The sequence below is a fragment of the Cryptomeria japonica genome, chromosome 5, assembly GCF_030272615.1.
Source record: "Cryptomeria japonica chromosome 5, Sugi_1.0, whole genome shotgun sequence".
Lineage (NCBI taxonomy): Eukaryota > Viridiplantae > Streptophyta > Pinopsida > Cupressales > Cupressaceae > Cryptomeria > Cryptomeria japonica.
In genome coordinates, this window is record NC_081409.1 from 782,692,851 (window position 1) to 782,764,939 (window position 72,089).

Here is a 72,089-nt window from a genome sequence, read left to right on the forward strand (position 1 = left end):
GCACACAATTTTGACATTTCTTTTTGCAGTTGAAAGCATTCATTTTCTTTCTTTCTTTTATTTTTTATCAGAGGCATCCTTTGTCCTTGATGTCAAAGGGGGAGAAAGGCAATTGGAGAAATGTTTTGGAGTAAGGAGATATATGAGTTAGGGGGAGTTGTATGCAGATATGTTTTTTAGATGTTTTGTTATCAATAACAAAGGGGGAGATTGTTAGAGTTGTGTGAATATTGTCATTGTTGTCATTGATGTCAACCCAGTTATCTAGTTTGGTCTGGATGGCATATGCAGATGACATGTGCAAATGATGTATACAGTTTTGGTATTGCTAGAAGATAGTTATATATGAGATATGATGTAGCAAGGCATAGATGATCTACTAGAGACACTTCTAGAAGATCCTCATCTCGAGAATTCTGAGTTATGCTTATTCTAGTACCAGTTGTGTGTCATGGCATCAATTGCATTAGTTATATCTTTTATATTTTATGATCTTGTATCTATGGTATGTGGGGCATGTGTATTTGGAGTTTGGAGTTGTTGTGCTTGGAGTTTTGTGTTTATGGATTCACATCTATGGGTCTAGTTGACCCCTATTCTATTCAGATATTTAAAGTATATGCATCGATGAATAAATTGTGTAAAGGAAGCATGTAGAGATCTTGTGAAGGCCGACTTGATTATCATGTTTGTGTTTAAGGCTTTATTGGATAACGTGTTGTTCTGAGCAGCATATCACTTGTGCTTGGTTAACATATTATCCCAATGTGTAAGCTTTCTAGTATATATAGGTGTGTGGATATATATGTGGAGTGAGTGATAGGTAACAGATAAGTGTGTAGTGTGTGGAGTGTGAGTTGTGGATAGCGAAGCAGTTGGAGTAGAGTCAAAGTGCGAATAGCATTGCAGTAATCCCTTTACCGGATCTGTTGCAGGTGTTTGGTACGGTAAAACAGTGTTGCATTATTCCTTCATCGAATCTGTTGCAGTGGATAGTGGTATAGAGATCCTTTACCAGATCTGTTGTAAGGTTTTGTGAGTTGTGATCTGAGCTTAATCTGGAACTGATTTCATGCATTTGGAGATGCAACTTTCCTTGGTTCACTTTTATCTTATGCAGTTAGCATTTCGGTAGTGAGTCATTTTTGTAATTCGGTAGTGAGCCACTCTTTTTGTAAACACCATATAACAAGTTATATTATCTTGATAGTTAACACTCTCCGTGGTTTTTCCCATTTGGGTTTTCCACGTATAAAATTCGATGTTCCTTTTGTGGTTGTGTTTTTCTGCATTTGCTATTTCATGTTGATGTGCTTAATTGATAAATCTGATATATCAATAAAAAGTTAATAAGTTGTGAGAAAGTTTTTAGAATCTATGGGAATACTAACACATAAAGTGACTTCAAAAAAGTCTAACCCATGTGATGCACACACCCTAGATCCCTTAGGTCAACCACAAATAATTTTATTTTTTTACATTATAACATCATACAAGTTGAACAACGCTCTTTCTCAACAAGATCAATATAATATAAAATTTAATAAATATATTTTCAATAGAGAACGCCTAAAATATTGTAGAATGTCAAAGGACCAATATCAACCTACCTTTTATAGTCTAATATATACTATAAAGCCATACACTAATCTTGATAATCGATGATGGCCTCCGTTATTTCATTTTGACAAAATCTAGTGGAAGAGAGTGAAACCCAAGAGATGAAGAAATGGATCAGAATTAAGGAGGCAGGCACAAAGATGATAAAGGAAATACAAATACAAGCTAAAAACCAAATGGTACATGCTGGCATGGTGCTAAAAATCGAGCCAATTAATTCGATGTCATTTTACCTTTTATGAGCTAAATTAATATATCTAGGAAAAATGCACATAGAAAGATCAAATCTGCTAAACAGAAAGTAGTTATATTGAGATATAACACATTGTGTTTCAAATCCAAATGACCATAGGGTGAGTGGAAATCAATATTCTAGCCATCTACTTCAATGGCTGCCTCCCTGAACACTGAGAACAAATGGTAGACACCTTGCATTGCAACCTTATCTAAGAGTCGATATTAGGCAATTGAAAAGTAAGGTTGAGATTGAAGAGATTAACACCAAACCACATTTAAGACAAAAATAGCTTGATTTTTATCGTTGCAAGACCTGTCTTTATTGTATAGCATCAACTAATAACCAATACACAATTGTTTATTAATTCAACGTGATTAAAGACAAAGCTTGGTCCATTTCAGAACGTGATCTCAATATTGGCGTTGGGTCCATCTTGGATTAGGAGTCAATTCTATAATTTGACGATCTTGGAGATGGAGACAATAACATAGTCTATCTTGGGCAGGGAATCAATACTAGAACTCAGTCGTCTGGAACAAGGAGTATAAACCAAGGCTGGGCCACATTTCAAAGACCAGGTGATACAGAAACTAGGCTTCATCTTGGGTAATAAGCATAACAAAATTGAGCTCACTTACCTAAGACCCATCTCAATCAACCTAACCACATTCATGAGTTGTATATTTATATTATAGCATTTAGTGCAATCAAGCAAGGAACAATAGGTTAAACCAGGTCAAATAATCAACAAAATTGCACATTCTGATCAAACAACTAAGGATAGGTCAAATAATCAACAAACTAGGACTTTCTGATCAAACAACTAAATTACAATAAATGCAGTGGTTTTCTTGGTCAACAATATAGCCATCCTGGCCAGTTGAAGACAATGTCTACGTGAAAGTCAGATAAGTCAACAAAAGGATATCCAATGATGGTACAATATCTGACAATAACAGCAGCGTATGGTATTTGAACTGCCAGTCCTCTTTTTCTGACTTGAAATTGATACTAAGTCAAACAAGGAAATGGACCTAGTAAGTATAAATTGAGAGCAAATGTTATGACTAAATGTTTTTTTTTTATGGATAACAAGGGTAATGCGGCTCTGGTTAGCACAATCAGCATTTAAGGAGAGAGGCTGTCAGCCAGAGAAAAGGAAAAATAGATTGTTTATATTTGAAAACTAAAATATTTATTATAAATACAATGATGATGTAATGTCCCTACTTGGAGTATACCTTATTTTGCCCAAAGTAACAATTCCACAACATAATTTGTTTTACAAATAATATTTCATAGTAAAGCATTTAATCCATTAATGAACTATTAAGAGTAAATAAACAATTAAAATCCATGAAATGATAAATATTAACTACATTCGCATCTAATCCCTAATTTCTTCTCCAGCAGCCAGTTATAGTAGAGATTAGAGAGGAGAGCATGTTAGGGTGCCTGGAAAAACTATTCATCACAAGTAAGTCCAAGGGCGTGCTCATACCCCCTTGCCCCAAGTGGCAGGAACTCCCGTCCATCCAACATGGGGTTGGCGCAGTTACCTTGTGAGAACCTATACCACCTTTCCCTAACTTGTTTCCTTGCCAACCCTACTCATGATTGCTATTTGGAAAGTATAGATTAAATCAAACGTTATATTAATATAAATAAATCCAACAATTCCCTTATTTACTACTTAATATATATGCATCCATATTATATGTATGTATATGTATATATACATGTGTATGTATGTATTTATGTATGTGTGTGTGTGTATGTGTATGTGTGTAATTGCTGTCTAAGACAGAACTCTGCTAGTAATTGCTGTCTGTTTATATACTCAATATGATCTGATTGATTCTTTGTTAAATACAAAGTTTCACCTTTTGATAAATACAGATGTTGATATTACTTCGATGCCTCTTTGGAGTGGTCGATATGCTGCTTATATATCCCTTTATTCGGATGGAAGGTTATGTCACTCTTGATCATATGTCCTTTGCCTTTAACTAATAATGGCTATTGTGATTGCACCTCATCGTTGGCTATTAATGACACGTATTAATGTAAACACAATTCTTAATCATCTCCTTAATTCCAGTTGCTGCCATAATAACTTGATATGGATCGCTGTCTATGCATTGATGTAGATTAAGAAAGCATCACTGCCTTCTCATCTTTTCTTATGAAGGTAAATTACTGGCTTAATATTATTAATTCCTACAGAAAATCGTTAAGTCTTATAAATAAGATAATTTTCTGATTGACACCTTTCATGGGGGGGGCATGACAGATGACATCATAGTTAAGAGATGATGTCAGAATTAAGTCTAATTGTGAAGAACTATGAGAAGCTGTGAGCAATTATGAAAAATGATATACCAGTTCATAGTTTGTTTCATATCTCCAAATTCAGGCTTTCTTCTAATAGCTTATATTTGAGATAAACAAGTTGGTAATAAAATCATCATTTATAGATGTTCCAGTCTATGGTCAAAATATCAATGGAGACCATTAAGCTGTTATAGTTAAGGTGATTATCAACATCTCTGTTCTTGGTCATTGTTTCCTAAAATTCTAGAAGCAGCTCTCTCAGTCTCGCCTTATGCTTACATGGTGACTGTAGAAATGACACAATCAACCGTGTACTTTTTTTGTTAGGTTCAATCGATTTTAAAGCTAAAAGTCCTTCCAATTCACTACAAACCTTCAAAAAAGAGCTACCTGGATTTGAGTACATGCTTTGATTCCTCTGATCTAAATCCCCTTCCAATTTTTTGGTATGATCGAAGGCTAATTTTATTGTCATAACCAAAAGATTCTAGATTGTTTGCATGGGAAAAAAAGTCAGATCTTTTTGTGCGTATACTCGTAACTTAGGAAAGACTAAGGATTTTGTAGGATTTTAAGGCCCAAAAACATTTTGTATAGAGGGTTTTATGCCTTCAATATTTGTGCCATATCCATTGTCTCCTTGTCCCATTTGGAATGGCTTGCAATTACTATGTATGTCCTGCGATGAATTTTGCTAGTATGTTTTCCTATGCTTTTAGCTGATGATTATCTTTTCTCCTCAACTTTTTGGATGTAAAATAAACAAATTTGGTTCAGCTGATTATAGCATTTCCAATTTGTAGAAAGATTGAACAATCTACTTTCTGGTCCCTAGGCTTTACCTACTCCAAAATAGCATTGATAAATAGTCCATTACGTTGTGTTGAATTCCTGGTGCAAATAATTTAATTTGAATAAAAACCAAGATTTAAATGGACAGAAAAACTTAAATTTCCAATGATCAGATTCTCCAAGTATCTAGTGTTTCATGTATTATTCAACATAAGAATGCATACACCAAGAAACAAACATAATAATGAACTTTGGCATATCCTTAATGCATCAACATGCAAAATTATCAATTAAATACTTGCTTAAGTTGAAATAGACAAATACAAAGAATTGTTTCGACAGAGCTTCTTTCCTATAAATAATATCTCCAAGGGAATGAGGATGTACTCTAAATTTTCACTTTCCTTTTTAATGCTAAATTTACAAATGATCCCGAATACATTAGGCTTGTGGGCATGCTTATATTGGTGTATTATACATTAACCATCATAACTAATGTAGATGAATTGTGTTAAGTCCACATGCCTTTAAATGGTACTCACAAAAGCCCCTGTAACTTCAATTGGTGTTTGTCTATGACAAACGTTGGGAGCTTTATGGATGCTTCTGAACTCAAGAGGCCAGTAACTCGCAAGTAGTTTTACATGTGGCTTGCTTCCCAACTGAGAGATATATATCGGAACTTACAAAGTGAAACCCTATCGAGTGCAAAATAACTCACTTTTGGAGCATGGGTTTAAAATTTACAAGGCTTGAACCTTTGTAAAATTCTATCCAAGGCCCTTGCATTGGAATAATGTAAAGTGCAAGAAAAGTTCAGGAACCATAATATTGGGGCTAAATATATTAAGGGCATAAAGAACTGTCCCCAATATCACATTGTAATTACCTGAACCCACTCTCACTATCATTATCAATGTCATAGAACTCTATGTTCTTGTACTTCTGTGATATTATTTCTGCCTGGACCTTCCTAGCTGTATCTGTAGCACAGCCAACAAGAATGAGAACTGATGTGCCAGCAAACCCTCGAAACGCAGTCAAATGTGTCAGTTGCTCAACAACGGCTGGACCTGCTGCCATTACTGCAAGAAAAGCAGATCCTAGGACAGATATGCGGGAAAGTACCTGTATGAAATTTTACAATCAGAATTAGTGTTCCTTATATATGACCATGAAAATTATAAAAATATATTTCACCCAGAAATTTGATGTTGTTAGAGTTTTAACTATATATATAACTAGAAATATTGCTCTTCCCAATATGAAACTACACAGTTACTGTTATCTTAAACAACTATATTGATAAACTTACAATTATTATCCAAACAATAAGGTAAGCATGGCCTTGTATATCCAATCTTAAGCACATCTAGTAAATCATGTAGATCTATCTTAAAGCTCAACATTCTATAACACAAAATGCATTATACCTAGCAAACTACTAAAATAACCATTTATAAGATTCAGCTACCAGTATCAATATTGCTGCTTGAATTTTCAAGCAGCATTTGATGTTTAGATTGAACCAGTGGAACTTTCTTTTCACCCAAGTATATACAAAGGTCTTGTCCAAGGAATTCAAGCAGCATTTGATGTTTAGATTGAACCAGTGGAACTTTCTTTTCACCCAAGTATATACAAAGGTCTTGTCAAAGGAATCAAAAATGGCATTATAATTTAGGAAAACAGATGGCCTTATTTGACTTTTGCATATAGTGACTTGTAACCTCCTTTCGCCCAACCCAACACACCACTTATCTTTTCTTGCTGATAACTGGTTTAAGTCTCAATCAACTACTTATAGTTGCAGGAGTTAATTTTAGCACTCCTAATGAGCTTTTGTACAATATTTGCTAGAATTACTTTCGTTCTAATATTTTTCTGGAGTTCTTTTCTGTAAAAACTTTTCTGTTACTTACAGTTTTTATGAACACTGCTGTCATTTTCCCTGGACGAACTGAAGCAATAGAAGCACCCTGGCGCTTCAACTGTTCACTAACATCATCAGGATCTAACTGAAGGAAAGTGTAATAGTAGTTAAAGAATGCAATAAGCAGCACATTTGTTGGGAGATACAAAGGACCTGCAAGAAAATAAACAAAATGAGAGACATATATATAAAGAAGAAAATATATACTCAGGTGGTCATCTTCCTGTTCTTAATGCTACCCCTCCCAGGTTTACCAAGATCTTAGTGAAACCAAAATGCTTTAGTCATCCTCCAATTCAATTTCAAGATACAATCTGGACTTTCTCTACGTTTGTCAAAAAATGATGCTCAATTTTTTGTGTCATATTTTTATTAGTGTTGTTTGTGATTGCGCAGTCCCTAAAACAATCCAAGCCACTTTTATTGCAATACCATTTTAAAGTGTAAACATCAGTCTACAATATTACAGTACTTATAAACCCATAATATCCTATGTCAAGAGGGTCTAGATCGGATAGAATATTGCTAGTTTCTATACGCACTAAGATACAAATGCATATGAACATACAATTATTAATGTTTGCAATTTTGCTGATCCTGAAAGCACATTTAGTAACTAGTTAAAAACAAGGGTGAGAAAGGTCGGCAAAATAAATGAAGCTGAATCATATAAGATATTTAGTGATTACAAGGGCCACATTTGAAAGAAAGAAAAAATATATCTGCTAAACAATTGAGTTCAACTTCCAGGAAAGTATGATAAAAACATAATTTTCAGATAACTGAGCATGTTAAATGGAAATTTGAAATTTCTGTAATCCTTATTAATATATTACAACCAGCTGAATACAAATGTAAAGCGCATGCATTCAACGCTATATAGACTAAATATTTTTTAAGCAGTAATGTATCCCAGGTTCTGGTATATTTGACTACAGGATATTTTGATGGATTGTGTAAGGTTACCTTTTTAAGATTTTTCATATGTTCTGAAAGATGCAATATCAAAATACAATATGAGCACCAGATCTGAGCAGAAATGAGCGACGAGCATCAATATTAACTGCCATCATAAATTTGTTTACACTAGTTTGACTAGAAATTAGCAACATGCAGATCTGAGTCACGAATTATTATGGAAGCTCTCAAAAATTGATTATCACCAAATATTCATGCTGGAAACTAACAAATCAGATTATTAAGGATTGGAAACATCAAACCATTAAGTGCAAATAAACCCAGTCACCCTCAAGGGTTGTACAGCCAACTCATAATACAATGATCAGATCTGAAATCAATTAGAAATTCATGACATGACTAATAAAACAAAGCTGGAAAACTGGTACGACCAGCATACAAGGTGGTACGGTGACCTACACGAGGTAGTATGGCCTGAATATGGGCTGGAACAGCTTGTAAACAATAAAAACCCTTGCATATAATCTGATCTGAATTTCCTACGGCAAATAGCTCTCTAATGATGCCGAAAAAAACCTCACAAGAAGTAAAGCCTTTACAAGATGACAATGATTAGTCAAAAATGCCATTGCTAAGTTATAAAAGCTGTACAGCTGGAGAATGAACTGAAACAGCAGCAAACCAACCTCAAGCACCAATAATTAAAACCAAATCTGCCTCCAAAATGATATTAATTTATTAAATGAGCCCAAATATGTTGATTTGTTAATAATTCAATATATCAGCTATATATAAACCTCCAAAGGATGAAACCTTCAACAAATCAATATAGCAACACTATAGCAATTCATATCCAACACTTTTTTATGCACAATAACTCCAAAATCATGAAAACCAATGTAGAAACCTTCAAATATGATGAGACAACAAAAAAATGATATTTTTTTGCAAATCCAAATCGATTCAAATCTGAAACCCACTTCAAATCAGCTCACATGCATTTCCTGAATGTAATTCACCATGTCGGCCTAATGCTGCTGTTTCTGGATTTGATTGTGTAAGATTTTTGAACATTAACGTTTTGGATCACACTTCATGATCCATCATCAGGATGTTAGAGAGCTTGAGAAGATGAAAAATAGGTTAGTTGCAGACCCAAACTAAAAAGAGAAATGGAAGGGGGAGAGAAAAATAGAAGCTACAAGATTGAAAATATAAATAAGTCTATAAATTATCTAAGAAAAAATAATAAATTTACAATATAAAAATAAAAGAAAAGAAAAAATAAAATAAAATATATGAAAAAGGAAAAATATAAAAAAATAACTACAAATGAATTATAAGATTATAATATAAATGAACTAATAATATACAACAAGATTTAAAGGGATGCGAAAAGATAAACCTATACAATATCAAAATGAATATGAAAATCTAAATCTACAATTGAAAAACAAACCTATAAAAAATCTAACTATCTAACAAAAATCAAAACAAATATAGAAATATCAAATACCTATAACTGATAAAAAAAATATATAGACAAAAGTTCAATAAAGATCAAACCAAATGAAAACAAATAACTAATGAAACTTGTAAGCAACAAAAATAACCAAATTAAATGGTAAATAGATAAAAAGGATAATATACTGAAATACCCATTCATGGGTTCCCTAGGGTTAATCCTTTGTGCAAAGATCTAGGTATTAAGGAGGCGATTTGGTCAAAACCTGAGCGGGGCTGGGTTAGGATTAATTTCGATGGGGCTTCGAGGGATAATCCGAGCATCTCAAGAGCGGGATGTGTGGCCTATGATGATGAAGGGAAGGTTCTCTTCAAAGGTGCAAAAAGATTACAAGATGGTACTAACAATGACACAAAGGTGCAAGCGGCTTTATTAGCTACTAATTTGGCAGTGAATATGAAGGCTTTGAAAGTCCACTTGGAGGGGGATTCCCAAGTAGTGGTTAATGCTCTTATGAAAGGTGACACCCCAAGTTGGAAATTGAATAAGTTCATCACCCTAATTTGTGCAAAATTAAAATCTTTTCAAGATTTTTGTATTTCCCATGTTAGGAAAAGTGGAAATGTCGTTGCTGACGAATTGTCTAACGTGGCTTGTGAGCTGTCCAAGGGAGAGGTGAGGTGGGGGGACGGTAATGATTGCAACATCCAATGGAGTTAAGACGGCCTGCTAAGTACAGTACTATTGCATACTTGATATGTGCAATATGCGGTTTTCACCTATTTTAATGTGTTGAGGCTAGATCGAGCATTACGGGCAATTAATGTCGAAAGTTTCTGCAATGGCGGCGGTTGTTGTGCGAGCCTCATTAATAGCTAAAAATGGAATTTACGCTCATTCAATGTGGCAATTGAGCAAATTTGGTGGTGGGGATTACGAATTTTTTGCAGAGTTCGATGGTTTTGTGTGGCTTTCAATATGGAAGCATCTTCTAAGTTGATGCCTCCATTTTGGGGTCCTGTTCCTATTAAAATGCTTGAAAACATGTTTTTGGCGAGAGATCCCCTGTTTTTGAAAGTTGTTCAACTGGTTCTCAGCGAGGAGGTGGTTGTCATTGGCCACAGATACCGTTCGAGGGTGGACATTTACTCTCTAATTATGGCATGGGGACTAGACTTGGGCTATTCGTGCAAAGAGGTCAGAAAGGTGATGACGATGATAGTCTCGAGAGACTACCTTCTAAACATGGAGTCTCTACTGGATTGGGCAGTCCTGGGTTGGGGTTTTAACATTTCTGAAGGTATACTAGAGGAAAATGCAGAGCTTCGGGGTAGACACATGAAAATTCCCTTCCTACGATGTCGTGAGGAGGTTAAAGCCAGGTTTCGTGATGACGCGAGGAGAGGGTGGGAAGGATTGAAAATTTATGTTCAAATCATGGAGTTGGAGGAAGTTATCAGGCAGGCGAGGGAGGAAGCAAGGATGGTGGATGAGATGCAGAGGAAGCGGCCGATTACCAAACGTCTTTCAGCGGAATTAGCAAGGCAAAATGAGCCGGATATTGGTGCGGTTGGCGGAATAAACAGGGTGGGGGACGCTTCGAGTGCACTGACTGTAGCAGAGGCGAAGAAAGAAAGATGAAGGCATGGCGGACAAGGGTACCTCTTGGTACCAATTTCTTTTTTGTTATTTTTGAAATCGTAGCTTTCAGTTAATTTCGTTTTGAACAGTTTATGCCAATTTAAGTTTGGCTTGATGTATATGGACAATCTCTCTAGTAGCTGTGGGGTAGGGTTTATGTGAGATTCTGGTTTGAGAACAACAAGTTTTTAGTAGGGTGGTTTTGTGGACTGTGGGTGGTTTTTTGGGTGGTTGATGGTTTTTTCATGTTGATGTACTGTTTTAGCTATATTTAATAGAATTATAAATATTACCGATCAAAAAAATAATATACTGAAATATAGAACAAATCAACACCTATTATATATTTATCTAAATATAGATATATTTATCAAAATGTAGATAAATATATAGAAAAAATGAATAATAAGAAAACCTAAAATTTAAGGTATAAGTAGATAAATTTATTGCATGGAGATATTATACGGATAAGTTTTTGGCAAGTGGTATTTCATGCATTGATAAGATGGTGCCAGATGTTGAGATAAGAGACAAAGTTCTTGATGAATTGGAGGTGAGATTTACTAAATCTAATTTACTATCTTATTTATGAATTCGGCAATGTCGACTCTCTACAAACATCCATTTTACATAAATAATAATAAACTTTCTTTACTTCATCTAACTATTCAAGGTCTATAAGGGTGCAGAGGGGAGGCTCTTTTCTTTAGTTCACACAATCAAAAGAGATAAAAAACAACCAGGTAAAAGAATAATCTTCTAATTTTTCACTCAATACTACAAGTAGAATTAAAAACTTGATTCTGAAATTTTTCACTTCATTCTTTTTTGTTTTAATTATTTTTGTAGATTTATAATGGGAGACTTATCGTGCTGACACACCAAATCTCCAGAGGCCATCTGTATTTTGTCCCAGCCTTGGGGTGCTTCTAGGTGTGAATGCAATTGGAACCTATTCGAAAGCATTCACACAAAGAAAGGAAATAGGCTGACCCAGGAGCTCTTCAATGATTCTGTCTTCATTCGCTGCAACCTTCGCCTTCAAACTAGAAAGGTGGAGGGCATTTCACATGATTCCATCACCTTGGATGAGATTCATCTTTATAGTGAATGGATTGTTGATGAACGAATTGATATCCTCTTTACTGATGAAGATCGTGCAAAAGTGGAGAGAGGAGCAGCAAAATTCAGGTTGGTGATGAAGAACAATGATCTACTTGATCTTATTTTATGCTATACATGCTATGGGCTTTGGCCATTATTTTATAAAATTAGTTAACATGCCTTTTCAAGAAGCTTTAGCTTTTCTAGAATAAAATTCAAATGTGCTTAGTTGATTAATATAGGATATTATTTTCTCTTCAGAAAACATTAAAAATTTCTGAACATATTCCTTTAGCTACTACAAAATTATTCTTAGAAAAAATTGCCATCTAGCGACCACCCTTTTTTTGGCTGTTCTGTCCCTCCTTCAGCATTATTGATTCTAAAAAATGTAAACAATATAAACATTTCAAGAAGGATTAAAAACAAATTCTTTCTTACCACAAAACATAAAGACAGAAATAATAAAACATCCTGCCCAGGTAACACACTGATCACACAACAGTTTATATGATTTTGTAATTATCGTCACAAAACTGCAATGTCCCAAGGCTGATAACTTGACATAAATATTAATTCTCCTTACAGTGCCAAAGTATGTAAGTATAGCTCATAAGTTATGTCATCAATGTTATGTGCTTTAAGCCTTTAACCTGAAAAGCAGTGTACTCTACATAATAGTTTTGAAATTGTTTTGCAATATCTTAATGGGTAGAGAAATCAAAGAAAATTGTTATGGCTTGATTTTGACAGAAAACTACACCTCCTGGGGCCAGAGAAACAGCGGCATTCTTCAAAACATTAAGACCAGTGAAGCGTGCTAAAGTTCCTGGAAGGGCCAATGATGAAGTTGAAAAGATTATCGGCATAACTCCTGCACTATTCACCTGTTGCAAAAAAAGAAATATTTAAATATAAATTCTCCATAAGTCTCTTTAAAGATTCTTCTATAAATTTTTAAGGCCTGGGTCTTTGGTGTAACCAGAAAAAATTGAAATGTCACATCTCTACCATTAGAGTCTAAAAATCACAACTAGAAACTAAAAGAACTTATTATTTTCAACTTCCATCTCTCTTTGCTGCACAGAATAGGACAGTTTGAGTTCTCTCTATAACACACATGTAAATATTATTATTTTTCTCTGTCATTAGCATAGAGACAAATGGAAGAAGGGGCTATAGTAACAAATGTTGTTATTCAAAAGGAATCAATAATCTGTTCATTAAGTGATACTAGGAAAACTTTGTTGTACCCATACAAAAAATAATAGTATAGTTATTTTTTGAGTCAAACATAAATCATTTTCTGTTGAGCAAATCATTGTGGAATCCTTGTCTCCCACGTTCTTGAATGTCGTACTTTAGAACTTTAATCAGTGGCAGTGTGTAGCCAAAAAAAGATGCTTTTCAGCACATCAAACAAGGTGAAGATCGGAGTTTGGATGCAAGAGATATATCAAAAATTCTCTAACGGATGGAAAATATTTGCATTTTCTGTCGAGCAAGTCATTGTGGAATCCTTGTCTCCCATGTTCTTGAACGTCATACTTTTGAGCTTTAATCAGTGGCATTGTGTAGCCCAATAAAAGATGCTTTTCAGCACATCAAACAAGGTGGAGATTGCAGTTTGGATGCAAGATACAAATCAAAAGTGGCAAACGCATGGAAACTATCAGCCCGGTGTTGAGGCACATGCTCTTCCATTAGGCCACCAAAAAATGAATTTTCAAAGGCACAAAGTGGCAAACGCCCTAAACAAGAGCACCTATCCAAAGAGGTGTCAAAAAAAATTTGAACACACAAAATGGCGAGAACACTTAAAAAGAGCATGCTTGTCCATTGAATTGTCAAAAGTTTCAAAGTCAAAAATGACAAACACAGCAAAAGTGTATGCTAGAACAATAAGGTGTCAAAAAGTTCAAATTTATGAAATGGGTGGATGGAGCCAAAGCACAAGCCCCTTCATAGATTTGTCAAAAAGAATTTAAAAACATAACAATGACAATTAGCCAAAAGTTAGAAATTGATGTAATGGGTGATGGAACCAAAGCATGGGCCCCTTCATAGACTTGTCAAAAAAAAGTTAAAAAACATGACAATGACAATTAGCTGAAAGGCAAGCCTCTCCATACCAAGTAGAACAACACCAAAAAAGTTGTGTCATCAATTTGGGCAAAATGGCCTACCGATTCAAGTCCAATCTGAGCCAAACGCAAGCCCAAATTCAATCCACACTAGGGGTCATCCAAGGTCTCACCCCAACAATATGTGTCTACCAAGACAAACTCAAGCAAACCCACAACGATTCCATTGTTTTTCACGCCTACCTGGCAAATTTTAACTTTTTTTTATTTTTCTTCTAATGTGACCTTTGACTTTGACCACATGCCCAAAAACATTCATCAACCCTAAAACGTGAATTCCAAGACATTTTGAAGACAAAAACGAAGTCATTTCCCTTATTGTGAATGCAAAATAAAAATATTATTCAGCCTTGTTGAACTTTCATAATTGCTTGCCATTCCACAAATAGAGTTGAAGACTAATCAATGAATGTTCCAAGTGGTGAGGGCTATCTTTGACTTTGCAATGGATGGTATGTAAGGTATTAAAGCTCATACATTTGGGTGAAAAGCCATATGTGCCACATCCCTCAACTAGGCATCAAAGCTTGCCTAAGAAAAAATGGCATACCCATTCAAAAAGCACAAATCCTAGCACATAATAATGAGCACGAAAAAGTAGATCAAGCAACAAGCTGCAAATCAAATCATCCTTTTGTTCAAGAAATGATCTCGAGGAATGAATCCCCCCTCCATCACCTTCTAATCTTTAACCTATAGCGAGCCACCAATTTTGGCCACACCTAAAGAACAAGTGTGCAGGCTTTGAGAAAGTGCATAGCACCTTATTGGAAAAAGAGGTCAAGTTCGTAGAGTCATAAGGGCTTTGTAAGCCAAAACAGGGGTATCCATCATTTTCGATGGATAGAAGGATACAAGAGATTTTCCATTGATCAATGTTATTGCAGTGTCCCATAAAGGGGCAATGTTTTTTAAAGCAATGGATTGTGAAGGGGAGGTGAAAGATGATGCATTTATTGCTAACATTCTCACTATAACCATTGATGCAGTGGAGCCTCAAAATGTTGTTCAAGCTATAATAGACAATGCCAAAAATTGTAGAGCAACCAGTTTATCAGTTGAGAAGCACTATCCACACATTTTGCACACCTTGTGTTGTCCACTCCCTCAACCTTAGGCTACAAAAAATTGGCAATGAAATCAATTAGATCAAACAAGTGTAATTTGAGGCCAAATAGACCAAATGTTCACCAATCACCATATGTCACAAGGAATATTCAAAACATTCTCGAAATTAGAGTTGTTGAAAGTAAGTGGAGCAATAAGACTTATTTTAATATATGTTTCACTTTAGTAAAAAAATTATTTTATTTTAATTTTTTATTTTGATTTTCAAATAGATTGTTGAGACCCATTTTGCCTCCAACACAATTGTCTTGAGATAACTTGTGAAGGTTCAAGAGGCACTTTCTAACATAGCAATTAGCCCAAATTGGTCAATGTGGAGGCAATCTCGCACTACAAGAGCAACAAATATTAAGCAGACAAACCTATATGACATTTGGTAGGAGGTGGGATCATGTTGAGTATCTCCTCAATTCCGCCAAGGCCATATTGAGTATGAATCCATTATACTAACATGGATAGGCATTGTTTGGAAGAGATATATGATAACATCAGCTCAACGATTTAGAAGATGAAAACCATTATAATTGAAAAGAGCAAGATTCTAAGGAATTTCTTCAAACATCTACAGAAAACAATTGAAGAGAGATGAAACAAAAGGACCACCCTGCTACATCATCTTGTCTTTACTTTGAGTCCCAAATATTACAGTGTTGAGCTCCTATGTGTGTCCACAAGGATTCCTCCACATAGAGATGTTGAAGCTAGCCAAAGGCACAAGTTGTTCATAGACTCTTCATTCATCCTAACACGTGTGATGTAGTTAGGATTGAGTTCATGGATTTTGTATCCTCCAAATTTAGTATTGATGCTCTTTGTGACAAGTATAAGGTCAACGCTCACAATTGGTGGTACTTCCATGGCCAATCATTCACACACCAACAACCTCTTTGATCAAAATATTGGAGCAAATTTATTTGGAACATCCTTCATAATTTTGGAGCAAACTTGAAAAGGTGAACTTGTATTAAAAAAATGTTTTTCTTATGTTCAAATTTTCATTTTCTACATTTTTTTCCATCTTAAATTAAAATAAGAATAAACCTTAGCCTTTTTTTTTTAAATACAAACTCTAATTGTTTTTAGTTTTTTCTAATTTTTTAATTTAATTTTACTAGACACTGTAAATGTTAAATTTTTTTCATTAATATCTTATTACAGCATAGTACACATTTATTGATTGTTCTAAATTTTCAATAACAATGTCAACCCCAATTACAAGAAATCCTTGTTGGAAACATGCCATCTCTAGGGCAAAAAAATGGGAAATAACATGTGTCCATTGCAAAACAAAAGTGTTTATGGGAGATATTAACCAATTGAAATATCACCTTGCACATATGCCATGACATGATGCTAAACCATGCCCAACAACACCTAAAATAATACGTAAAGGGCTAAGTCAATTAAAAACTTCTGAACAAGAGGAATTAAAAAGAGGCAAAAAGAAGAAATGGTAAGACAACGGTGGAAATACTTCTTCCATTCCTCTATTTTTTGGATCGATGACTAAAGGTAGTGTCGGTGGTAGTGTTAGTATTAGATCAAGCCTAAAGTTCATGGATCTTCACCTAATTTAGATTCATATTTTGGTCCATGCACTATTCTAGGTGCCCAACCATCACTTGAGAGCATGGTTTGCCAAAGATAAGCATGATGTCATTAAGTGTAATTAATTGAAGGCTTTTGGTTCTATTGCACCATTCTATTTCACACAACCAAGTAACTATCATTAATTTTTGTTTTACAATATATAGTTTGGTTTTCTTGTCTCTTGAATTTTTTCATTAAGTGTATGTAGATTTTAAAATTAAACCCCCAATTTAGAATTACTTATTTTGTTTCTTTTATTCATTTTAAGTCTCCTTATGAGCCAAACATGATAGATGTCATTACTATTTGTGAGGTATAGTTTAATGCCCCTAATGATACAAAGATAAAGTGCTCCATTTTGAGTCAAAAGGTGGTTTACTGATTATAATTTCCAATTTCTTATATGGGAATCACTGATTGTGTTTTCTTCTCAAGTGGCACAATGTTCTTAAAGTCAATTGATACTTCAAGAAATGCAAAAAATGTTGAATTTTTGTGAGGCTTTGGAGGGATTCTTGGCTAAGATGGGTGAGGAAAATGCAGTGCAAATAGTTACAGATAATGCAGCAAATTATGCTGCTATAGGTTTCTCATGGATGGCCACCCATCCTTGTTTTGGAATCCTTGAGCTACTCATTGCCTTGACCTTGTATTGGAAAGATCTTAGCGAAATTTCATGAATCAAAACATGCGAAGCATAGATGGAACACTCCCAGAATACTCAGCGAGTTTCAAAAACTCGCCGAGTTTTTATGACTTTAACTCGCAGCAAAAACTCGCCGAGTTTTTGCAAAAAACTCGCCAAGGGAGAGCACAAGGGGCGCTGCCCCTTGACCCCAAACCCCTGTCGAAAAATATAGGGGGAAACTGCACTGATGGAAGTAGGGAAAATTTAACCTCTGAGTCTGATTAGGCTCCATAGAACAACATAATTAGCATTGAAGAAATCTTGGTATTATACATTTTAGAGTTGAAAGTTTGAAACTATGAGTATGAATGATGAAATTTCAAATATTGCGCGTTTGTAGATCTCCACCAAGATCTAGACCTATCTCTCTACCCCTCTTTTTCTCACCCTCAGACCCCGGCGAGGGGTGCTACTTTCAACCGAATTTTAATTTGCACATGCTTGGTGGCAAAGTTGGGGTGGAAATACCCCAAATCTCAAAAAATTTGCCCTCAGAATCTTATGTCAACCTTGTAGTTCATCCAGTTGTGAGCAAAATTAGAGCTTGTTTGAAGCCATCGACACGAAGAAGAGGAGCAAGCTAGCTCAAAAACACCTCAATGACCTTGTCTTTGTGCAATATAATCTTCGATTGCGCATAAGGAAGGTAGAGGAAGTAGCAGGTGGTCCACTTGACTTGGATGATATAGATCCTTACAGTGATTGGACATCACAGGAACAACCTCCATTGTTTTCTGAGGATGACAACACTGATTTGGAGAGGCAAGCTATGGAGGAGGAGGGGGGTGGATTTGGTTTCACGCTAGATGACATTGAGGAGGAAGAGGATGAGGATGAGGAGTCATTGCCAGTGCCACAAGCAAGTGGAGACATGGCTTCATCCAAGATGGAGGATGAGCCAGCCATACCGAGCGAGGAGGCACAATCACGCCCACTGCAGACTTCTAGGACTAGACCCTCTAGTTTTACCTCTCCTCTAGTTTTACCTAGAGCTGGGAAGTGGAAGTTGTAATTGTAATTTGTAATGATGTATTTACTTTTGGTTTTACAAAAACTACTTACTATTTTGCTTCCAACCATCAGCATTCCTCATAAGGATGCGATTTTGTAGACACTTTGCATTTAAATATATCTAGAATCAGCTTGTTTCTTTTGTGTTATCATTTATTGACTCATTGGATGCATCTTCTCATTAAATTTTGCAAAAAAAATGCATTTTTTTTAATTAAAATTAAGTGTGTTTTTACATTGCCAAGTTTTTCGCCAAGTTTTTGCCGAATTTTTTTCTCAGGGGCTTGGCGAGTCGAGCCGAGTCGCGAGTAGTCCAACTATGATGCGAAGTATGCTAAAAATATTTATATATACATATGTAATCATACTTGGGTCCTCGAACTAATGAGGAAATCCACAAACAAAAAAGAGCTAGCTCATCTTGGAATAACCTGCAACCAATTTTATCATATTGCAATCCTTGCATTAGTCAAAGGCCACTTTGAAACAAATTTTTGTTAGTGAAGAGTGATCTACATCATAATATGCAAAGACCAATGCAAGGGTTGACGTGGTTGATTAAATCCATGATGAGCATAGTTTTTGACAACTAGTCAAGGAGATTGTATAGATAAATTTCCATTTTGTTTGTGTTTCTATTTCATTTTCTTATTTTTGTTCACATTGATTCCAACTCAAAGAGACTTTACTTGTTCTCCTACGAGTTCCTAATGGGAAGAAGCCCACAACAGGCTACATATATAGGATAGAGCGAGGAAGGCCATTAGATCCATTTATTCTAGAGTTGAGAATAAGTCTTATTCACAAGCGCCATTTCCTCAATGTAGCACTTCAATTCCACATAGACTTCAAGGCTAATGAGGAGGTCCTGAGTGGGCTCTACATAGTATTAGAGTGGATAGCACCTAATTCTTTGGTTGGAATGTAAATAATCACTGAGATGGAGATCTTTAGGCTTGCACAAGGAGACGTCTTTGCACGAAAGATATGCCAGTCAACTTGAGCAACATTGCAACCAAATAAAAATATATTAAAGGCATAATTTAAATTTAAAAATCTATTAACTTTTTTCATTTTTTATGTTAATGTTAAAACTCAAATTTAGACAATGAGATTGATTTTTTTTCTTCACATTTCAAATGAATGGTGGGAAAGCTTTGGTTCTAAGGTACCAAATGTGATGGATTGTAATTCGTGTCATAAGCCAACCATGTAGTGCTTCAAGATGTGAGTGCAATCGGAGTGTGTTTGAGGCTTTGAGCACATACACTCCAAAAAGCGTAGAAGGTATCAATGAAAAGGTTGAATGATCTTGTGTATGTTTATTAGCCTCCATCACAAACAAATATTGGACATTAATTTATCCCCATCACTCTAGAGGAGGTTGATCCATAGTCAAGTTATATCATCGAGGTTGAGGATCATGTCTGTGGCGATGAGAACCTTTCATCATGCGAATCGAGAGGCAAAGGTGATAGCCATGGCAAAGCGCAAGGATAGGGCACAAGAAGATCACTTGGATGTTGATGTCTCTAAGATGGGCAAATATGATGGCTACATCATTATCCAAGTAAAAATCTATTAAAGGCATAATTTAAATTCAACAACTAAAACGTTCTCATTTTTTAAGTTAATATTAAAACTCAAAGTTCGACAATGAGATTGATTTTTTTCTTCTCATTTCAAATCCATAGTGGGAAAGCTTTGGTTCCAAGGTATACAATTAAGTGGATTGTAATTCGTGTCTTAAGCCAACCATGCAGTGCTTCAAGATGCGAGTGCAATTGGAGTATGTTTGAGCACATACACTCCAAAAAGCGTAATAGGTTGTCGATGTAAAGGTTGAATGATCTTGTGTATTTCATTACAACCTTCACCTCTATCAAAAACAAATCTTGGGCATTGACTTATCTCCCATCACTCTAGAGGAGGTTGATCCTCAAATTGTATCACCGAGGTTGAGGAAATTGCCTTTAGCAATGAGGACCTCGCATGGGCTCATCAAGTGGATCGAGAGGCAAAGGCAAAAGCCATGGCAAAGCACAAGGATAGGGCACAAGAAGATCCATTGGATGTTGGTGTCACCAAGAAACAAGCAGATACCATGGCTACATTATTATTCAAGACCTACCTTTGATAGGACTTGACTTGTGATGCTTGAACGAGTGACATAGGCTCCTCTAAGCCATAGACATACTTTTAGTTTTGATATTTGTTTTGATGCCATGGATTTTTATAATCCACCAGATGTGTAGACCTTTGATAATATTTATAATTAAAATTGTACACATTTGATAGTGTTTATAATTTATATATCTAACTAAAAATTAAAATTTGCTTCTATGATTGATTTATAATTGTGTATGTGATCAAAATAGCTTCTATTTGATTAGTTTATTAAGTCTTAAAAGTTTATTTATTAATGGGTGCGTGAAACAAGTTAAAAATACTTAAAAATCTCTATACATTTCATGGTTTTTTCAATCTGCCAAGTCTGAGTGAAGTTCCAAGTCAAAAATCAATTTTCCAAACCCAATTGAGTCCAAATTTAAGAACTATGATTTAGAGAGGATGGATGTTGTAAATCAAATCAATCATAGGGTTTATTGTATTTTGGAGGGTTTCAAAGTTTTCAACATTGGTGGTAGAGTTCCCAAGCATCTATCTTTATTCCAACAGCTGCAACACCATTTGGGAGCCACCAATAAGTCCTAGCACCAAACTTACAACATTCATTTGCTCAGGTCTGCGTTCATTACAACCTGATTTCTCATTATTCAGATTGCCATACAGATCACCCTTGCTGAAATTCATCATTGGGCCACCATACAGCCACTGGGAGTTGAATTGCCTCATTTGTGAGTGGAATTACATAATTTTGTCTTAGTATTTGAGCTGATCATCAATTGTTTCAGTTCCTAGTTATTGTTGGTGGTTGTAAACAGCCCCTTGCTTGTGCTATACCTTTGTAGTTTACTATACCTTGTCAACCATTGAGGGTTTCTACTGTTGCAATACCATATATGCAGAGTTACCCGGGGACGCGTCCCCGACCTGAAAACCCCCGTCCCCGTCTCGGGGACGTTTCGGGGACTTGGGGACGGCCAGGGGACGTTTCCCCCCGTCCCCAAATTGCCCTATATTTTTAGGGGGCGTCCCCGAAACGGGGGGACGCCTGCCCTAGCCTTGGGGGATGTCCGTACGTCCCGGGGACGGCTGGGGACGGCTGGGACGTCCCCAATCCGTCCCGGGGACGGCTAGACGTCCCCCTTATCTAAGGCCATTAAAAAATATTAAAAAACTAAAAAAAGTTGTATTTTCAAATTTTTTTAAAATTTTTCTAATATAGGCCCCTTATTAATTCAAATTGTTAGTAAAAATAAAAAAATTAAAAGATAACATTAATTTAATTCATAATTTTGACAATGAAACTATATGGCAGCAGTGTAGCCTTTGGGCATTTAGATTAGAAAATCGCCCAAAAATCGCCAAACTCGGCGAGTTAATAGAAAAATAACACCCAACACCTTTATGAAAGAATAAGTTTTTTTGGCCTCGCGGGGCGCTGCCCCTCGACCCCGCCCTGTATCGCAACAGGGAGCGCACAAGGGGCGCTGCCCCTTGACCCCACCTTGGGGGCGCTGCCCCCAAACCCCCGTTGAAAAATATGGGGGGAAACTGCGTCGATAGAAGTAGGGAAAATTTAACCTCTTTGTTTTGACATTTTGTATGTTATTTCTTTAATATCTATTATGATATGCATATTGACAATGTGAATGAATTGAAATTCTGATTTATGAATGCATAATTGCATATTGTCTATTGAGTATTAACAATGCTGTATGTTCAGAATTTACATTCTAAAATGTCTTCAACTTTTCATAGTATCATACACATGCCATTTCCATGTTTTATTGTTTTCATATGAATATAATGTATGTATGCATGCTTTATCCATGTTTTCATATGAACATTTAGAATTTTGAAATTTTCCTATATATTTTAAATATTTCCTATATTTTAATAGCCGTCCCCTTTGCCGTCCCCCGCCGTCCCCAAATTTGGCAAAAAAATTTGCCGTCCCGGAAACGCGTCCCGCCGTCCCCTGCCGTCCCCATCCGGGAAACTCGGGGTAACATTGCATATATGACAAATTGTGAGGTTGCATACAAAGGTCTCACATTTGTATCAGCTAATAATACTTCAGATCTGCTATGTACTTGTTTTATTCACACTTAAGAGTCTCTAAAAGTGTACATGAGCTTTGTGGGATATTGTATTTTCTGTTTGGGAATTGCACATTTCATTGACAAGGGTTTGCAAAGATCATATTTTGCTGATCATCAAATTTCAGTCACATTTTGGCATCTACGATTAGGCATCGATAATTGTGTATCATTTTAGTTTGTACATTGTTTGAGATTTGTAATGTCCCCTCTTAGCTCGTTCCTGTTTTTGATGGTTTCACCTATTATTTTGGCCCTCGTAGGCTAAAGTAGATGGTTAGAGGGCCCTGGTGCCCAGTTGGCAAAGCGTTCTCTTCTCCAAAACTCAGTTTGATTCAGAATTGGCCTTCGTTTGACTTGGTTTCACACACTTACTATTTAATAATTTATAGTAAGTCACTGGATGATTGAGAGGGACCCTTACTATTTTTAGTAAGGCAATTGGATGCACAGTGGAAACAATGGTTAACTCCCAGGTTCAGACGGAATTGAGAAATAATGATTATTTGTGGAGTTATGTTATTTAATTATTAATAAAGTGATTACTATATTAATAATTAATTATAAAGTGCAATTATTAAGTTTTAAATTCACTTTATGTCTAATGGGGCCATGACCCTCAAAAAGATCACTTAAAGTACATTAAATATTATTATTATTTGTGCGCCCATTTATTAAAGCATTTATCAAAGTGAAGGCAAATATTAAATATCATTAAATGATTTAAATGAGACTTCTAGGGGGTCAACATAATTGGAGAAATATATAAAGGCCATCGAAAGTAAATGAAGGCATCATTCAATCATTTTATACTTGTACGTTTGGAGAGCTCTTCTCTTGGAGAAGGAACCTTAGGGTTTCTGCATTTTCAGTATTGAAGAGCGTAGCTTCTTCATTGTATCAGCATTCTGAGGTTGTGAGATATCAGCTGAAGATTGCTTAACTATTGGCTTCATCTAGAGGTCAAGTTCGAGCATAATGGTGAAAGATTAACCAATTTGTTTAAGCAGCTAGAAGGGTTTTGAAAAGAAGATTGAAAGAGTTGTCATTGGAAGGCCATGTTATTGCTGCTAAACAATCTTCAACATAGCCACATGGAAGTTTACAATCTGCTGTCAAGATTTCCAGGTTCATTCTCATACTAGTTTGCATACAGTTAACTCAGTTAAATCGATGTTGAGGCAGCCTTGTAATTGTTTCATCAAATAGTCTTGCATTGTAATCAATCTTGCCTTGGTATGCTGAGACTTGGTAATCCACTTGTAATCAGGTTTACTGAGTTTAGTATGCAAGACAACTGTTTGTCTTAATGCATTATTGCTGCAACATCATATGGGTATTAGTTTCAGTCATAATAAGTTTGCATGCCAACTATTTGTGATAATGCCTGTATATTTCCAGTCAATATAATCAGTCTGAAGTCTGCAATAAAGGAGTTTGGAGTTGCATTGAATTGTTTGCAAAAATACCTTCTTGCTGTAGGTGTTTTTTCACTTTGGTAGGTTGCTTGCCAAGTGTTTGCATTAATGCCCTTTGGCTGTAGTGGCACATCAGCTATGGAATTGCATTATATATATCTTGCATTACATCCTCATTTCATTTCAGTCATTTGCAAATGTTCTTTGAGCGTATTGAATGCATATTATCATCATCTTAGTTGAAAATACCGAAAGAATCATCAATCAGCAAGTTCAGACCTTGTGTGCAAAGTGTTTCACAATATTCCTTGGAGTTTAAGTCAGCAAAACAGGGTCAGATTCCTAAGGGATACTACAAGATTTCATTTATTTTCCTAAGGTTGTCTGATTGGGGACACTACATAGTTAGAGAGTGAAAGACTGAATTCAACAATAATAAATATATACAACAGCCACAAATGGTAAGCAACTGATATACCCTGGAGTAACCCACTTTAGGTGAAGACTCCAACGAAAGGTGAAATCAATCTCACTTAAGACATAACAATACATCTGAACCGCTAGGGCTTGAATTCAGAGCAAGTTCCAGCAATAGAAACAACTTTTATGACCTTTGAAATCCTTATAATCCAGCCCCTACTTTATTTTCTCACAGCAATCAAACAGGAGCTTAGAACTTACAATTTTGCTACCCCAAATCAACTCTACACTCTCTTTAATGCATCTACTTCAGTTGTTTTAGAGCTAAAAGAGCTATGCATAGCCATATGAAGCCTCTGGTAGTCAAAACCATCAGTCATTTGAAGATGAAACTGAAAACTGGAACATCACAGAACATTTTTCTAAGTCTGTGCAAAACCGCCACTTTCAACAAAGAGGCACTTTCAAAACCACTCAAGCACTTCCAAACCTGCCCCAACACTTCCAAAACCGCCACTAGCACTTGCAAAGATTGCCACTATTGACAGATTTTGTTTTCCAATATTTCAAAAGCCATAACTTTTGCCTACAAACTCAAAATGATGTGCTAGTTTCTTGAACTTGTATTATTTTTCAAGAGGAATCCAAATATGGAAAAATACTCATAGTTTGATGCCATTGAAGACCAATTTTTGGAGCTGAAACAAAGAGTATTCATTCTTTGCCATGGAGTATAGAACAAAAGTGGATCCATTTACGGACCACACCTCCTAATATGGAGCCTTTTGGTCCCCAAAAGTTGGATGACAGTAGATGAATCCCTTTATTGATGGCGTAACTGCCACCTTACTTTGCACCACAAAACAAACATCAACAAAAATCTAGAAAAACTTTAACCTCCAATTGTTTGAATGATGAGATGTTAAATTGCCTAAACATGGAAGAACTTGAGCATCATTAATTTTCTCAGAAGGAATGATCTTTGTGTTTCCACTTAACATCTTCTCATGAAGATTATAGACCTCAATAGTGTTGTAACGTTTTCAGACATCGCCCCATTGCAAATGGGGACCCCCTCTTTTTGCTGAATAAACCAAGTCTTTTGTGGTCAATGTCATCTCCCGACCCTAAGGAATGAGTTGTAAGGTCTTGTCGGTCTAGATTTTGATCTTTGAAAATAATGAAATGACTAAGTAGGGAATGGATTCTTAAGGAATATACAGCCTAGACAGGATACAGTCTTAATATTGTCATCAAGTCAAGAATTAGGGTTTTGATGTATTGAGAAATGCATTGTGCTTATTGCTTTATCCTTCGAACTTTGCATTTTGCTAACTATGAACTTGATTGATACTTGTACTTCACAACGTTTCCTTGTCTTTATCAAGTACATTGCAGGGAGCACGACTTTGAATGCTAAGAGGAGGACATCATTGAGTGGATGATATCATCATCCAAGGAAGAGATTGCAGTGATAGAACAAAGAATGCATGTGCAAAGGAATGGAATGATGGATATTTGGCTAAGTGTCAGGATAACCCTGAGAATTGATATGAAGAAATGAAAGAGAAACAACCAAATTTTGGCTAAGTCTGCAAGTGTTTTGAGAAAATCTAGCTAAGTCTGGAAGCTTGTATTGTCTATTTTAGGGTTTTTACCCTTCAGACTTAGAAATGAGGTCAGTAACTTAGGGTTTTGAGAAATCCAAACTAAGCAATGAAGAATCTTCAAGCTACCAGTAAAATTTGAGCCAATTTTGAGGTCTTACTATTTTTAGTAAGTTTCGTTGCATCCCGAAGTGGCCTAATTTTGCGTTTAAACAAACTTATTATTTTTAGTAGTGTCTATTTTTAGTAAGTGTCACCCTGTCCCAGTTTGCCCTAATTTGATGTTTGGAAAAACTTACTAATTTTAGTAAGTCTATTTTTGGCAGGTCTATCTTTGGCAAGTGGTAGGACGCTAGTGGCAGAGCAATCCTGAAAATCCAAGTTCCAAATCCGGAAAGTCGGAAAATCAGAAAAAATTGCTAAGTCTGGAATCCATTCCTAAAGTGGAAAAAGGCATGGAAATTTATTCTAAGGCAAGAAAGTGTTTCTTCAATGAGAAATCCTCCTCAATCCAAAAATGGCTTTCAAGTCCAGATGACGAGCTCAAAATGCAAAGCAAGGAGGAAAGTTCATGACTTAACAAAATCCTCCATCATGGGCGAAATGCGCTCCAAGTTAAATGTGGGTGCTAGAATGGTGTCAGGGAGGAATTCCTCAAATCCTCCAAATTTCTCCTCCCTACTTGGCCCCAAGGTCATGGTTGGGCACCAAAACCATTACAAGGAGGAAAATTCTCCTTCATCAAAGATTCCTTCATCCTAGTCAAAATGCGCTCTAAACAGTAGTTGGGCGCCAAAATTAGGTTAAGGAGGAATTTTCCTCCACATCAAAAATTTTGTCTCCAGCTAGAAAATGTGCTCCAAGAGGAAGTAGGGTGCCAACATGAGGTCAAGGAGAAATTTATCTCTCCCACCAAAATTCCTCCTCCACAGGCAAAATGTGCCCAGGCAAGAGGAGAGCGCTAGAATGGGGTCCAGAAGGATTTTTCCTCTAGACCAAAATTCTTCCTGCAAGGCCAAAATGCACCCAAGTATGCACAAGGCCTTGGAAAACGTGAAATATGACTAAGGCATGAAGAATTTCCTTCCTCAGGGGCGAAATGCAATCAAGGTCAAGGTAGGGTGTGGAAATAAGTCCATGGAGGAATTTTCTATTTCATCATATTCCTTCACCTCATACACCCAAGGTTGGAGAGAAAGCGTGGAAAATATATCAAGGAAATTTTTCATCCTCATCATAAATTGCTTCCTCAAGGTGGAATTGTGCCCACGTTAAAGAAATCCAGAAGATTGGAAAATTGGCTAAGTGTTGAGAATTTCTCCCATCTAGACTCCAAACTGGACAGAATTCTTGAAAGATGGAAAAAGTGGTTGAACGTTAGAAAATTCCTCCTTCAAGACAAAGCACGCACGAGCATTCATAGAACTGGAAATGGCGGAACTTCACAAGGAAAGGAGTTTTACCTTCTCCAAGATTGATATGCGCTCAAGGATTCCTCAGAAATAGAAACTCAAAAATTTGGCTAAGGCATTGAAAATTCCTTCAGCCTGTCTCATATACGCCCAAGGTGGAGAAATGACATGAGGCATGGAAATTAATGCTTAAGGTGGCATTTGGCAAGTCAAAGGACAAAATGGGGACATCAAAGATTCATCTCTAGGGCATCAGTCCAAGATCCCCATCAAGAAAGAGCAAGGAGGAAGAATTCCAGTTCCAAATGTTCAAGGAAGGCATTCCAAGTTCCCGAGATCCAATTAAAGTATGAAAGACTTCAAGAATGACAAAATCATCGACAAGGAAAGATATTCCAAGAAGGTGAATTCCCAAGCAAGTACATGGAAGGAAGAAAATGATCAAGGAAAGATAATTTCAAAAAATAAATCAAAGTTAGAACCTTGATCACAAAATGATGCAAAATGGAATATTCCTCGTGATGAGTCACTGAGTCCACATGGCATCCAACATGCTGAGGTGGCACCTCGTCATCTTCTCCTACCAATCACGTGTTTCCAAACCGTCGTGACCAAATTCAATGCATTTGCCCCCTAGGAGAGGGATAGTAGGTGTGCTATTTTGGGCGAGAATCTATTAAATGCTTGATGGAGTGGCAATTCATTTAATGCATAGTGGTCGCCTTACTTGGAGTGATGGGCCATTAAATACATGATCGGCGTGATGCCTTATTGATAGGCCCACTACTTGGCGCCACAAAGGGTTCATTTTGGTCAAAACCCTAATTAGGGTTTGCATGGTGTAATCTTGGCCCTTGATTTCAAATCAATCTTGGTCATTCATTTGTGGGAGGATCTCTATAAAAGGCCTTGCCTTCTCATTTGTAATTTATTAGACAAATGGCTCATTAGTTCAAGTAGCTAGCTCTTGCTCCTTAGAGTAGAAGTAGAGTAGGAGAAGGAGAAGACATTGTTGCAAGACTTGGAGAAATAAAATTTGATTTCATTGAAGATATGGTGGATTCATGTTTATTTCAATTTGTCACATGGTGTTCTTCCAATTTCTCAATTGTTAGATAAAGTGCTTTGATTTCAATGGAGAATGTAATGGCATTTGATGTATTTCCATGGCTCATAATTTTTGCATCTTATTGATTATAAGTTGCAGTGTAAAGTTAGCCCGAGCCTTTTATATGGATGCTTAACTTCAATCATTGAATGTGCATTGTTCGTTATGATGGTGTTCATTATGATATGAAAAATATTTGCCTAACCCTTGGAAGATTGCACCACTTCTTGTGGAGTTGTAGTTGATCTTGGCGAAGCATAACTTGGTTTATTAGAATTCGTCCATTAGAGCACTATCCATTGATATCATCATCCTTAGGAGTAGATTTATATCATTCTAACCCTTTCCCCTTTAATTTCAGTTCATTCCAATTTAGTTCGTTCGAAGCAGAAGCATCACAGAATTGCTATATCCGATGATGAAGTTCCAGCCACAACAAAGAAGTGAAAGAATGATACATATGTAAGTCCCTTTGTGTTACCAGCATATCACAACGAAACATTGAGCTTATCCACACGTCAAGACCTGACAGAGAAGAACCTTGGAGTCACCTGTATGATCTTTCGCAATCTTAGCATACATGGGATTTTGCTCAAGAGAGGATAAGATACCTTAGTATTTTATTCTATGTTGGTGTGGTCATAAAACACCCGTCAACAAATAGGCTGCTCTATCTTTATTAGAAATAAACATAGTGCTTCATCCACCTTTGATGAGGTGGTACTTGTTTGCCCCTCTATAAAACTCTGCTTTATGGTCATACATATATAGGCTTCCAAGAACACCACCCCAACTATCCAAAAGAGAAAAAGCTACCACTACTTCGTCAACAAATTCAGAACCAAACGAAAACTTCACTTTACATTGCTTACTAACTAGCATGTTTACACCTTTCATCCAACCCAAACCATATGTCTGAGGGGATTGATACATTTTTAGGGCAATTTTTTCAGCCAAATCTTGGGCAATAAATTTAGTTTAAGGAATATGAGTCAAATGGTGCATTAACTTGAGACCCTTAACATGAATGTTGATGTCAAAAAATGAGTCTTCTACCAACAAACCAACTTTCTTAATAGTGCAAGTAATTCTAGAACCCAACTCTGAAAAGCAAGTACTCTTCATCCCAAAGCAGAGATGAGAATTTTTCTTACCCTTCTTACCTTTCTTGTGAAGGTTCATCCCAAGATGCAACTTCCAACAAAAAGATTTTCCATGCCTAATTTCCCACGATGATTACAAAATTTAGAATGTTGCTTTTGCTTGCCTTGTCATGGTTTTTACTCCACTTGTCTTTGAGGATGATGACAAACTATGAGCACGTGCATTGCTCTTGCTACCTCCATATGTTTATCCCCTTCATGACATTCGGAGCTAAATCATTTCCTAAATAAATTCTTAAATTTACCCCAAGATTAAATAGGAGCATGCTTTTCCAATAACCATAGAAATCAAAAGACTTTAAAACCAATGTAAAGCATTACTTGCTCTTCTTAACCTAGCATGGGAAATCTCTTCTCCCAATTTAAGAGAATACAAATTAAAATATACCGCCATTTGTCTAAGTCGTCGCTCTAGCCCATCCCCGTCTCCTTTAAATTGCGGGATCACATATCTTTGCCTTGACTTCCTCTTAAGGCTTGTTTGGAGGACTAATTTTGTCATTAAATTTTTCTTCTTATTTCAAATGGATTAATTTTGCTCTCGCCTGTCCGTTTGCTCTCCAATGAGAATATTTTCTTAATGAGGATCTCCATCTAGAATTTAGTCTCAATTGATCAAGATAATCTAGCAATAATGGTCTCTAGCTTGAAGAACTTTGTTTCTTGATTAAGGCTTGATGCAACTCTATCCATGCTTATGGTCCTCATTTTTGGGAAACTATTTCTCTTTGATAAGGCAATGAATTTCTCCACTTGCTCCATGTTGTTTACCTACAAACAACACAATATACTTGAAAACAAAAGAAACTACTCAAATACCAATTGATCCATAAACTAAACACAGCTATGCCTTCAATAACAATTCATCAACAATAGATTTCTTAATTAGAGAGTGTAATATTCCCTTCTATTGAGTAGCTGGAAGTGTCCCTTAAAGCCTATTTATTTCCCATAGACTAATTTTGGGCTTTGATAGGGAATTAATTAATTAAGTTGTCCAATAAAGTAAATTTTTGAATGTATTTATTTTAATTAATTTAATAAAAAGACTTACGTGATTTAAAAGGCAAATATTATAAAAGTGCTTTAATGATATATTTTGAGCAGGAAATGAAAAGAACCTTCAAGAAAGTTTGATTAGGAGATCATAAAAGGGGATTTGAAAGCTCATTTGCAAATGTTGGATTTTACTCTCTATTGTGAAGTTTTGAAGCTTTCTATGAGAGAAAACCCTAGGATGAAAACCCTTGGCTTGTTTATTGGTTGATTGGACAAAAACCCATTTCAGCCAACCTTGGTGGATTCACAAAGGATTCACAAGTGCATCTATTGGATTGGATTTCAAAGGTTTGAGTGTAAAATACATATCTACTCTGCAGGTTGCAGCTTTAATAATTTTCTGGAGTTTCGCAGGCAAACGGAAAATTATTGTTTTCTCCAATTTGGATAAAGTTTTATCATCTTGATTGTGTCTTAAAGGTCTGTAATGTCACCTTTTGGGATTACCCTAAATTTTGCCCTAGAATCACAAGTTCAATAAAAACAAGAAATGTAATATGGTTAGAGATATACTTTTACCCAATAAAAATGTTTAAGTGAGATAGACTCTAGTTGAGATCCTACAATCATGTTAAACAATTATCAAAAATATAATTCATAAAATTAATCATTTCTACAAGGGTTAGAGAATCACATAACATATATTCTTAACCTTTCATTACCTTGGGAGTTTGCACCAGTTTTGGGTAGTTGTTGTTATCATGACGAAGCAAAGTTTGGTTTGAAGGAGTTTGTCTATCAAAACGTTATCCATTATTATCATTGTCCTTAGGATTAGCATAGTTTCTCTAAACCCTTTCCCTTTTGTCTTTTGTTTGAGTTAGAGTTATTTAGTTTCCAAGTTCCAACTGTGATTCATAAGCGTAAGTCCCTTTGTGATACCAGCAATATCACATCATTTCACTGAGACTATCCAATTGCATTGTCAAACCTCACTAAAGAAACCTTGGGGTTACCTTAAATTGTCATATTATTTAGCATATAAGGTTTCCTTGTTAAAGAGAGTAGAATACTTAGTATTTTATTCCAGTGTTGGCAAGTGTCATAAAAGACACATCAACAGTCCCCTTTTGGGAGGACACGAAATCTTGCCCACTATACTTATAGAATTATTGCAGGTTATGTATTTTCAGTCTGTTGTGGTAATTTGGACAGATTCAATTCAATGTTGTTTCCCTCTTTGAAAGCTGAATGCTGCTCTCTTGGATGAGTGCTATTGCTAAATGATTCGATCTGTATTTGATTGCTGAAGGTTCTTTGCTCTCTTAGGAGAATTGATGTTAATTGTATCGATTTCCTCCATTGATTGATAAGTCCCCTTCAATGCTTGGAATGAATTCTCCTTTATACTTTATCGGTGGAAGGGTCGCCACCTTTCATAAGAATTGAGTCACCCCTTTTCATTTTTGCCCTTGAGTAATAATATATTATTCCTCAAATTGATCTCCCCTTTTATCTCCTCATCAAATGAAAACTTCTCCCCTTTATATCCTCCAATGTGAGGGAGAGTCACACCTCTTCATAATGGTCACAACCTTTCGCAATTACCACCCTTCGAAAGGTCAGAACCCTTCATCATTGTTGTCCCTTTGAAAGAGTCACTTCCTTATCTTCTTCCCAATAATGCTTCCTTATTTCCCTTGCTCCCTTCTTTCTTCCTTCATCTCTTTTCTCCCCAAATGAAGATCTCTTCTCTCCTTTTTATATATCATGTTTGAGAGAGTCGCAACCTTTCATTTCATGCCTTTTGACCATTCATTAAACTTAAATTTTAATTATATTAAATTTTGTTTTATTCTTTTCTATTTTAATTTATTATTATTATTTATTAATAAATCCTATTTCAACAAGGGGACATTACAATCAAGCAATATCTATAATTCATTATTGGAGCTCAACCATAACAGGGCCAAGAGAAAATATTACCATCCCCCTTGTCCCCATGTGGCAGGCCACCATCCATCCATCATGAGGTGGTGTACTTAGTGGGGAAGCTTGTCTCTGCCCTCCCTATTCGTGCCACCTTATTCACCCTCCTATTATTGAAACTTCTTTAAATTCATTCCAACAATCAACCATTGTAGAGGTTGGAGAGGAAACCGCAATAGGGTGCCCAGAGTATCCTCTCATCTAAGCCCAAGGGCAGGATACACCTTGTGTTATGTCCCCGACTTGATGTATAACAACTCTGATAATTCAGAACTTTTATGATTTTCTTCTTGATATACCTGTCCCTGCATATAAATCAGCGGATGAAGATTCAAAACATTTATTTGTCTAACCTTGTTGCCGTTGTTGAAAAATACTTATGACCTCCACCCCGAGGACATAACTCTCACAAACCACAGCATTGTAAACTCCAAGCCACTACCTTTGATCTTGTGAAGGGAATACGAAGGACAGCACCTCAATAAAAATATCGATTAAAAATTAATAAGCAGCGATCTCCCAAAACATGTATTTAGTACTAAACAAAATTAACTATTTGGCATGCGATCTGTTTTAAGCCAAGAAGTGCTTGGGTTGAGAGGAGAGGCATCCCTTGAAAAGGGTGGGGTGCTAATAGAGTGGTGACTAATCTGTTGAGACATGGACCAGCTAGGACTCGAACCTAGGACCTTCCATACACTGCTGGAGTGCTCTACCACTGAGCTACTGGCCCCCCTTGGACCAGTCCATCGTCGGTCCGGGTGTGGCTTATTTCCAACACCAACACCCCCCCTTAAGCCACACCTCTCGTGTGCTTGGGGCTCCTAGCCTGGACCTGGCTCTGATACCATGTTGAGACATGGACCAGCTAGGACTCGAACCTAGGACCTTCCATACACTGCTGGAGTGCTCTACCACTGAGCTACTGGCCCCTCTTGGACCAGTCCATCATCGGTCCGGGTGTGGCTTATTTCCAACACCAACACCCCCCCTTAAGCCACACCTCTCGTGTGCTTGGGGCTCCTAGCCTGGACCTGGCTCTGATACCATGTTGAGACATGGACCAGCTAGGACTCGAACCTAGGACCTTCCATACACTGCTGGAGTGCTCTACCACTGAGCTACTGGCCCCTCTTGGACCAGTCCATCGTCGGTCCAGGTGTGGCTTATTTGATTAATTTGCTAAGACAGGAAATAGGATAGAAATAAAGGTACAGACATCAATCATGCAGAGAATGGAAAAATAAGCAATGGGTAAACATCAGAAATTGGAATGCATATAACTTGCATATAGGAGGAAAATAGAGATATAAGGAAGAAATCTAATGAGATCAGAAAATTGTCTTATTAATAAGTCACAATATTCTGGAAACTCAATAATAAAGATTGCTTACTGTCTCATACGAATTGTTACATAATATTGTGATTTTCTGTTATAAAAACTACTGGGAAAAAAAGTAAGCAACGTTTCAATTTATTTCTGCTAACCCTAGTTTGGCGGGGCATGACAAATTGGAGCAGTAACTTTTATTACCTTATGATCTAATCTGTAACCAACTATGAAATAACCAAAAGCAAGTCAAGAAAGTGAGTACATTATAAGGTGTCATTTAGCCACTGACCTTGAAAGGAAGATATGCTGTATTTTGAAGCCCTCCACTTCTAAGATTATACCTTGATGCATAATTGATTGGAAGTTTTCTTTCAGCTTCCTGAAAACCAGTATTGTGTTTCCATTTTAGTACCAGGAAAGCCAAAACATCCAACGAATAAGGTTACAGTATGGGAACTTGCCTGAACATAAACAATACCCAGAACCAGCAAGAAGAAGGAGAGAATAATAGCAATCAAACCAAGATAGTTCCCATCCTGGAGAGCCTGTGCCACTGTTCTTCCAATTGATGCTGGAAAATATGACAAAATGCTTGTAAAAATCAAGAGAGATGTTCCATTTCCAAGCTTCAGCTCAGTTATCTTCTCCCCTATATACGTAGTAATAATTGCACCCAAAGTCAACAAGGTAACTGATGAAAGTACCCATTCTGTGCTGAAATCATTGACATAAGGGCGAATGTATAGTACTTGTCCTACTGCCTGCCAAAGAGAAAATATATCAAACAATGACAAAATTATAGAGTTTCTATCCATAATATTATGGCTGAAAATATTAAAACATCTAGAATATTCAATTCCAAAATTTATTAATAAACAAAATCATGGAGAGCAACAACCCACGTAACCTATAAATTATTAAGATTTCATGGCATCAAGTTTTCTAATCTGGATGGTCAGAACAAGGATCTAGAAAAGGGAGGACACAAATTAGTTACTCATGAAGAGTAGGAAATCATGCGATAAACCCTATCTTAGTTGCCAGCAAATAGCTGACACCATGTTGGGAAATGGTCACCGTCATATAACTTGTGTTCTAAGAAGACTAGTATAGTCCTTTAAATTCATAGTTTTTACACTAATCATAAGAACTTTTTGGGTGTTGGGTTTTATGATTCATCTCATCTAGATCTTGTAACTTCTAACAGAAACTTCAAGTCATGAGCATGCATATGCATGCATGCACACAGACGCACGTGCCAACACATGCTTAAGGTTTCAAACAAATTTATATGAACTAACAAATAATTTCTTTGTGATAATTTCCATATAAATGATTAAGGAAATACTTTCATTTGTAGCGACCATCTTCACTTCCTTAGCCCATGTCATAGATATATCTTACAGACATGCCTATAGACAATTTCCTATTGCAAGTTGTTCCAAACAAGGTATTATGCTGCTTACTTGAACAATTGCAAAACCAACAGATGCATAGCGAGTCCACTGAAGGACCTTCTTCCTTCCAGCTTCCCCCTCTTTTTTTTGAAGTTCCTGCAATTTAGGAATAATCTGACCAAGAAGCTGAAATACAATCTGTGCATTGATGAATGGAACGATACCAAGAGAGCATATACCGACACGGCCAATGCTACCCCCTGAAAATGAATCCAGAGTGCTCAAGAAGCTGTTCTGATCCAAGTTACCTGCAAAGGCTGCCCTGTTAACTCCACCTAAAGGAATGTACGTCCCAATTCGGGACAGGGCAAGATACCCAAGAAGCTTCAGGAACTTTCCAGGAAGTGGACCCTTAAAAAAGTCACTTACATCAATAGAACTGTCTTCAATGGCCGCTGTAAAAAGTCAAACCATAACTCTCAGTAAAGATATATGCATAATGAGTATCAACCTGCATTTTTAGTTTCATTTAACAGTGGTGAACTTACAAAGAAACAATATCTTCCTCACTCTCAACAAAAATGGCCACTTGTGCAAAGGATTCCAAAATATACTTCTAGGACCTCGCATTCAATTTGTGAAAAGTCCCTCTTTAAATTACCATGATCAAGTTTTCACTAGGAGAAACTAGCACTAAGGTATCAGTCATAAACAAAGTAGATAGTAAATTTGTACAAAGTATGCAATCAACTAAACAAAGTCCTAACCAATAATCATCACGTCAACTGTTTTTGCATTATATGATTGGAGAACCACCACAAAGAATCATCTGCTGGTTTCTTGTAGTTGAAATGTCCAAGGCAAAATATACATTGAACTTAACATGGACCTGAAAATCCTTGAAAGAAGCCTTGCAATGTTACAATTTACAATCCATTTAATCGGACAGTGAGAGTCTACTAAGCATACAAGGAAGACTACATCATGGAGGAAGAGGTGACATCAATCACAGCATATGTTATAAAATTAATGAAAATTTATTGATTAATGTTCAAAAAATATGGGTGGACTGGCAAGGTACAAGTTCAAACATAGACATCAGGATGAAAGGGTTGCAAAATTTGAAAAATGTATGGGGTAAATGGAAATAAATTTTCTTGCAGGCTACCACAAGCAGAATCTAATATGCCAAATTAGCATCTTGCTTAGCTGTGACCTAAAACAACCTTTACCTTTTTATAGCATGATAGACCCCATCAGACTTGAAAGATCTTTAAAGTCGTCCATGAAAGATCTAAACCAAAGCTTAGGCTTACAAGTTTCAACATTTGCATCGTTTAAGGAGCAGAAGCAATCAGATCTCGAGTATAATTTAATAGCAAATCCTCGAACCTCTGTATATATAAGGATTTTAGTGTACATAAGGCTCTGTCCAAACAGATACAGCCCATTCTTTTACCACAGCTTTCCACTTTCAAAGTCAAGACATCTGCTATCATTATCAAATACTATTTTCCAGCAGTATAATGTACATAAAGTTTTCAGGATTCCCAGAACAGACAAAATAGAAGTGGGGGAAGAGGATTAAATCTGACCAACAATTGGCATGGTCTTTTGTCAAGATTTATTAAATAAAAATTTAACCACCTCAGGCTCTCATTACTAGTTACAACTACTAGGAAATTGTAGCAATAAAATCCACTTCCAGAGTACAACCTAGTGAAGCATCCGCATCTCTTAATGTCTAGGGCCTCCTCTTTTTGCCTAGTCCTTTGCTATCGTACCTGCTGTATGTTCCAGTACAACTGATCTATTTTTGGTCATTTGTGGACATTATATATTTTCTTTCTTTCTTTATTTCTTTCATAATAATTGTTTTAAATGTCAATTAATACTTGACAAGATTAAGTATCTAAAATGTGGAAGTCTAAACATATAATATAAAGAATAAATATGTTATATCCTTTAAAGAAAGCCAAATAAAAATATATGACATTTTCAATCAAAAGAAAATTCAAAATTTGACATGATCACATAATAACTTGAGAAACGCACAATAAACCTGCTGCTCCCCTGGTCGACGACGTTTTATCTTGCTTGAGACTTAGACTGTATTCTCTTGATGGACTAAAAATCATCATAAAATCTTCCCAAAAACTTTGTAAATTGCTATTTGCCTCCTCATTAATACCAAGCGGATCGAATTGTGTGCCTTCTAGCTGCTGACAGTTTCTGCAAAAAATTACAGCTATCTGCTCTTTAAAAGAAAGAAAACAATACAATGTTGATAATAACTTATAAATATTCTTGCTAAATGAGAAATGCAAAACTCTTCAACTAACACTTCAAGATATGTTCTCATAATCATAGTCCAATGGATTTCACAAACAAAATCCTACTTTTATAGAACATTTATATTTTATAAAATTTATGGTAGTTCAGGTTTTCTTCAAATGGCATGACTAGCGTATAAAACAAACAATGCATGGTCCAGCTAAGAAGCCACAAGCAATATTCTAGGTAAATACCAGTTACTTGAGCCAGGCATAAACTGTACCCTATATCGAAAAATATTTCAGACACTAGTACCTGCAGAACCATGGTACAAGTGATGCTCCTGAGGAATGCATTGAATCAAAGAAAAAAAAATCATGTGGAAAACAGATAGAAAAGGTAGATTTTATATTTTTACTCAGCTTTCAGGTTATTTTTACTTTATGATTCTTGCCATTTCCTCCTCTCTAACTAGCATATCCTAGTTCTTGAGCATTACTTTATCTCAATAGAAACTATATGCATGGCACCTATACTTCCTGTAATCATAAGCAGGCATATTTTTTTATGTCTGTTGGATAGACAACATGATAGACTCTAGTTGGATCAAACTGAACCTTTGATTTCTTATTTATTACTAGTGCAACGTTCTTCACAATAGTCTTCATCTTTTTCTTCCTTTTCAATGGAAAAATTAGGCAAATGCCCCCTACTTTCCCACGTTTATAGGACACGGGATGCCTACAAAATGCATCCTAACATCCTCAAAAATGGAATGGTAAGGTACAACCCCCTTTTTTTGTGGATAGGGCTCATCCACGCAACATTAAGGCTGTGTCCCCTGTAAAAGGTGACAACCAAGATAAATGCTTCCCCAAGGCACACCTGGATGAACACCATGGTTTAGGTAAAGGAAAATAACACAACAAATTTGTAAATTTCAACTTTCTGACCAAAAAACTCAAAAAAGAAAACCTGTTCAATAAAAAATACTTGTTGATCTTTGTGTGCCTGGTTGTTTAAAATCTTATAACTTTAATGTGTGCATCTCAAGCCTTTTAGCGTGTGAAATAAAAAAATCAGAAAAAGTTAGATTGGATGTAATGCGGCATTTCCTACAAATTAGCTTACCACTAGTTAAAATCAAATCAAAAATATGCCCTCTAGTCTGTTTGTTTTGGACTTCTCCTTGATGTGTTCTCTTTTCTGCCTCCTGACCATTTTTTAAATAGCATGTGAGATCAAAAATTTAGTAAAAGTCAGACTGGATGTAATATGGTATTTTCTAGAAATGAGCTTACTACTAGTTAAAATCAATCAAAATTTACCCTCTAGTCTGTTTATTTTGGACTTCTCATTGAAGAGTTTTTCTTTTCCGCCTCTGAAATTTTTTAATCAGTATGTAAGATCAAAAATGTATAGGTCAGGACTGAATCTAACACAGTATTTACTAGAAAGGAGGTTACCACTAGTTAAAATCAATCAAAATTATACCCTCTAGTCCGTTTGTTTTGGACTTCTCATTAAGAGATATCTTTTCTGCCTCCTGAAATTTTTAATTAGCATGTGAGATCAATAATTTAGAAAAAGTCAGACTGGATGTAATACGCTATTTCCTAGAAATGAGATTACAACTACTTAAAATCAATAAAAACTATACCCTCTATTCTGTTTGTTTGGAATTTCTCATTGAAAAGTTCTCTTCTCCTGAATTTTTTAAAACGACGATCATGGTTTACATGGGATGGTGAAATAAAATTTAGTTTGATTCGAAGTCTAAAATCCAATGGACAAAAAAAAAACCTTGAAGTTTATAGTTTATACTAAGAAAAAGTGTCAGAAGTGCCATGCGAGTGAAGAAAGGTAATAAAGAAAAAGTACATAGGCATTTCTTAATGAGCTCATGTTCATGTACATCTGTTGAAAAACTAGACCCTTACTTAATTATTGTGACCACAAATCCATAATTTATCATTGATAAAAAATCACAAACTTACTTGATATTTTCTATATTCCTGTCCTTTGTCAACCTGTTACAACCCTTGTTTATCGAATGCATTAGGTTATAAAGTAACCAACATATGGCACGCCTAACCTTGCTTAGTCATTTGATAGATTTAATAATTAGTTGAGTAGCAGCTTAATTGGGATTATAGAATCAACATAGCCTCATTATGCTATAAATAGGAGGTAGTAGTTTAGCATCATATCTACAAATTTGTTCTCATAGTCAGGTTGTGGAGGTTGCCCCCTCAAAGTGCTTAGATTGATATTCATCATTCTGTCATTCATTTCATTTCTATTGCATTCATTTTCTCTAGTTTTCTCTTAAGTATTGCAGCTATCATGTTCATGCATTATATTGATTTGTGAGTTGTGACAAACTGTGGTTATTTTGTTCATGCACTATTGTTGTAAGAGGCATCAGACTCTCAATTTAGGCAATGATTTTTTGGTGCAATATGCATGCAGAGGTGAGCAAAAAATCCATATTTCCAATAAATACCTTATTTTCCTTTCCTGGATCTAACATAATTCAGTTAGAAATTCACTTCAGTTTAACAAACAATTATTCAATGTTTGCTAGAAGATCAAATTCAATAACTTTTAATCCAAAGAAAATTTAGGGTTTTTGTCTACCAAGAAAACTATGGTATATAAAAAGGTCTGGCAGTGAGTTCTTGCACCCTTGCGCAAACAGTCATTGGAATCATCCAAACAAGGCAATTGCAATGGTATAGGTCGCTAACAGCCCTAATTTTCAGGCTAATCTTTGGATTCGGGTTTTTGCAGCCTAGAGCCAGATAGCAATGGTTAGATTTGTCTTGTTGAGGCAACAACAATGCTCTAGTTTGCTAATAGCCTTCTTTTTACCTATGGTCAATTATCGAAACATGGGCAGTCCCATAGTTCACAAGCTCAACTTGTAGAGTACCTGTGAAATTTTTTTTCAAAACCAAGTAACTCGCAACTCAGTGAGCGGAGTTTCCAGCAAATTTTATGCTCTAACTCGCCATGAGTACTTAGCAAGTCCTAAAACTTGCCACACATGGCTCCAACATGCCAACATTGTAAAAACACTCATTCAATGTAACAAAACACAGTTTCTGGCCTTTGTAAACCCTGCATACCCATAGTTGAAGGTCACACAACAGTTGGGCATCCTTAAGCAATTTGGAAGGATTTTGTAGTGGATTTGATCCCTTCAATGACTAAACTGCACAGAATGAGGAGCCCCACTTGTTTAAGAAGCAAGTTATAGAGGGTGTGGCTGCAGCAAAAGCGGGATAGATCGGATTGGATGGCATCATTATAGATGATGTCCAACATGAGGTAGAGATGTCACTACCATCTATTGGTAGAGTGGAGCTACAAGTGCAGCCCTTGAGGCAAGGCAAAAAGCCACAATGGAGAGTGAGGACAAGATCATCTCCCAATTTTTCAATAGAACAGAGAAGAGGAAATTGCAAATTCTTGTAATTTGTAACTTGCATGGATATGCAATTTATGATGATGCTTTTTCAAAGACAATCATCATAAATTCATATCAATTATCAGCTAGTTCTTATATCTACATCATGATGAGATATTGTACTCTATTTGTATTCAAATCTAATAAAAAACACTTTGCCAACGTTTAATAGACTCATTTGATATGTTTTGTAACCATAATTTGCATAAAATTTATGTTATTTTAATAGAAATTTTAGTATTTTTTTAAGTTGCCAAGTTTTGCCTAGTTTTGTCAAGTTGGAAATTTTTTAGTTTGCAAGTCCAATTATGTGAACTATGGGTGGTCCTACTACCAAAGCCAAAATGTAAGTCTTCAACACACCAAGGCTCTTCCCAAGGATGACCTAAATTCAAAGGGGCAAGAATCCGAAAAACTAGGACGGTTTTACAAACAAGATGGATAAGAGCACTATAGCAACCAAGACAAACCTAAACAATCTGGATCCAAATCTATCTCAAAAGTTGAATGCCATAGAAAAAATGTTGGATTAGACGGAATGCTATGATCAACACTAATAGTGGCATTCCACAAATAAACACAACATGGATCTACAACTTCTTAAACACAATATTCTTCCCTAGAAAGCAATCTCTCACACTAGGAGCAGATCGAAGGAGACTAAATCTGGCTCCAAATTTGATCCAAATGAGCATGCATAAATTCAAGGAAAATGACCAAATCATATGAATTTGCCAACTGGAACAATTTTGTGAGTTGCAGCAACTACCATCTCAATGAGTCATTGTGGCTTCAATATATATTGAACCAAATCATTTCATTTGGCACCATTAACTTTGCAAGCAAAAGATACCATCAAATGATAGGGGATTAGTGTCTCCTGTGGGTTGGTGCCTACAAATTATTGTAAAGAAGATTTAATTTTGTTGAGGCTGGATTTGGACGGTATATCCAAGCAGCTATTTGTCGTGGTTTTCTCCCAAAAGGGTTTCCAAGTGAAATCTTATCTCTTATTTGTGTGGATGCTTTCATTATTTCATTATCAATGGCTAAAATATTAAAGAAGCGAAAAGTTGGCCTTATACTGATTCACCTGCCGTCTCGTGTAAGTGTGTGTGATTCTTCAAGGTACAATGATTCGTGACTTTAGTTTCCACCTAGTACCCACAAGTTTAACTCCTTGGAAACACTTTTCCTTTTATTTTTCTATATGTCCATTCCAACCAATACAATCCAAGAATCATACAAGTAACCTTTATTTTATTGTTACAATTTTTTTAGTATAGTCCTATAATGTCCCCTACTAGTTATAGGCCTGTTAGCAATTATTTTCCTATTTTAAAACATTTATAACTTGAATTAAAATGATTAATGAGGAGACAAATACTATCTAATGGCTTTAATTAAAGTTCTTTTTTTAATGAATATATGAAACAACTTATGATCTTAACTCTATCATACAAATTATAACTATTATTTCTGAATACTAACAGCAGTGCATAAATTAAAAGTAAAGATTGTGACTTACCTTCTATTGGATGAATGTAGCCTTGGGAGAACAACATGCACCCAAGAAAGCAAGCACCTACATACATATTCCATTATTATAATTAGATCTAATCTATTCAAGCAGATAGACTTGGGTAGTTGGAACATGAGGGGGGTTGCGCAGGTCTGTTGTCTACCAAGCCCAAGGAATGGTTGCTTCTAACCTCCTTGCTAGACTTGGCAGCCCATGTGACTTAACCTTCAAGTCCATTACCCATTCAAGTCTTACCTTGTGGGTTTGGCATAGAGGGTACATTCTGGCTCCTTGACTCCAAGGGTCCTTATGACCACTTGTGAGCCCCTCGTTGCCACTGGATTACACCTCTATCCATTCTAATGCAAAAACAGATAGTCATTGGTATATGAGACATGAGAGGGGATTGCACAGGTCCGTTGTCTACCCCAAGGAATGATTGCTTCTAACCTTCTTGATAGACTTGCGGCCCATGTTGCTTGGCCTTCAAGCCCATTACCCATACACGCGTCATCTTGTGAGTCTGGCATAGAGAGCGTAACTGGCTCCTTGACTCCAAGGGTTCTTATGACCACTTGTGAGCCCCTAGTCACCACTGGATTACACCACTATTTTCTTCCCACAAAATGCCACAACCAGATTGGACCACTTCTTCAAGTGCATACGCCTCACATGAACTAATTCTATATAAATATTGCTACTGTACTTACAAACATATTCAGATATATATTTATTATACTATGCAAAACAGTCATAGCCACTATGCATCATTTAATCAGTAGCATTTAGATAAATAGTATGCAATGTGCCATATATAGGGAATGCATACCACAGTCCCCACTATGTGTTTGAGTCTACTGTTTACTCCATTAATTATTAATGTCCAAATCTGATCTTCTTCCCTCTTTCAATCCTTTGGTCTGAGTGAATGCTTGATGATATTCTGATTCGATAATTTCTGTTAGTGTATGATTCTTCCTTTCTTTTCCATAATCCCCATGCATACCAAGAACAAGGATGTTACTGTCTGTAACTTAATAACAGTTCTAATCTGATCTGCACTTCTTATTAAACACTTCTTGTCATATTAGCAACATTATTGAATCAGATTTACTTTATAATCTTATGTCTGATATGAACTTAAGAATGACTGTTAATGACTGTTGTATTAGTTATATTAATTGTATTAATAATATTAAACTGTATTATTAGTATCCATTGTATTAAATTGTACTAACCCTATTAAATTGTATTCATATTATTAATTGTATTAGCCATGCTAAACTGTATTCACAATGAACAGTAGCATGCGATGTTGTGAATAAGCCTCATACCTGTGATGTTTCTCAGCCTTAGTGACTGCCTCTTTCTTTCCCTTCCTATTTTCTTTTTCTTATTCTTCCGTATTCTCTTCCTTTTATTCTTCCGTAAGTGTTGCTGGAGAGGGAGGTTGCTAGTATTTAAAACTCCCCCGATTGGCTATGACCTTCCAAGGGGACACGATCCCCTGGGCTGTGCCATTTTGATTCAACGTATGACCCTTATATACAAACTGGTGCTTTTGGTATATAAACAAATTTTAATATATGTTAAGCACATAAACAAAGATATTAATAATAAATTGTGGATGATTTTATTAATTTGTAAGTAATATAATATTAATAATTAACTTTGTAAATGAATAATATCTATTTAGTTAATAATAAATTGTGGATAATTTTTAATATTAATTTGGGAATAATAATAATTTTTTTAATAATAATAATGTAGTGAAATGATTAAAGTAAACTATAAAATATATATATATATAAGGGTCATGTTGGCAAGAGACACTGCATGTATGTACAGATGTTGTCATTGATGGCAACTAATGTCAAATATTCTATCCACAAGTCATAATTCATCCATACCGGAAGATTGATTGAGTATTTGTTAGGTCTGGTGAGAAGAACAGTGTATCCGGTAGAGTGTACAGTTTGTTGGTTAGCGGATCATTTGTGTTGTGTATTTTGCTTTGCGGATCTCGAAGAAGCATTGTGGTCGTATAATATGCCTTATTCCTGGTTTGTGGCCTCCGATGTTGAGAATTGAGTAAGTTGGAAGATCCGGTAGACAGGTTTTCTAGTAGAATAGTGGTTATCATCAGTATCGTGTGGAGATTCGTTGTGCGGATCGTGCAGAGTGATTTTGGTGATTGTTTGCGTGTTCAAGGTTAGTGAGCCGACATTTGGGAAGTGTGTGGACGTTTTGTTTTGGTTCGCATGATTGGTTTTAATCGGATTAAGCCGACTTGGGTAACACGTTTCATTTGCGTGTTATGCGTTTTTGGGCCAACATGATGATGACTTAAATTGTTGATGTGGATATATTAGGCCGATTGATTTGATCATTTTTGTGATCGATGGTGATGCGTGATGCATGTATGAGTGATTGTGCGCAATTTCAAGTGTGTGGTTGAAGGATTTGTGCTCCGAATTACAGCAGAATATCATAACAAAGCAGTGTTGCAGAGTTGAGTAAGATATAATATTTTTGTGCTTAACTGGATTTGTTTTTGGCGTTTGTAGATGTTGCTTATCAATTTAGACATTCCAATTGTTATATGTAATCATTTGTAAGGCAGTGAGCCTTCTAGGGTTGTAGCCCTTAATGTAATTGAGCAGTGAGCTTTAGGTAGTGTGTCTGTATGTAATATTTTTATACTTCTAACAAAGTATATTAATATTGTGAGTTTGAATTCCATCGTGGTTTTTCCCTTAACTGGGTTTCCACATAAAATATCTTGGTGTTATCGTGGTGTTGATCTTTGCTTTGTGTTTCTGCACTTTACTTTTCTTCATTTGCATTAAGTGGTTGAAAAAAAAGGTTAATAAAGTTAAAAATTGCAGAACACTGATTCACCCCCCCCCTCTCAATGTTCCTTGATTCCAACAATTGGTATTAGAGCCTAGTTCCTCGGAAGAAGCCTAGGTGGATCCAGGAAAGTGAATCAATAGATTTCGGTAATCTTAGAAAGCAGTTGGTTTTTGCTCTTGAAGATCTTGATCATGCACAAGATGAGAACCGGCAAGTGAAAGCAAATCTTAAAGATGCTAAGGAATACATTGAAACATTGAAGGATCAGTTGAACAAATCAAGGGAGAAGAGAAAGGAGCTTGTTGATCAGCTTAAGCAAAAAGAAAGTCAAAGCATTGATGAAGAAGTCTTGAAGGAAAAGACTAAAGAATGTGACAGACTTGCTAGAGCCAATGCAGTCCAGAAGAATGAGATGGAAGCCATTGTGATGAGATTGACAAAAGCGATTGAGGAAAGGAAGAAGAATGAGGAGAAGTTTGCTCAATCCCTGAAAGACAAATCTGAAGAATGTTGCAGACTTGAGAGTGAGAATGGACAACTAAAGCTTGACCTGCAAGATACTAGACAACATGAGGAAGATCTTGAAAGGCAGATCATTCTTATTAGATGTGATCTTGATGTTGCAAATGAGTACAAGGAGAAGTTCCGGGTCAGCTCAGCCAAGCTTGATGAGATGCTTGTCAATCAGAAGAATCCTAATGACACTCAAGGTCTTGGATTTGAGAAAGGTGAAAGCTCCAAGTCAGCTCAACAAAAGAACAACTCAAGTAAACCTCCAGTAAGGCAACCTAATGCTCATAAATTCAATGGTAACTATTTTGTTTGCAATAAATTTGGTCATATGGCTAGTCAGTGCAGAAATAGGATGATTAATAATGGTCCATCTTTTACCGGTCAATGTTTCGAGTGCAATAAGTATGGCCATAAGGCAAATGTGTGCAAAAGTGTGATGATTAACTCTCAAAATAGAAGAAATGTTAGATGTTATGCATGTGGTAGGCCTAAACATGTTGCTAATCAATGCAGATCAAGAGGAAATCAGATGAATTTCAGATCTATGCAAGGAAATGTTGTTTGCTATGCTTGAAGCAAATCCGGTCACATTGCTAAGTATTGCAAAAGCAGAAATGTGAATAGGAGAGGTCTGGAAGACAAGAACAAGAATGTGAAGCCAGATGAGAAGGGTAAAGCAAAAGTTGAATAGATAAGAGATCATATGAAGAAGACGGGTCAAGAAAGTGATTCTGAGGCAAAAAGTGGGTCTGCACCTGATTTGGGTCCTAGAACTACATCCGGTAACTAAGCTAAGGCATCCGGCCTTAGGAGGAGGTTTTCATGAGAAGCTTACAAACCCCCTATTTGAGATTTGTGCCTAATTCCGACAAGTTGTAGAGGTTTATATGATGATTGTAGATGCTTTTGATGGATATCTGGACGAATTCGAGCACATTTGAAGATTCAGAAAAGAGTTCTTAAAGATGCAGAGTATCTGGAAGTATTAGGGCAAAGCGCATTTATTGCACTAAAAAGTTAGGTCTGTCGTGAATAAAAGTAATTTTACCTCTTCATTTCACACTTTGTGATTGAAGAGAAGAAGTTTGAAGAGCTCTGTGAAGAAGGCTATCAAGCGAGATCAAGTACTACGGATTTCCAAAGTGATTTGGCAAGAAACCCTAATCCGGTGCGAGGTATTTATCAGTAGAACTTTCTTAGTTTGAAATTTGTGAATTTGCAAGAATGGCTACATCTGGTACCACTACCCCTCTTGTTGTGAACATCACTGAGCATGCCCGTCCAAGCTTCAAGAATCATCCCTTCATCTCCATGGAGGATGACCCTAAAAGCGCGTTTTCATCGATGCCCTACGGAGTACTGGATATTGAAGACATTAGGGTATACATGCATTGTCCCATTGAGGAATTGGGAAGCTCTCAAATGTTGAATCTGTATAACAATCAGCTAGCAGATAAGAGTTTGGTGTTGAAACTAGAATTCCAAGGATTGGAAGACAAGGGTTTTGCACAGCTCATCAAGTTTCCAATGTTCTATGAACAAGAATGGATCCGGTTCATCTTGAGCTGAATACATGATGAATTTATATGGTTGGACAAGCCCCACAAAATCACTAAGATAGCCATTCAAGCCGTTACAAGATTATGTGCATCCGGAGAACTGTCATCCTTGAAGGCAGTAAAGAATGACATTGTGACCAATGCGGCAGGGTCGAAATTTGACAAACGAGCAACGACAATTAATGACATCCTGGAGCACGATATCAAGTTCACATCAATGGTCATTGGGTATAAAATCTATTATTCTAGCAGAGAAAACTCTATCTTCGGCACTGCCATTTATGTTGCATATGAGATGATGAGAGAAAATAAGAAGTATGATCTTTGTGAGTTGCTCTGGAGTGAGCTTATCAAGAATACTAAGAAGATCAAAGAAAATAGGAAACATCCTTTCAAATTCGGCACATTGCTTCTTTGCATATTTTTCTACTTTATGAATGAGATTCCGAGTGTTGGTCAGGTGCAATGAGCATTTGATAGACCTGTAGGAGTTCAAATCTGAGAACACCTATACAATTCTAGTGACTCCAAGGTCTAGAACAAGAATCTATGGGGTTATTTCAAAAAATTCTAGAAGGAAATGCATAAAAGGGAAAGAATCCCTAAAACTATTGTAGAGAAATACCAAGACACCATCTGCTTCATGGTAGATACAAACCAATGTCTGATGGAAGTCGTAGAGCCCCAGACAATATGGATCATGCCAATGGGCTATGAGGTAGATAAACAAATTTTGGAATTATATGCACAACATTTGCTGAGTCAACCGGTGGACCCCAATGAGGAGAGGTTTGGAACATACAAGGAGAAGAGTTTAAAACTTCATCAACAGTTCAAGAAACCAGTGATCCAGAAGAAGGTGCGAAAAGAGGTTGAGACTCTTGCAGAGAGCATGGGGATATCTAAGGAAGCAGTCCGGAAAGCTAGAGAGGAAAATATTCTCTCTAAGGAGTAGACTGTGAAGAAGGAAGCTAAACCGGAAGTGCCTAAGCCAAGGCAAGTCAGAAGCACAACTCCCTCCTCCGGTCCTGCAAAGCCAACAAACAAGTCTAAATCTTCAATCAAGCCATCTGGTGGTGAAAAGAAGAGGAAGATAGTCAGATTTGTGACTATGGATGATGAAGAGACTGAATCTGATGAGGCGGTGAAGGGGGTGAAGGCCAAAGCTCCTAAAGCCACCAAAGTTGCAAAAGAAAAACCATCCGGTGGAAGCAAATCTGGTAAGAAATAGAAGTCATCCAAGTTTGATGAGGCACTGAAACAAGGTAAATTTACTATTGTACCTCCTGTAACATTAGAACAGATTCTTAATGAAGTCATTAAGAATGGTAACATAAAGCCATTAGCAAAATGGTATGACAATTTTGATGAATCCTGTAAAAGAAAACTAGAGGAAGCGACTGTAGAATACATGAATGTATATAGTAAAGCCCTGATAGAACTATTGACAGTAATTCCGAAGAGTCTATTTGAAATTTTGGATGCAAGAAGACTATGACTAGTAAAGAAGAAGAGAGACTAAAAGAATCGTAGAACTTTGTCCGGTGATAGCTAAGGCAGAGATGGCTAGAATTCTTAAGGTAGCTAACCCTGAGTTTCGTAGCAAGACTAGGGTTAATAATATTATGATTGGAAAAATTGATGAAGTTGCAAAAGATGCAGAGATAATTTTGAGGAAAATTTTGCTTGAGAACAACTATGAAGTTGTCCCTAAGAAAACTCAGGATAATCCGAGAACTGAGGAGACAAAAGATGATATTTCGTTAAATGCTCCAAAAGTTAATGTTCTGGGTGTTCAATTAGTTGAGAACCACAAGGTGATACTACCTCTACTCTGGATGTGCAGACAGTTGATCATGGAAAGGATAATGCTCCAGAAAAGGTCAAAGTTGAGAACACTGCAGAAGTTAAGGGTGAAAAGGATGCAGGGGATGCAGATGAAGATAAGATCAAGGATGATAATCCTCCGAAGGAAGCAGAAACTGAGAAGAGTGCAGAGAAGGTACAAGTTGAGGTCAAGCAGGAATCAATTCTGGCAAGAGACACTACAAAAGCAGTGAAGGGCAAACAAATTGTTGATGACCCGGAATTCGTGCAAGGACCGATCAATCTTGACTCTCTATCGCCTATTCAGATGCCGCAGTTAGCATCATTTGCGCAAGCAAAAGCCAGGGAAGATCTCTTGAGGTCTCACACTGAAGACAAAATGTTGCTAACCTTGGCATCCGGCATTTTGGAGAAGTTGATGCCCTCTTTTCAAAAAGATCCATCTAATACTCCAGTCGAGCATCTGAAGAATCTGATCAACTCAGTGGACAGTCACTTTGAGTCCTTTGAGAAATCTGCTGAGGAGAAGGCTCAAAATGAGTTTAATGCTAAAAGGCTTCGAACTTTGAAGAAAATGATTACAAAAGATAGAGCCACATTAGGAGAGTGTGTGAAGAGCTTGCAGGATGCAATGTTCGAAGATGGAAACTTGTATAAATCATGTCTATCCTTAAACAAGTTCACTGTGGATATTGAGAAAAAGTCTCAGGAGCATAAGGATCAGTTAGAAAGCATATCTAAGTCGGTTGATCCTTTGACAAATTCTTTGAATAATCATGAAGATCAGGTAATCTCATTGCTTGAGAAGATCCGGAGTCTAAGCTATGACCGAGATAAAATAATTGGCAAAGTCAGAGAACTTAGGAGCCACATTGTTCCTAGGTTGGACATAATGCTTAGTGCCTTGCAATATGCACAGAATGCTCTGACTACTAATGAACCGGAAGATCTCAAGACTTCAGAGGCATAATCTTATTTGTTCAGTGGATTCATAACGGTGTTGGAGAATCTGCAGAAGGGCTAGGACAGTCACTTGGTCACATTAAAGAATTCCTATGCAGATATCTTTAAGCTTTTGTGAGTTAACTCTGTATGTACATATGTATATAGCATTTTGGCTTCAATTTTTGGTTTCCGAGACCCTACATTTGCCATTGATGTCAAAAGGGGAGTGTAGAGAAGTGAAAATGTTGATCCTAGGGGGAGTTCTTTGATTCTTTGATTCTTTGGAATCTGAAGATTAGATTTTTGGTTGCAGTGTATGTACTTTGGTTTTGGTTCGACACTTAATCATTTTTCATAGATTTTTGGTTGCAGTGTATGTACTTTGGTTTTGGTTTTGGTTCGACACTTAATCATTTTTCACTAAGTGTTGTCATCAATGCCAAAGGGGGAGATTGTTGGCAAGAGACATTGCATGTATGTAAAGATGTTGTCATTGATGGCAACTAATGTCAGATATTCTATCCGCAAGTCATAATTCATCCATACCAGAAGATTGATTGAGTATTTGTTAGGTCCGATGAGAAGAACAGTGTATTCAGCAGAGTACAATTTTTTGGTTAGCGGATCATTTGTGCTACGTATTTTAATTTGCGGATCTCAGAGAAGCATTGTGGTCGTATAATATGCCTTATTCCTGGTTTGTGGCCTCCGGTGTTAAGAATTGAGTAAGTTGGAAGATCTGGCAGACAGGTTTATGGTAGAACAATGGTTATCAGCAGTATCGTGTGGAGATTCATTGTGCGGATCGTGCGGAGGGATTTTGGTGATTGTTTGCGTGTTCGAGGTTAGTGAGCCGACATTTGGGAAGCGTGTGAACGTTTTGTTTTGGTTCTCATGATTGGTTTTAATCGGATTAAGCCGACTTGCGTAACACGTTTCATTTGTGTGTTATGTGTTTTTGGGCCAACATGATGATGACTTAAATTGTTGATGCGGATATATTAGGCCGATTGATTTGATCATTTTTGTGATCGATGGTGATGCGTGATGCATCTATGAATTATTGTGCACAATTTCAAGTGTGCGGTTGAAGGATTTGTGCTCCGGATTACAACAGAATATTAGAATAGAGCAATGTTGCAAAGTTGAGTAAGATACAATATTTTTGTGCTTAACCGGAACTGTTTTTAGCATTTGTAGATGCTGCTTATCAGTTCAGGCATTCCAATTATTATATGTAATCATTTGTAAGGCAGTGAGCCTTCTAGGGTTGTAGCCCTTAATGTAATTGAGCAATGAGCTCTAGGCAGTGTGCCTGAATGCATGTGCATTCCCCTTATGTAATATTTTTATACTTCTAATAGAGTATATTAATATTGTGGGTTTGAATCCCACCGTGGTTTTTCCCTTAACCGGGTTTCCACGTAAAAAACCTTGGTGTTATGGTGTTGCTAATCTTTGCTTTGTGTTTCTACACTTTACCTTTCTTCATTTGCATTAAGTGGTTGAAAGAACAGGTTAATAAAGTTAAAAATTACAGAACACTGATGTTGTTTATTTTTTACTTAGGGAGTAAAATAATATTGTAATCGGATTCTAATTAGAATCCGAATGGGGCTGGGTCCATACCTTCAACACGTTAGGCAATCATAAGGAAACGTGTGCATTCAAAGTCTAAATAGGGCTGGGCCCTTCTCTCCATCAACACGCCAAACACATAAACTTAACGTGTGCACACTCCTATAGGGCTGACCCTATATCAGCAACATGAAGCGTGGGAAAAAAAATAATAAAAAGAAAGAGGTTGGCGCCAAAACTAATATTGGGCCGACCCAATATTAGTTCCCCTTCCACATATAAATAAGGATTCATTTGTATGCTTTCATCATTCATTTTTTTATATCAACACATATGTGAACTACCTCTGCAATTTTGGTGCAAAATCTGATTGAAGGTGAAATACATCTGCTGCTAGTAGGTGAAGTATACTTGCTGCTGAGTGAATTAACTTCAATCACTAGGGCAAGTATACCATACAAGTATAATGCGAAATATCTCTGCTCATAAGAGGGTGCGAGATTATCCTTCTAAAGGTGCGAACTGTGTGTGCACTTGGAGCTTCCCAAGTGTGAAGAAGTGCAGACATTAGTACAAAGGATGGTGTGCAAATTAGTACACAGAGAGTGCAGATGCAAGTATGTAGAGCAGATTGGTGCGCACCTTGGTGCGGGCTGGTCAGTACACAGACGGTGCAGTGCAGATCTAGGGTTGTTTGTGTACTGACCTAGACATCTGGATCTTGTTGTTGTTCATCCTTATCAGCCTAATAGATAAGTGTGTAATCTGCCTATTTGTGAATAATTCATAATCAGATCTGAGGATCTATTATGGCTGGGTTTTTCCTCCTAGGAGGTTTTCCCAAGGTAATGGTGTTTTGTCTTATGGTTGTTCATTTTGCCTACTTATTGTTTATTACTAATCTGTAACTACTTAACTAACTGCAAACAATCTGAAAGTAGATATTAATTTCTGAATTCTGAACTTACTGTTAATCTGAAAGTGGAAAAATTCAACAACTGATTCACCCCCCACCCTCTCAGTGTTCCTTGATTCCAACAGGTCATTACAAGTCCAGTAGTACAAAGCGTTGACTATTATCTTTCTTGAACAATTCATTCATTTGTTTTAAGTAATCAACTGCATTAGACTCAAAATATAAGCCTTGTAGTCTCAAGGGCCATAGCCTAATGCAAGGTAGAGCGATATTGTGATGATGACGACTGGTGTTCAAGCTCTGCTAGGTCTCCTCTAACGAAAGGAAGCTATACTGAAACAAGGTTGGGTGGAATGAAGCGGCTTTTGGTGAAATACAATGTCCTTGCTATTAAAATAATATTGTAATATTGATATAATGGTCATCTTAGTCATTTAGTTAGTATTTAGAAACTTTTGTTTATGTCTTTCATCTTTAGTTAGTTTCCTTTCTGACTTTCGTGTTTCTAGTATCGATCGTTTCCGTTATGGAAAAATCGTCTTGTAAATTTCTATATAAGGAGTTTTGCTCTCCTTAATTAATAACAACACCGAATTATTAGTTCATGGTATCAGATCTTAAGTTCTTTTTTTGCAAATTTTTTTAGTAAAAAAATTCATAGGTTTTCTGATTTTTTTCCACAAAAAATCTTGGAAGGGTTTTGCTTGATTTTTTCAACAAAAATCAAAGAGTTTTTATTTTTGTTTACTACTTGTGATGGCCACGAGTAAACTTTTTGAACAGATTGGGGGGTTTTGTACGATTTTCTACTAAAAAATCGTGGATGGGTTTTTTTTATTTTTCTCCACAAAAAATCATGGAGGGTTTTGCATGATTTTCTCTTCAAAAATCGTGATTTCTCTATTTATTTTTTGCATGATTTTTTCACACAAAAATGATAAGCTCTTTCTCTGTTGGTGGGTTTTCTAATTTTTTCCACAAAATATCATGAAGGGTGTTGCTATTTTTTGGATTTTCTGATTTTTTTGGGAAAAAATCATGATGGGTTTTTAGCATGAGTTTTGAGATGCTGATCTCGGTGTCTCTAAATAAAGGGAGGGATGTCTATGTTACCCAACATCATGTTGGAAGGATTGTGGTAGAAAGATTAAGGTAAACTTGGTCATATCCAGAAGTTTTGCAGAACCAAGGAGGGTCTCAATAGTAGGCTCATGTTGCAAAGCATTTTGAAGAGAAGGGGGCAGCCTTGTATGCATTTGCGGCCAAATGTCCTGCAGATTATGTCACATTTTCTGTAGGGTAGTTAGAAGAATGACCATTAAGGGAGGGTATTAAAATAATATAGTAATATTGATATAATGATCATCTTGGTCATTTAGTTACTATTTAGAAACTTTCGTTTATGAATTTTGTCTTTAGTTAGTTTTAGGAAGTTTCCTTTCTGTCTTTCGTGTTTCTATTCTCGATTGTTTCCATTATGGAAAGATCGTCTTGTAAATTTCTATATAAGGAGTATTCCTCTCCTTAATTAATTACAACATCGAATTATCATTTCACTTGCATGCAGCTTTTAAATCAAAAGTTCCAAACATTATAGTACATTTCCCTAGTATCACTTGCCAAGGCCGAGAAGGATAAGCGTTGCAATTTACCTCTCAATTATACCAATTTATCTCTTTGCTTTTGATCATTAACCCTTCATTCCAATATTTTTCACAATTTGACCCCAAAAGATGGTTTAAATCAAAGCATAAATCCTCAAAAAATCTCAATTTTAGCAATTTTTAAAAATCTACGGCCAAAACAATTTTTTCCCCAAGAAATCCCCATTTAATCAGCTGCAATTTTCAACGATGTTAAACAATTTTTAAAGTTTTAAAATTGTGAAATAATACGAGAAGATTGCATTTACTATCCACCAACCTGTCGTGATACCCTAACCACAAGAAATCACTTTAATCGGATTTTTTGTTGATTTTTGGCATAGAACTGAGCACTAGCCGTTCGGATGTGGTTCAACATCAAAGATTCGCAGGTAGGCAACCTTAAATGGACATATATTTCTAATAGATGTTAAGGACATCTAAATAGAGACACATTCTTTGGTATGTTTCTACGTCTGATGTTAAGGTCATTAACATGGAATCATTAAGAGACGTACTATTTTTCTCTCAGCATTCCACACTATTGCCATTTGTCTTAGGCTCATTGTAATGATTTCCATGTATATAAATCTAAAGACACATTTTAGTGGGAAATAGTAGACAATATCATAACTACTAAGTAAAGCTTCTATCTGACTTTTTTAACATATTTGAACCTTATAAGAGCACTTGCAAAAAGTAAAATATAGAAAGCAGACCAAACTGAAACTCTATTGGCTTGATATCAACCTAACGAGGTTTGTTTCCTTGGAATTCTTATGATCCTAGCTATTCAAAAAAAAATTACATTTCAATTGTCAACAATAGTACCAAGGTGGTTGTTAAGGTTATCAAGATTATGCTAGGACAAATTTCCTTTTCAGATGCTAACAAAGTGTGATAATTTGGAGCTTCAATTTGACACTAGCCATCAAATTTTAAAAAGAGCGAATAAGGTAGTGAAAAGAAAAAGTATATACATAACAATATATAAACATTGTGGAACCCAAAGCAGAGTTGTTCCTATCAGGAAGATAAAAACCAGCTTGTAGTACTGAAAAAAATGAACTGTAGCAATATTTTATATCAAAATGAAGGATTGTTTTGGTTATACTTAAATTTCCTATATATTCTACAAGCTTAATGCTTTGTTAATCTTTGAAATTTACTACTTAAATGCATGCCCTGAAATTATTAGGGAACTACATTCCAGTTAGGTTCATCATATACATGAAGGTTTAGAAGACCTGCAAGGAGTACAATAACAGTGCGTGAATGCTTTAGACATATAGTGTAGCATTCCATGCATGTTAAATATGTATTAGGAAAACTAATACATGCCTTGAGAGAAGTCATGCCCTAGTCTTGTGGGCTAATCTTAATCCCTCCCAAAGCAAGCCTCCTATATTTTCACTTTAATGTAACTGATAGATATCAGCAACAACTGTCCCATTGAAAGGGAACGTTCCTCGTGCGTTGATTTTTCATTGAAACTGGTACCTATAATCTCTCAAATTCTCAACTCAAAGTCCAATGTTTTAACTCCATCATCCACTTATAGAAAAAATCAAGGAAAATTTACTTGAATAATAATAAGCTATAAAGTTGTGGCTCAAATAGTTGCTCTCTTCTTTTGTACTGGCAGGTCTTTATTATCTAATGAAAATATTTAACACTCCCTTTTATTGTTTTACAAATCTGCTAAAATAATTATCAATGATAACATTTCAATATCATTTATGGTATTTTGAGATGTGAAATTCTGTTTCAAAACCATTTTCTATTACTCTATCTTGACCTATTTGATTCAAAACCTATTAAGTTGAACTTTGCAATTGCTTCCTTTGTCATATAATTTCCCTTTCACACTCTTAATATAGTTCTCTTTCACACTGGTTTAGAAATTGCAAGTACTATTAAATCACAAATGTGAATCAGCTAATTCCCGTTTTGTAATTTATGATGTCTGCTCAACAAAGGAAAAATGTTTTTTTTAATGACTTTTTTGAGCTTGAGTATTTTGAGATCGTAGAGGCCAACTTGGATAGTCGAGAGGTTAAACGACTAGGAGAGGCTCTGAACTAGGAGCTTCATCATTATAATATACATAGTTTTAAATCTCTCGTCAATATGAAAACAGCCTAAACTCTAGAATAGCAATATGGACAATCTAAATTGTCCCCTGACCAATGGGTCAGTGGAAAGATAGGGCAATTGTTACAATGATGACTCAAATACAAGCTCTGCTGGATATACCATGTGTTAATGCGGGCTACATCCAAACAATGCAAGGTCGGTGCAATTATCAGTCAAATTTTGGCATAACAAAAATCTTCCAAAATTAGATGTATTATAAATTTGATGGAGCATTTCCCTAGTTGGAGAGTGTTATAATTTTACTCAAAAAACAAAATAATAAAATGCAATTAAACTAAACCCTAATGTTGGAATAGCTCTCAATGCAGCCAAAAGCTCAAACACAAAAAAGCAATTCAAATAACACAAAAAAAAAATTAAATCTCGCGTTCCATGAAACTGAGATTCAGAAACGCCAAAATCGTTTCCTTCAATTGAACATAAAATTTATGTTGACAAAAGACTCTGAGAGTTGGTGAATTTAAAAATCACAGATTAAACAAATTTTGAAAATGAGCGCTACGCTTGAGATGATGAAATGAAACTGGGTTTACCTGATGAAGGGCAAATGGAATCCCCAGTTAGTTTTAGTGCTACTCTTGTTCACAGTGAAAGCTGCTTCACAGATTGGACTCTTCCTGTGAAAAGTAGACGAATTTTTCAGACATGGGTGTCTCTGATATTGAGAAACTGAGAGCCTGGATAACCCAGATGGTGAAGCTACCGGGTATATACAGCAAATTTGTATAGATAAAGCCATAATTTCTTGGACTGGACTTTTTATTTCAGGCAGGCAGGATGGGAAGTCCTGTCCTCACAATTGAACCGTTATCCTTTCATTATGTATGGAGAAAGCAGACAGACTGACCTCTGCTTTTGGAGTGGCAATTTATGTTTGTGGATTTTTCATTTTTCTAACTTTTCAGTCGATTTTTTTAAATGTTTTTTAAATGCCAAATGCCAAATGTGGACATGAGGAAAACCTCTACAAAATATTTCTACACTTATGATTGGCGATACGAGGGTAGATTGGAATTTGACAAGGTAGACGATCGTTTTTTTATTTTTAAACAAGGACGCAAAGCGTCAAGTTCCTGCCATTAGAAGAATGAGAGTAATGGATAGAGATATAGCTATATATAGATGGAGAAATAAAGCTATTCAAATAAACTTTTATTTTTAAATCAAAAGTGAATAAACTTTCATTTATAAAATTTATTCACTTATAAAATTTATTCACTTTTGAACTAAAATAAACTTCATAATAAGTATAATAACAAACTTTATAAATAAGTATAGCATTATTATAATAAGTACAACATTATTATATTAAGCATTAAACAAATTCTCATTATAAGTATAAAATAAGTAATAATAAAGTTATATTTTTAATTATATATATAATAAAATTAATTTATAATTGTTACTAAAAAATTATAAAGTTTATTGGATTAGTTAGAGATAAAGTTTCAGTTATAATTCAAAAATTCAAAAGTGAATAAACTTTCACTTATAAAGTTTATTCAATTATAAAATTTATTCAATTCTGAATAAATTTGATAAGTGAAACTTTATTCACTTTGAATTAAAATAATCTTTAATAAGTATAACATTTTATACTTATAATAAGTATAACATTATTTTGCAATTCTTTTGAGTTATGGTTTGGTTAGTTAGAGATAAAGTTTCAGTTATAATTCAAAAATTCAAAAGTGAATAAACTTTCGCTTATAAAGTTTATTCAATTATAAAATTTATTCACTTCTGAATAAATTTGATAAGTGAAACTTTATTCACTTTGAATTAAAATAATCTTTAATAAGTATAACATTTTATACTTATAATAAGTATAACATTATTTTGCAATTCTTTTGAGTTATGGTTTGGTTAGTTAGAGATAAAGTTTCAGTTATAATTCAAAAATTCAAAAGTGAATAAACTTTCACTTATAAAGTTTATTCAATTATAAAATTTATTCACTTCTGAATAAATTTGATAAGTGAAACTTTATTCACTTTGAATTAAAATAATCTTTAATAAGTATAACATTTTATACTTATAATAAGTATAACATTATTTTGCAATTCTTTTGTATATTTTCAGTTAAAAAAAATATAACATTATTATTATAAAATAAGTAATGATAAGTTAGTTTTAAAATCACGGTTAGGGTTAGGTATAAAATTAAAGATAAGGTTGGGGTAATAATTATTGTGAGAGGAGGAGTTAGGGTTAGAATTTGAGTTAGGGATAGGGATAAAATTACTATTGATGTTAGAATTTTATATAAAATTATTCAAGATATATATACTCAATTCAGAATTAGATTTAGTGTTAAATTTTCATAATGTATTAAAGTTATATATGCTAATGTGCTAATGATTACCTTAATGATTACATTAACATTTCCAATTAGATATTAAAAAAGTTTAAAAATTATATAATTGATATATATTTAAAAAATAAAAGAAATAATTTAAATAAAATATATTAAGAAATAAAAAATATAAATAAAAAATATAACAAATCTATTTAAATCACTACATACATCTCAAGAAATATTTTAATTAAATAATTAAAATAAATAAAATTACCATTAACTAAAATGCAACTCTATTTCCTTAGTAATTTTTTTTATTTCTCTAGATAGAAAAAATACATATATCGCAAATCTGATAAAAATATCTTAAAATTAATCTCCCATCAACTTTTAATAAATACATTTAAAATATCTACAACTAATGCTAATAAATAAATAATATATCTAAAATTTAAAAAGCCAACTAAATAATTCTTTTATTTAACTTAAAATAACTACACCTATATCAAGTCAATCTAAACGAGACAGTAGAAATACTATACCGTTGATATGGCTACATTTTACCATTGTCTTACCACATCAGCTAAAATGGGCTTTACATACATTTAGTCTGGCAATTTATTATATTAATTAATGTAAATTGATGCAGGAATAAATTCAAGTAAGCCCAACGGAAGGAAAGATGAGCTCAACATAAATGTCCGGCCATTTAAAAAATGATCGTACTGCACACATGTTGATTAGAGTAATTTTTTCATTTATTAGACTGCAGTAATTTAGTAATTGATTTGACAATATTTATTAAAAAATAAATAATAATTTGATTTTCACACTTACTGTTGCCAGCATAAGCCAATAAGAAGAAAGATAAATGAAATTTTCTCAATTTATTAAATTAAAGAGTAATTATAAACTATAGAATTGTTTTCAAAAAATTTAAATTCTTAAATCTGATTGGTCAGCTGAAAAAAATAAATGACCTAGATGAATGCATAAGTATCCTCTGCTGTGGCAGGAACTAATAATATTTCACAGCTTAAAAAATTATTACATTGTATTTATTGACATATTATTTTTTTCTAAAACGTATACATGATACTTCAAATTATTAATAAACCTTAAAAAATTATAATAGGCAATATATTATATAATAATAATTTATAATATTAATATATATTAGTTTAGGATGTTTATTATAAAAATGTAAATTTATTTAGAATATTTTGAAATGGAAAGATATAGTTGTTTCTAATTTTATAATATTTTAATATGAATTTTTAGGATATTTCTATTTTTCATATGAACTTAAAAACTTGTCATAATTGAAACAAGTGCCACATAGTGGCTAGTACTTGCCTTGTTTTTAGTATAGCTTTAATAATAATTATGATTTAATTTTAATAATGATTATATTTTAAAAATTATAATAATTAAGTTAAAAAAATTAAACATAATTAGTTCATAATAATTAAAATTTTACTAGAAAAAATAATATAAATTAAAGAAATCCTAATAAATTTTTAATTTCACAAACTAAAGTTAAATAATTGAAATAGTTTTAGATTTAAATCTACTTTAAAAACTAAAATATAATAAACAAAAATGTGTAAACAAAACTATATAAAAAATTAAATATTAAGAAAAATTAAAATTAATAATAAATAACAATAATCTTGACAGATAATAATTTTATTAAGTCAAATTAATTAAATAAAAATAGTAATTTATTTTATTATAACATAATAGTTTTTTTACTTATGTAATTATTATTATAAATATATATATGCCTTAAAATTTTATACAATTTTATACTTTTATTGTTTGATTTGATTATAGATCTATTTATGTAGGCAGTTCTTTATGCACATAAAATATGATTTATAATGTTTTATAATGTTGGTTTAAAATATATTTCATGCAAATTTAAAAAACAAAAAGAAAATGTAAATTATTTTCAAGCACATCATTCATAAAAAATAATTACTCAAAGCAAATAAAATAGTGTTGGATGAACTCAAGTTCTATAAAATTAACAAATAACCCGTGTATAACAGGGAAAAAAGTATTACCCAATCGTTTACAAGAGAAAAAAAAAATTTTAATTATAAAGTTAACAAATATGCATGTATACTTTAAAATAAATTTAAAAGAAAGAAAAATATTTGTTTATGATTGGTCAAAATAATTTTTTTTAATAACTATTTAAGCATAACAAAAAAAAATTCATTACAACAGTATTGCCTAACCGCAAGTACTAATAATAGAACATAATTGTTAAAATATTTTAATATAAATTTTTAGAATATATTCTATCTTCATATATGAATTTAGAAACTTACTAAATTTCATTTTTTAGATATATTTAATAGGATTATAAATTTGTCATAATATATAACATTTTAAATTTTGATTATTCATTATCAATTGATTATCATTTAGTATTAATATATAATATATACTATTGTATTAATTGTGTGTGTGTGTGATATATGAATAAAGAGAGGACAATGATTTTCAATTCTTTCCAAGAAAGATGTGCATCTCCATTTTGGTGTGGTTTTAGATTTTTTGACATTCATATTTTTCTTAAAACGTCAAATGAAAGACATTGAAATGACTAAACCATCATCAAAAAATCATATGACAAGTAGTGGTGGCCATCAAATTCCAATAGAAAATGTTTTAAATATATTGATTTAAAAAATGTTGAGAGATATTAATTATAATAATCTAAATCCATGTCTTAAATTATATATTATATAAGTATTTCAAGATTGATACTACTATCATTTTTTTAAATAGAATATGTACTTTAGTTTATTTTCATTTTATTTTAAAAGTTGTTTTATCATTCTTTATAAATAGTAAATTTTAATAGTTATTTTTAAATTACTATCTAATTTTTTTTCTTAATATTTTACAAACAAACATAAGAGATACAAGACGTGAGCGCAAAGCTCTTTGGAAGTTGAATGATCATCTTCCATTCTACTTATACTCAAAGGATTTCAAGTTAATATTCTTCATCGCTCTTGGAACTCTTTGTCATCTTAGTTTCCTTTTCTACCTTTGTGCTCCATTCGTTTTTTGTTTTCTGGGTTCCTTCCTTTTAGTCTTTTATTGATATTGTTTGGGATTTATATGGCACTCTTGGAATAAGGTTTAATTGGATTTAAATTTGAATTTCTATTATTTTATTATATCCTCCCATCACTACTTCTCAAGGGTAGTGATAGCTTCAATAGTGGTGGGTGACATCGAGCCATTTAATGTTGGTATTGTTTCTCTTTTATTTCTATGCATTCCCTCATACTAGTTGGTTTAATATCTAGTGTACAAGTGGTGGGGTATTGATGAGATCTTGGGTGTGATTAATGATGTGGCAAGGGATGTTAATTCGCCCATTGTTGGTGATATTATGGGATCTATTAGTGTCAAGAGTAAAGCTTCATACAAGGATGCATTGAGGATAAATCTAGTCAGTGAAGATTTGTATATTTATGTTGCCTTTGATTTGCAAGAGGATGGGAGATGTTTGGGATATAGGGTAGCTAGAGTGGGGACAAGAGGCTTAATCGTTGGAGGAGACTACAGACCAAGAGAAGATAGTAAGTTTCCTTCTCCTGTCAACGTCCTCTCTATTTCCCCTAATTTGGAGATGCTTTGAGCTATTAAATCTAATAAAAATAGATTAAAAATTATTGCGATTATGTTAATGGGCCTACTCGGGTTCATTCGAGGAATGAGAAGAAAAAGAGGATGGAATAGTCTAGACCACCAGAAGGATGGTTCAAAATAAATTTTGATGGTGTCTTGAAAGGCAATCCTGGGCCTTCTGATGGTGGGTGGGTGGTTCAAGATTGGGAGGGGAAAATTATGGCCTATGGGAATAGTAAATTATCAATTGGAACAAATAATGAAGCAGAAATGCAAGCTGCCATTCTGGACCTTAAAGCAGGGACGAAATTGGGAGTATCAAAAATCCAATTTGAAGGAGATTATTTATTTCTCATTAATGTCATTAAAAATGGACAAATGAATGCATGGCATTTAATTATGTTTGAATTGCCAAACAAATTTTATCCACCTTTGAAGACTACCAAATCATGCATGTTTTACGAACAAGGAATGAGGTGGAGGATACTCTTTCCAAATGGGCGACCTCATTTAAGGTAGACTTTGGTGAAAATATGTTTGAAGATCATCAAGATTTTGATCTCGATTCTTGGGAGTGATCGTACATCACCGTTTTGGGGACACATTTAGTTCACTCAAGGAAGGAAGGTGGTGGGAAGTGGATTTAAAAGGAGTATGTATTACTTGGAGATCAGTGTATCCAAAGCTTTGAAGGTGATGGGTGGCTTCTGGATTACACCATGGAAAGGACTTTCTCACTAAATACACCAAGACAATAATTGGCTTTTCTAGGGAAGATTTTTGAAAAGAGACTCATGTCCATTTTCAAATATGAGGACAAGGCTTTCTTGTAGGCTTTGGAGACGTTGTTGGGGAATTTTTTTATGCAAACACAACACAGATACCACACAAATGCATACATAGTTGCAATGGTAGTGGCTTGGGGTTTAGAAATGGGGCAAAAAGAGAAAATCGAATAGGTGATGAAGACCTATGTGGGGGAGGACTGGCTCTATGGCCTCCAGCCTGTGCTTGTGAGGACGGTCTCAAGAATTGGTTCCAATCTTGAAGATAAGGATGAGTTAATGGAGAAGGAAGGTATTTGTCTTCTAATACCCTTCGTCAAGTGGAAAATTAGGGAGAACAAGGACTTGAGGTAGGTGAAATCAGCAGTTGGGTAGAAGTTGTTGGTGCAATTTATACATGCAAGAGAAAGGGGAGCGGTTGGAATACAAAGGGCTAGAAAGGAGTTGGCAGGAGTAGCAGGAATGGAGATTATGAAGGGGACAATACCAGTTGATGACAAATTTTCTCTGGACGATTATTGGCTAAATAGTCAAATGGGGGGGCAAATGAAGGTGGCGTCTATAGTTGGATTGGGGGCCTAGCTCAATTGGCGAGAGCTTCTAGTGGTGAAGCACTAAGTCACGAGGTCTAGTCTCCCCCCAGCCCACGTGGTATTGGAGGATATGTCGTGCCAACGCCACCGGTCATGTTAAAAAATTTACCCAGTGCACTGCAGTTTATAGGGGGGTGTTATACCTGATTCCTGCAATCTAAAAAAAAAGATGGTGTCTGTAGTTGCAATGGTGTGGCTTTTTTGTATTTTTTAAAAAAGTTGATAGGTTTTCAATTGATGTATAGGCATTTTGAGCATTCTATTGTAGGTAGTTCAAATTTTGTCTGGTTGTAAGTAATATGCCAATAGGGGATTTTTTGAAAATTGATTTGGGTGGTAGGGTTTCCTTACATAAAGGTGGTTTTGGGTTTGGCAGTGGTATTTTGAATTAAAACCAATCATTTTTTATGGATATTGTAATAAATTTTGTAATCTTTTGATTTAATATATTAATAAAACACCTATATTACCAACCAAAAAAGATAAAAAAATTATTGTGATTATTTTGTTTGCTTGGATTCTAACTTTTTACCTTCAAGAAAGTTCCTTGATGAGTGAATTGCTAGTGTATGGGGAAAATATATAAAAATTTATGTTTCATTTTGTAGGACGCTTCAAAAAGTTCGTTTGTAGTTTTATTTAGAACCCATGGTATGCAAGAAAGGGTCATTAAGAAGGAATTTTGGTATTCAGGTCAATCTATGTTCAAGGTGATTCTATGGTCTTCTAAGGAAAATTTTGAAGAGGTACTTCCCAACTCTTCCTTGAGATGGCTAGAAATTGAAAATAATCCTCCTCAAACATTGAAATGTTTTGCAAATTGAGGAGTCAAGAGTTACCTTTCCCCACTTGAGTGATAAGGTTTTAATTTCTGTTGCTCCAAGTATGGTTGCTCCAAAAGCTATTTATGTTCAATTAGAAAGTAAAGTTGTTTGTTGTGAAATTGAGTTGCTTGGTTCTTTGAATTCTTGTTTTCTCCACAAAAAAAGGTCACTTGAGAAAAGGACTACCCTAAAACCTCAATGAGTTTTGCAGGGATTTATAAAAATAAGTCTACATATAATGGTAAATTTATGGTCTCTAGTAAAGGAAAGAATGTTTCAAATAATCTTAGAAAAAGCACTATTTGATCATATGAAGAATGGAAACCTTTTTGTCTCTCTAATTCAATATTTGGCAAGGACTTAGTAGTTACTAAAACTTTGGACCCTTCTACCCCAACAAGTCTTTGATTGTTGCTAACACAAACAATGGTCTAAGTTCTTATGGCCTTAAGAATGTCCAACGATCTCCCTTGAGACTTTAAGATCTCGAGCTAGTGAAATTATAATTAAGGCTATTTTTTCCATGTCTAACCAAATGTTCTTAAACCTTAAATTGTCGAAACTCCCATTTTAGTCTTATTGAGACTAGTATACTATTGGATAACAATCTCACTTTGAGTTTCTTTAATCCTCTTTTGTCTAGCTCTAAGTTGGATTTGTCTTTTTGAGGCTAGGAAGAACCAAAAATAAAGAAGAAAAAATAGAAGGAAATTTGTAGAAAGGTCTAGAAATGATGACACTAGTAATGATAAGAAAAGTTTTAAAAAGGGAAAGAGGATAAGATGCTTGAATATTTCGATAGGTTTTATAAGGATTAGAGGGTGGAACCATCTTTTGATCATTAATAATTTTGAATGTCAGGGTGTTTAAATCCCCGAATAGAAAATATAGTCTTAGGTATTTTTGTAAAGATAGGTCATTTATTGACTTTTTATGCCTTCAGTAAATTAAAAAAGGGTGATTTTCAAATGGTCTATGAGTTGAATTTTGTTTGGAAATATTTCAAGACCTTTTATACTAGTCATGAGAAAGGAAAATGTGGTGTTTCTATATTTGTTAATGCTCATTGGGTTAACTCTGATGGTATGATGAAAGAATAAGTATCCAGTAGAATACTGAGAGGGGGGGTGAATCAGTATATTGAAAAACTGAAACAAAGTTCCCAAACTCAAACTCAGTCAAACAAAGTAAACATATCTCAATCAAGATCAATATTCATAAGAATACTTGACATCAATCGATTTAACTGTTATGACAACTCTAATAGTAAACAACTTCAATCTTGTAAACATCAACAATGTTTAATCATAACTTAACATATTCATCTCTCAATGCTTCTACATAACATGCCTTATTAGAAATTAACCAAATCAACAAATAAGATCATAACCACAAAACATTCACCACTTGACACAAATGTTTATACGTGGAAAACCCAAATAGGTAAAAACCATGGTGAGATGGGACTAACAAGGATACCTATTTGAACTCTTTCGAAGTTCGCCCTATTAGGAGCCAAGCCTGTTAAAGCTTTACAATAAGTCCTGTTAAGAACTAATTCCGGTTAGGAATCACACGGTTAAGGGATTTACAAATATGCCTTGATTAAAAGCACAATACCCTATTAGGAGTAGAAGTAACCTCGTTGAAGGATATAAGAATCCAAGCTAATGGACCACCTTGTTAGAGGATTTAATGAGTATCCAAGCTTGTTAGAGCTTAACTAGTTAAGGGATTTTACTTCTGCTGTAATTGTTAGAAAATAATAGGTTTTCTTGATCTGTCTGAGTAGCACTATACTTGCTTGATCAAATCCTTCTATGCTTCAATCTGCCTTCACTCAAAGTGCAGATCCATTATTGGTTGGGCACCTGCACACTCAACAGGTTTTCTATCAATCTCGCCAACAACATTTACAAACAACTTCATCAACCTTAAATAGAAATCAATTAGGTCGGTAACACAACAAAAACCTAATTCTCATCATCGAGATTACAAAAAAGTCGGTACAAACTTGACCGTTATAAATCATGACAATCTTTTCACATTCTTCAAGAAAATTTCAACCGCTCCATGATCACCACTTCATAGGACTTTGTAACTCATCACACGTTGTGTATTAGATGCAATCCACTTTGCTCCTTCCCTAGACAATAAGAAACTCACCAAAACAATTTGAACATATCCTCATTCAATGATCACACGTGTCTCCATCATTACTACTCATCAGATAATAAACCAACAAACTTGATCAGTTAGGGTTTAACAGTCGATAGGGTTTACCGGTTACATTACATAGAAAGGTTTAACCCTTTACACCTTTACACCAGTTTAACTCACAAATTTAACATATAGGTTTACAACATCTTCCACAAAGCTCTCCTTACCGGTTACTAGCCAATATAAAAAACAACAATATCAGCAATAACATAAATACCATTACCAGTTCAATTGACATCAATGACAACATATCATTAATGCAATCTCTATGCAAAATACCAACAATCTCCCCCTTTGGCATTGATGGCAATACACATATCAACACCTCCGATTATTGCGGAGATTGGTGAATTGGAATCCTAGTTTACATTACCAAGTATTCACCTTGCTTTGTCTGTCTTCAGCCTACCGTTGGTTCACCTAATCAGACACATAAAATTCTTCTCCTCAATCACATAATTCTTCTCCCCCTTTAGCAGCAATGCCAAAGTGAAAGTAAAACATGTAATTTTGCTCTCACTGTGATGTTGATGCTCCCCCTGTGGAATACATCCACTTCTTCATCAATCCATGTAAAATTCTACAAGTAATTCAGGGACTGATGCAATTAGCATCATGCTCAATTAACTTCATGAAGAGGGACAACCCCCAATTGATTTCTAAGATACTCGAAAGTGGTCTTAGGCAGAGGTTTGGTAAAGATATCTGCAAGATGCTCCTTGGTAGAGACATGCTCCAAGATAACATATTTACTTTGAACTTTTTCCCTCAACAAGTGATATTTCAATTCAATGTGCTTAGTCCTTGCGTGCAAAACAAGATTTTTTGAAATGTTTATTGCACTTGTATTATCACACAAAATATTTATTGGTTCTGAGATTTCCATCTTCAAACCTTCCAAAATGTGCCTCATCCACATAGCTTGTGTGCAATTCATATAAGTTGCTACATACTCAGCTTCAGCAGTAGATTGTGAAGTGCAACTCTTCTTTTTACTACTCCAAGAGACTAGCCTTCCTCCTAGAAAGAATGCTCCACCGGTAGTACTCTTCTGGTCATCAATATTTCCTGCCCAATCAGCATCTATGTATGCTTTCAAGTCAAAATTTCCACCATATGGATACCATAATCCATAGTCAACAGTACCTTTCGGATATCTAAAAATTCTCTTGGTTGCCATTAGATGTGCCTCCTTTGGATTCTTCTGAAATCTAGAAACAATACCAACTGCATGGGCAATATTCGGTCGACTGTGAACAACATAGTGTAATTTTCCAATCATTGACCTATATTCCTTTTCATCTACAGAATTAGATGCATCTTCCTTGGACAATTTACAACCTGTAACCATTGGGGTTCCAACTGGTTTACAGTCACTCATACCGAAAGTCTTAAAAACCTCTTTCACATACTTGGATTGAGTAATGAAAATACCATACTTCATCTGTTGTATCTGTAAGCCTATGAAATTTTTTATTTCTCCTACTAATGACATCTCAAATTCATTCTTCATTTCATCTGCAAAGCAATTACTCATGTCATCATTACCTCCAAATATAATATCATCTACAAATACTTCACTGACCAGTATATCATCTCCTTCAGACTTGAGATAAATGTTGTTGTCATCACTGGTTCTAGTAAAGTCTATCTTTATCAGATGAGTATGAAGTTGTTCATACCATGCTCTGGGTGCCTGCTTTAATCCATACAAGGCTTTATGCAATTTGCATACCATGTCTTTCTTATCTGTCAATGCATAACCATCAGGCTGCTCTATATAAACCTCTTCTTCCAGTATTCCATTCAAGAATGCAGACTTGACATCCATCTGGTATACCTTGAACTTCTTATGAGCTGCAAATGCAAGCAATGTTCTAACACCTTCCAGTCTTTCTATTGGTGCAAAAGTTTCTCCATAATCCTATCCTTCTTCTTGTGCATATCCTTTGCATACTAATCTTGCCTTATTGTGAACTACAACACCATGTTCATTTAATTTGTTTCTGAACACCCATTTAGTACCTATAACATTCTTCTTTACCAGTCGGGGTACCAGGGTCCAAGTGTTGTTCTTCTCAATTTGATCCAATTCCTCCTCCATAGCTTTCACCCAATGATCATCACCAAATGCCTCCTTAGCACTTCTAGGTTCAAAGGTTGAGATCATGCAAGAGTTCTCTCTTATTCTCCTTCTAGTTAGTACACCGGCATCCTTATCCCCAATTATCTGTTCAGGATTATGATTCAATCTCACATACCTAGGAATAACATGATCATTCTCTTCAGGTTCAACTTCTTCATTATCATCTTCCTCTGAATTTATTTGTTCCGATTGAACAAATACATTAGGATTTGATTTACCTGTTTCTGATTTAACAGTTTTAGGTTCCAAAAGGAAAATGCAAGGATCTTCATCCTTCTTCTCATAACTGGTTCCTTCTGAAATTTCAGGACATTCATCTACATGAACATCAACACTTTCAACATTTTTTTGTGTCTGGTTGTTGAAGCATTTATAGGCCTTGCTCTTGGTGGAATAGCCAAGAAATATGCCTTCATTACTCTTAGCTTCAAACTTGCTTATGTAATCACCTCTTTTAATAAAACATTTGCTTCCAAATATCGTAAAATAGCTAACATTCAGATGATTAAATGATTCATTGGAAGAATAAAATAGAAAGGGGCACGCTTAGGGCAAAGGGCGCAACTTTATAACAAGTAAAGTGATGAAACATGACTTTAGATTTTAATTAAATTAATAAATTAAATGCTTAAAGAGAAATTATAAATGCAAGAAGAAAGACACACTAAAGAAGGTGCTAACTGACAGTGCGAGAATCAAAGCTTCCTAGCTCAAGATATGATAGATTGAAAAAAAAGTACAAAAATTAGGGTTTTAACTAAAAAACATAAAGTGAAAATGTTCATAACGCATAAATATGAAAGTGACACCTTCATTTGTCACTATTAACCATAGAGGAGCCCACATATTAGCCATCATGCCTCGACGCCGACTTGAGCAACCAACGAGGATGGAGATCCTACGCTAGTCTGTACTCATCAGCCAACCACTCGACAAGGTGAGTTGACCTTCTGTTGACTCTCTTTTTACTTTTTCATGCTTTCATTGATTTAGGGATGGTGATATCATCGCCAACACCGGGTCCATGCCACCTCTTCAGGCACCTTGGGGTCCTAGGGCGCCCTGGTCCCAAGGGTGTGCCCTGGTCCCACCTAGGCACCCCGGTCCCAATATGGTGCCCTGGTCCCTATCTGGGGTGACCAGTGGGTACACGGGATCAAATGATTCAATGTTAGAATAGATAGAATGAATGCTTTGATTAGATGATAATGATGATGATCGATGATTGATGATAAGATGTTTCACTTTTTGCAAACACTGCCACACATCTGTGAGCATACTGTCGAGCTCACCTTTTGGAGCCTTCGGGAGCAGATCCCAAGGCTGATAGCGGGGGAGAGGAAGTTGTTGCATACAATAGGCTTGTGGTATGCGATGACTATGTTGGCCATCAGATTCCATTCTATGATGTTGATGGCATTGATGGAGAGGTGGGATGCAGACACCTCAACGTTCTTATTACTTATGGGGGAGATGACGCTCACCCTCGAGGATGTATACCACATCTTGCACCTTCCCATCAAGGGGAAACCGTGAGATCGATCCAATCGTACTAGGGAATATTATAGGAGAGAGCAGGTGTATGTTGTGGGGAGAGTGATGCTCGGTGAGATGAGGGGTCATATCATGGTCAACTGGCTCCTACACCCTACCGGTGAGGTTCCATTAGTGAGGTGACTCATGATCAAGACCCTTGCATTAGTCGTGTTCCCTAATGGGCACGACACACACATGCATGGAGGACTCATCTACACTATCTGAGCGATGGAGAGACATAGGAGGGTATACTCTTGGGGTCGAAGTATGCTTGTGCATCTCTATCACGACCTTGGGGAGTATGTATTTGGGCAAGGATGCATTCTGATGACCTGCATGCTACTACAGGTGTGGATGTTCGAGCATATTACCTGCACTAGGCATGTTGGAGTCCCTATAGACTTAGTCCCAGAGCAGCCTAGGGTATTTGCTTACCCACTTACCTGCGAGTGGCGATTTGGCGATCTCCTACATTGGAGGTTGAGCTTAGACAGATTGACAGTAGGCAGAGTCATATGGAGACCTTACCTTAGGATGCACATGTGGGAAGGGATACATAGGTAGTTGTTCAACATGCAGAGGAATTGTCTACTATAGGGGTTGTACAGCCACATAGTCGTTCCCTTCTACTTCGACCGAGTCCGACGACAGTTCATGTTTGAGCAGTGTGTTCCTACTGATGTACATATGTACATCTATCACTCACGCATGATGTCGAGCCTAGGATCCATTCCTAGGCCTACCAGTGATGAGATCGACATAATGGATTCAGACGGGTCGGATCAGGACATTGCGACAAACTATAGAGATGATGTGGGTGCGCATCGACGGTACATCACATGGTGGGAGAGGACATACCCTAGAGCCATCTTCCCAGTAGACTTCCCTAGAGGGAACCCCGGACCATGGAGACAGACAGGTGACAAAGAGGGATCCAATACATCCAAGGAGGGCTCAAATGACCAGGTCGACGATACAGGAGAGTAGGAGGCAGGCGGAGATGGCAATGATCCTGACACCGGAGAGGGAGATCAGGATGGAGATGATGAGGAGGACGGAGAGGAGGATACCATAGCCCTAGATCCACCG

The 72,089-nt window shown here is 35.5% G+C and overlaps 1 protein-coding gene across 1 annotated transcript; it reads right to left on the reverse strand.

The window, feature by feature from the left end:
• Window positions 1–5,241: 5,241 nt before the first annotated feature.
• Window positions 5,242–57,816, reverse strand: LOC131049181 (preprotein translocase subunit SCY1, chloroplastic). Its single transcript, XM_059221739.1, has 8 exons — window positions 57,474–57,816; window positions 37,741–37,910; window positions 35,748–36,133; window positions 34,743–35,042; window positions 34,571–34,660; window positions 12,809–12,932; window positions 6,907–7,070; window positions 5,242–6,112 (listed from the first exon to the last, which is right to left on the reverse strand). The coding sequence occupies exons 1-8, from the start codon at window positions 57,677–57,679 to the stop codon at window positions 5,870–5,872; spliced, it is 1,683 nt and encodes a 560-aa protein (XP_059077722.1). The 5' UTR covers window positions 57,680–57,816; the 3' UTR covers window positions 5,242–5,869.
• Between the last annotated feature and the right edge of the window lie 14,273 nt (window positions 57,817–72,089).

Bases quoted from the DNA above. Each gene is read 5' to 3' on its own strand.
- LOC131049181 (XM_059221739.1), bottom strand. From the start codon at position 57,679: ATGGCTTTATCTATACAAATTTGCTGTATATACCCGGTAGCTTCACCA. The intron at 12,933-34,570 runs GTCAGTGGCTAA...TTTTTGCAACAG, and splicing joins CAGCATATCTTCCTTTCAAG to GTGAATAGTGCAGGAGTTAT. The intron at 6,113-6,906 runs GTAAGTAACAGA...AATTTCATACAG, and splicing joins CAGCAGTGTTCATAAAAACT to GTACTTTCCCGCATATCTGT.